The sequence below is a fragment of the Phoxinus phoxinus genome, assembly GCF_949152265.1.
Source record: "Phoxinus phoxinus genome assembly, chromosome: 17".
NCBI classification, from domain to species: Eukaryota; Metazoa; Chordata; class Actinopteri; order Cypriniformes; family Leuciscidae; genus Phoxinus; species Phoxinus phoxinus.
The window spans coordinates 11,249,219-11,321,307 of NC_136892.1; the positions used below are offsets into that span (position 1 = coordinate 11,249,219).

Genomic DNA, 72,089 nt, shown 5'->3' on the forward strand with positions numbered 1-72,089 from the left:
GGATGGATAAAGTTGACAGTAGATTCAGAAATTCAGCATTGCAATCACAGGAACATTGTAAAATATATTCATATTAAAAATAAAAATAAAATTTTGTAATATATATATATATAATAAATATGATTGTTTTTAATGCCTTTTAGTTTTTTGATAAAATAAATGCAGTCATAGTGAGCATTAGAGACATTTTTTTTTTAAAGTAACAAAAAAAAAATTATAATAATCTTTCCAACCCCAAAGTTTTGAATGGTAATGTATAAAATATATTAGACTGGTAGTGTGTATAACGCATATTATATATATATATATATATATATATATATATATATATATATATATATATATATATATATATATATATATATATATACACACACACACATTTAACAGTACTGTAACAAAATCAGACACAGCAATACTGAGGTGTACAAATGTTTCATCATCTTTTAATTAAAAACGCATTCTGTATCATTAAAATATGCAACTGTTTTGAAATTCTCTTTCGTCAGGACAAAGTCTTGAATCCATTGAAAAACACTTAAGAGTCCTGTGCTAGCGGTAAGCGCACGTGCTACGACATATTGAGCTCTTTGAGTCTGGCTCCTGTCAATTCCAATTTCCTGTCCAACTATCCCTCTCAACATAAAGGCCAAAACACAAAATAATAAAACAAAACATGTATATAGAGTACTTTGTGAGATTGTGATTCATTCAGCAACATTCAGAGCTACATTCGTGTCCTCCCCAGCCATACTTGTTCCAACCCCACCTTTCCTGGTGTAGAAATATGCAGTCACACCGATTTCTTCTTCTTCTTCTACTAAATCCCTCACTCATAGGCATAGCTTCCCCTTTCACGCATGTACACGCTCTTATTACATGATAACCCCCTTCCAACCCTTATATATCCCTCCCCGGGATGCATGAGGCAAAGCTGAATAAATTCATAAAAGCGCCTCGAATTACAAGGAATCTAAATGGTTGCGCAGGTGATGACTGAAATCTTTCCTCCATACCAATTTCACACTTTTGTGCAGACAGTCTGACAAGACGTGAGAAAGTCAAATACGTTTGGTGAAGGATATCGATCGGAATATCTCTCTGAACTGAAAGCTATCTGTGAAATGTGACGACCGCCAACAAGTAAAAGCACATCCAATTGAATGAATCATCCAAGAATTGAATGAATGCTGTTTAAGAGAATGTATGTTGTCGAGACGTTATCCAATTAATAACGGGGATCAAATATGGTGGGGGAAAAACTAGCATTTTGTTTTGCAACATGTAACAGACCTCCTCTTAAAAATCTTTATATATTTTTGGTTACAGAGTTTCTAATAAAAACAAAAATTAAGAAAAGAGTCCAACAATTGATCCTCCTGTTGCTGAAAGCCAAAAGCGGTTTATAAAGTCCAATTGGCCCCAAGTGTCAGAATTCAAGTTCTGACAGACACAGGTAGGTCCACACTCCTGGTCTGCCTTGCAGACATATGCTCTGGTCACAAGAAAAAAAAAAAAGAAGAGACTATGAAGAGTATAACTCCATAATCTTAAAAGATAACAAAGCAATATTAAGTTTCCCTTGCCAAAACAATACTCATTGGACCTCTATTGGTCAATTCAGGGCTCCAGTTTTCTAGACCTGAGACTTTTAACCAGAAAGTCTGAATCTCAACTCCCTTAGAAGAGCTGTAAGTCAAAGGCAGTGTGTTATTTAAAGGGAGAAGCCTCTAGAGATGTTCACTCTAGACTCAAACGGCCAATCCCGAATCTGAGAAATCCTCTTCTAAAAGATCCTGCAGCCCACGCACCCCATTAGTGATCTCCTCTCACATACGCACTTGGTGTGCCGGTAAAAATCCCCAACGAGGCATCAGTTTTCCACAGGCGTGGGGTTCTGGGGCAGTGGTGGGGTTGCGGGAGGCTGGCTGACGATCACCTGAACGACATAGTCTCTGGAGATCTTCAGCTCTTCCAGCTTCATCTTGTCGGTGAGCGGTCGGCCTGAAAAGAACCAGCGCTGGCTGGTGGACGCCACCCCCTCCTGGGTCTGCAGACGCCGCTTCATCTGCTGGACGCTGTCGCTGGTGCGGACAGCCAGGCGTAGATCCCGCCCCGTGGAAAGACGGAGACGCAACTGGCACTCCTGGCCCTCGCAAGCTGGAGCTTCTGGGACCTCAATAGTCTCCGACTCGCTCTTTTCCTCGATCATGTTGACGGGAGGGGAGAGGCAGTAGACGGGCAGCTGGTAGCGGTTCCCCAGCTCATCGTAGCATTCAGTCAGAGCGCCTGGAGATAACAGAAAAAGAACCCATTTAGACACATTTAGTCCCTCTTTATTGACTTGTCTAATGCTTTAAAACAGGAGACCATCATATTCTAATATAGAATCTACATGTCTAATATGTAGTCGATTCCAAAAGTTTGAGATCAAAAAATAAATATTCTGATGCTAAATGAATAAAGTCAAGAAATATTGAAGGTTCTGCACTGGGTTTCGGACATTATTCAAGTTAGCAAATTTATGAAATTGATTATGAACTCCTTGGTATAAAATATCTGCTTTCATTGAAGCACAAGAAAATATACTTTAAATCATTCTCAAATGCTGGATAAAACGAATAATTTGTTTTTTACACAAATTATGAAGTTTATACAATCTCGAGTTCTGACGATAGTAGGGGTGTAACGATACCCTCATGTCACGATACGATATGATTGCGATACTCCAAACACATGGTAAAAGATTAATAAAAAATTAACTTGATTAAAATGCTAACTTTGGTATTACATCATGGGTGTAAATGAATAGGCTTGGACTTGGGAATGGTAACCCAATGCACAGGACAATAGTGACACCAGAATAAAAAATATTCATGATTCTGAAGCTGTAAACCATTATTTTAGACGAATATGCTTGCACTAATTCACTGACTAGATGTATTTTAAATAATGTATAGGCCACTTTTTACTGGTAACATCAGACATTTGACATAAAAAAGGACCCACAATAATTCCCCAATTGCGTTATTATACATCATATTCAACATTATATATAGTAGTTTACCGGTAATGTAGTTCTGACACTAAAACTCTGTAAACTAAACTAATTTTGGGTGAACTATAGCCTACACAATGGCCCTCATTTATGAAAAGTGCATACACCAAATTTCCAGCGTACACCTGGCGTACACCCAAAACCACGGTGACTTTGCGATTTATCAATATGGACGTTGGCATACGGCACGCTCAAATCCTACGCCAGCTCAGGAGGTGGTGTACATGTACGCACGTTTTGAGTTAGTGCTGAAATGCGCAGAAAAACAATTCCTAACACCACAAAATGCACTGACAAACTAAAGATATGATGTTATATATTATGACCCACTGTAAAAAAAACAACAACATAGAAATTATAAACTTCAGTGTTTATTTTTGTGAGTTAAGCCCGGCAGGTGCACACGGACTGGGTTCAGTAATGAAAGGCTTTCAATGACCAAAAAATAATTCAGACTGACAAAATAATTAAAATGACATTCTTCTTCTTTTAAATAATAATACTAATACAAATAATAATAATAACAACGACATTCTTCTTCTAAATAACAATAAGCGTCATTAATAATCAAAATCATAATACTAATAAGAAGAATATTACAAATTGTCATGCAATTATTCACATCATCATTGTACACCCCATTACATGTGACGTCATGTGAAATTCAACGCTAATAGTTTCAAAACACCTGCTGTAAAATAATGCATTGTGATAGGTAATTTGCTCAACCAACCAGCGATTTAAACTGGATTTCCACCGGAGAAGTTTCTCCTCTTTGCCGTCTTCCGTGTGTCCATGGCGTAAAATGAGGGCGTGGGGGAGGCGGAGACGTGAATATATAGGGGCGTGTTAATCTAATGACGATCGTTTTCAGCCGCAGCATTTATCAAGAGGCAGGTATTGCGTACACCTGAATTTCAAAGGTACGCACAGCTTCATTAATCAGGCGGTGAGAGGAGTGTAAGCATAATCTTACGCCAACATATACGCCCGTTTCGGCGCAAGATTGATAAATGAGGGCCAATATATATATTGTTGCATTTTCGTATTGCAATATATTGTGACAACCCTGGTCGATATAAGTTGGATAGATAGACGGACAGACTGACAGAATAAAAGAGTACCACAAGGTTCAGTCCTGGGCCCATTTTTTATTTATTTTTAACCACACACAATTTAGCATTTTTTTTATGTTGGTGATATGGTTATCAATTGTGTGTCCATCATCATCAAGACCTTTTAAGTATTTATGAAAGCAGTTTTATAGAACAACAGTGTCTTACAAACCTCACAGTATGCAAGTCAAAAGGTGAGAGTGGCGAGGAAAACTCCCTAAGATGTTCAAGAAGATGGGAAGAAACCTTAGGAGGAACCAAGACTTAGATGGGGAAAGCCCTCCGACTTGGATTGGCACAAATTTAAACTAATTTATAAAAGGCATACAAATGTTAATGTAAACAAAAAAATGATTAAAACAATATAATACTATTATTATATTAAACTAATATTTTAAGAACCATCAGAAATCCAACAGGCTTTTGATTCTGTAGAACAGACACTTGGTATGGTATTATTTGGTACTGGTATTAAGGTTGTTTTAAAATCGTACTATTCCTACTAATAAAATGAACAAAGAAACGCATCACATGATGATCATTCCTATGACAGAGAATGACTGTGGATCAGTCAAACAAAGAGGAAGTAGAAGTAATGAATCAATGGCAATGGAACATGGTTCAAACCACAGGAACAATAAAGATTACATCACTGGCTTCTTCCAAAGAGGAAGTAAGTCCTTTTAATGTAAGTCCTCTATGGAATTCAGCAAAAAATTACTACATAATATGCATACTATCATGATGACACAGGTTTTGTTTTTTTGTTTTTGTCGTATCAGTAAGGAAACATGTCATTAATTGATTCTGAAACTTTCTGGTGAAACTTTACTGCTCATCAGATCAAAAGCACTTTTGACTAACCCAGAAAAAGAAAAAAAAATAGAAGGAACAGTTCACCAAAGAAATGAAAAAAGAAAAAGATGCAGTTAATACAAATGTACTATATCCTTTCCATCCTGTGAAGTCAAACGATAGCTTTGTGTGAGGAACAAACAGAAAATATGTCTTTGTTCATTCATTGCAACTTACTCAAAGCCCTAACTCTCCTTGGGCGAATTTCATGAAAATTCATGACAGAAATTGCACTCAGAATTTGTCAATGAATTTGTTGATCCAGCTCACAAAATCAGCCTGAATGATTTGTACCCAAATTAGAGTTAAGTTCAGTTTGTCTGGTTGCAGCTGTTAACAGCTCACAGGATGGGGAAGAATATCAGGGAATAACATACATTGGTTCATTCGCACAATGATCTTATGAACTCATCAATAAACGTTGTGGACAATATTTACAATGACTTATGTTGCTGCTTCATCCTTCTTTAAACTTGAATGCCTCAGTCCGGCCATAAAACAACCATTATATTTATTCCAACTTGATCATATAGTGCTTTAAGGAAAAAAATGTCATACATGATTTGGAACAAATGAGGAGTCAGTAACAGATTTTTGGATGAACTACTACTTTTCAGTTACTCGCCTCATTAGATACGTTTTGTCCAAAAGCCCGTTCACACTAAGAACAATAACATTACGCATTACATCAACATAACTGAACGTAGAAGAGTTCACAGTAGAAACCAAAAAATAAAGTCAGATTAGTTTTCTAAAAAAAAAGCGTCAGAAATAGAAGCCTATTGAATATTCACAACAAAGATTTCAGCTAGTGGCGATTTAAAGTTTAAATACAGAATATCACAATGATTTGGCAATTAAGTTTCCTAAAGACTGTCATCATGCCAGTACCATTCTTTGTTCTGCAACTTATAAATTTAAGAGCGTAATATGACATTTTGATCATTTAAAATCGCATGATGTTTGATTAATTTCGGATTCATGTTTGATTCTAGCCTAGAAATCTAGACGCAGCCTAGCGGCAACAAATAAAATTTTGCAGCCAGAGTGGTCTAGCAACTCTCTGTTGGCTTTCGAGCTGGAAAAACCAAACTCTAGTCAGGCCAATCACATCGTGTATAGAGTTGGCGGGCGGGCTTAACATAATGACGACAGAGTTGCGACGGTTCCCTGCTACTTGAAAATAAAGAATGGCTGTTGCTGTTGTCTTTCGAATCGGCTTTGGCCGTGACTCTGGAGGACATGGAGTTAAGCTTTTTTTTTTTGAAAAGAACAAAGAACGGCACTCAAGTCATTCTTATAAAAGGAGTTTTGCTGACTGAATACGGCAAACGTTTAACATATCAACTAGCGCCACTGGTTGGTTGGTCCACTGGTTGGTTGTAGCGCTATCCTATTGCGTGCAGAGGGAATTTGAAAGACAACCGTTTATCCCGCCCCTCGGATTGAGCCCTGCCAATGGTGAGTTCCCAGACCCAAAATCTTGATGTGGGTTTGGCTTGCCAGGCTAGTTCGATTCAATATCGCGCTGCATTTTTCATTGAAGTAGGAAATTCACTCCACCTACTTTTTAAACGAATGTTATTGATCTTATTGTGAGAGATTCATCCATGCACATTTATTTATTCGATTTTAAACTTGACCTTGTATTTTTAGACAATATGTTATAACTTGATCTTCCAGTGAAACAACAGACTTATCAAATCGTTTTCAGCGATTCACATTTCAGTGATCACTGATTCAAGTCACCTTTATTTATGATTATTATTAAATATTCTGCGTGTTTATTTTGCGTCAAGTAAATATAAGGAAACCAAGCCTCAATTATAACTGTATTTTAATTGGATTCTACTTCTTGCATAATACTGATTGGTCAAATGGTGATTCTTGTCAATGAAGAAAAAGAGAACAAAAGGCAACATTTTTCTTGCTATATCGCCCAGGCCTAGTGGACAGCAAACTGCTTCCTGGCAGATGTTTCAAATCAGCATTCTCCATCTCCACAGTGCAAGGGTATTCATGGCCTAGTTGTGTCACTCAAAGTGAAGACCAAACAAGGATGTAAGGAGACGAGATGACACTGACGTATTATTCCCTCCATGTGAACCTCTTCTCTATTCAATCACAATCTTAAGTACCCCTCTCATCATATTAATGTGCCTTTGACAAACGCCTTTAGACGGGTATTCAGCCAGTGAGAGTCAATAAATGTTCAAGAGCTGCTTCAGAGGCGATTTCTTGGCTCTCAGTCAAATACAGTAACTGTCCTAGTACCGCATTAAGAGCCTGACCAGAGACCCAGAAAACAGCTTGTACCTGAGAACCGCTGCAAATCCTCATGGCAATAGGTGTATCTATTTTTATTTTTAATGGAACTGGTACCAAATACCAACTAAAATACCATTCCGGAATCAGTCTACACTGTACAGAAAAAGGGGAAAAAAAGAATGTAGATAGATTATCGAATAAATAATTTATGAGATCTTTTGTGGACATCAAACAGTACAGTATGGCTATTGTAGTCCCAGGGAAAAAATTGATAAGAATGTAAATGTGTACCTTGAAATGCAAATGTAGTCCAACAGATTTCTAAAAGAATGGCCCTGATTCTTAAGTGAAATAGCTCATAAGCATCGCAACCAATGTAGTCTGATTCGGTGTTATACTAGTATTATTTATATACGATTATAGTATTAATTAATTGGTTTAATTTAAGCTCAATTTTAATTAAACATTTTTTAGCCATTTTGTTATGTGATTGTCATTTAAAAAAAATTATATTACCATTTAAGATTCATTTATTTTTTATTTCCGTTTTAGTTCAATTTAGTTTCTATTTACTTCCAGTTAGTAATATTAGTGCTTTAACTTAAACTTATGCCAAGGCAACATTTAAAAATTGTGTTTAGTTTAAGTTTTTCCATCTAATATTCATGTTATTGTGGCTATATTTAATGTAATAAAAATCAGTTATAAATTGATATCGTAAGTAAAATCAATTATTTTCACTATATTGGCCACGTGTTTTGAATTCAGGGCTGTTGAAGTTAACGAACAATACGATTTTAAGATATAAAAAATATATATTGATCTGTCACCACCAAATTGACTAAAACATCATTAAAAAGCTTTTTTTGAAAATTGTTTTCAGAAGTATTTAAATTTGAAATTCTGCGTTTCATGAATAATGCCCATTAAAAGGAGTCAATTGATTCTCATAGCTAGTTAGGACACATTTTGGTATCAACACACAAATCACACGTTTGTGATTTGACGAAATATGAAAAGCTGCACTTGATCCTCTGGGATGAAAACTGGGTTACGCAGATCTTTATGTACACTATCTGAGATCGAGAAATGTGATGAGCACAGCAGTTACAGTAAAAAAGGCCCTACGGTTCTGCAAGACTACAGTCCCAGTTAGACACATTCAAGGTGGTCTAGAATACCAAATTTCCAAATACTCAGTCTCTACACTGAAAGCAATGTGATTCAATACAAATAAAGTGAATGGAAGTCGAATGCTCTTCACATAAACATGACCACAAATACTCAGAAAGCAAGAGAACTGCGTAACCAACCTCTGTTTACTCACACCCAGAGAAGAGAAAGTGGAGAATGGTTATGATCTGTGACCTTTTCTCAGAGCTATAAATACACCTAAGCATGTCGAAGAACCACAGGCCCGATTCATGACAAGCAGAGCGGCTCTAGAGCCCCCCGAAAAGCTCTGAGGATGGAATTTCTCCCGCTGCTGAAACAACTGCTGATGCTCACTATGACTACATTGCTGCGACGCTTTACTGTTTGGCATTGCCTGGTCATCCGGTGTGGTGAGGGGTTATACTTTGAAAAGGCCACTATGGGGTGAAAGTTTTGGAAGCGGTGGTCTTATGTGCATCGTACATTGGCATTTATGATAAATGTGTTAATGATAATGAGTCAATATATTGTTGATAATGATACATGTGCAGAATTCCTAAAAATGTACTATGTTAGCTTCATTGCTTTAAACAACTTTTATGAAAAGTTTCAATTTAATGATTCACAAATGTGTGTGACCATCACTAAAAAACCTCTAACATATTTGTCTTGTTCTGTACTGACGCTGTTGTATGAGAACTGAACGGAGCTGGACGATGATATAATTGTGTGCAGAACTGCTTTATAGATGACATGAACTTATTTAATAATTGATGATCTTTACGAAGGAACTGAATCAAATGCATAATTTTCCTGTTTTCACTGTAAAGCTGCTTTGAAACAATCTGAATTGTATAAAGCTCTATATAAATAAAGATGACTCTACTTGTCATATCAACATTTATTGTCAATGACATGTCATGAGTCAAATGACAAATATCTTTGACACTTATGGAAGAAAACGTGCCAAATTCATAAAAAATGTACTCTGTATTCATGTTGGTTGCATAAGGTCCTGAATAGCTTTTATACCATTTTTAAGAAAAGTTCCAATTTAAATTCAAGTAAAAACTTTACAATTACAACTTAACATTTTTATTACACATTGAATACATTTGAGTGTATAAATCTTAACCATTTAAAAAAAAAAAAGTTTAAATGTTTTAAAGTATTTTTTTCCAACTACCATGAATTGTATCAATAATTATCGTTATAATTATTAATATCATATTATTATTATTATATAATGAAATTATAAATATTTCAGAAATAAAAATATGGTCATAATAGAAAAAAGTATTCAAATTGTTGTATGTATGAATAGCATTTTATGTATTTCTGACTAATTTAATGGTTGTTACCAACCAAAAAATATATATTATATCTTACTGTCAAATTCAAAAAGACATCCATCAGCACAATAACAATCTTATTATCGCATATATTGTTCCTGTAGCTCAAATGTCAGAGAGCGGTGCAACACTAATTCCCAGAGAACACGCACTGTGAATGAACCGTGCAATAAAACCATTTTTTAAATTAATAAATGGAAATGTATGCATTTATGAATTCTGCTCCACCTGATCATAGCAGCTATTCAAAACTCCAGTACAAAAATAAAATAAACGTGGCTTCAACTCCTACAGCTCAACTAATATGAATTCTTATGTGGAAAATAAAAGTGGGGATGACTAGGGGAGAAAGTATGTTTTGATTCACAGGAAGGGGTTGATTCGATCTGCATGTGTCCTGTTGGAGAGCTCAACTGCAGCCTAGTAACAGCGGGAGGTGCTTTTTTTCCAGGCCGTCACCAGGCAGCCCGGCTCTCGGGAGACGCTGACAACCGCCTGCAAGAATCTCCAGCTGCACCCGGGCAGATGTAGACAATGAAAACCGCACAGAGGAACACAGGGAAGTTCACATGCAGTCAAATGATGACAGTTTCACTGAACTGTGGTCAATAATAAGCAAATAAGCGTAATATGCAGGGCTAGATAATGCAATTAGTGAAAAGTGGACCGTGGGCAGAGAATTTGGTGAAGGAAATGACTGAATTGAGAACATTTCTGTATAATAAATAAACCTTACTACCGTATTTTTCGGACTATAAGTCACACTTTTCTTCATAGTTTGGCTGGTGCTGCGACTTATAGTCAGGTGTGACTTCTATATCAAATTTGATTCATACTGACTGAGATGAACCAATAGAAAACATTACCGTCTACAGCCGGGAGGGGGCGCTCTAGTTGGCGGAGTTGTTCAGAAGCGGCACCGATGAAGAATTCAATGGATTCAGTGTTGTGAATGTCACTTTGTAAAGAAACACTTCGATATAGCCTATAGACTGAACAATGAAATACGTATGCGCATGGCGTCACCGTTTTCACAAATTGTGTGTTTTTGTAGTTAAACACTGAGACGATAACGGCATCGGTTTTTAAAAAACTTGTTGTTGTGTGAATGAACAGCCAAAACGCAGAGAAAGTTCAATATATTTATTGGTATGAATGTCTTCTGGCCTGTAGGGTCTGATTATTAAAGGGATAGTTCACCCAAAAATGAAAATGATGTCATAATTTACAGAATGACGTGTCACTCCAAACCCATAAGACTTTTGTTCATCTTTGGAAGACAAATGAACAGGGGTGCACATAACTTTTTCAGTGAGTTACTCAGGTGAGGACCAGGAGATGGTGTTTGGTACTCACCCCATATGTAGCGTGGCCACAGCTGTCAATCATGACGTCACATTTCCGTTTTTATAGCATAAAATAACTAACTAAAACCAAACTTATAAAAATAAAATAAACGAACACTTAAATTTACATCAGCGTGAAAAGAACGACCTAAAATGATAGAAAACACCTTTGGAAAAAATTTACTTGAAGTGTTATTTGATTGTTCAGATATATTTATTTGTATAAATTAAATAATTAATCCTTATTAAAGATATTAAAGAGCAGTGAATTTTCTCTTTTTATTTTGTTGTTTGATCAATATTAAGTGTACAGAAGGCATTAGGTTTATTACGCACTGTCACTTTAAGAGTGTGCAGATCCAATTGCACTGATGCACGGTACGTTCTGTAAAGACATAACCGACTGTGTTTACGTGAATACTCTCCAAAACGGACATTTAGACATAATGTTGTGTGTATTTGTCCATTCAGACGCGAAAGAGAGCTCGATTCAGTCCTTGCGCGCAGCGCGCTGTGTCTATGTGCGGGGCTGCCCGCTTCGGATCGTGTGTGTGTGTGTGTTCGCACAGAAAAACATACCGCATAAAGCTGTCTTTCGTGTCGTCACTCTTATTCAGATCTATCCATATGTCTGCTCTTCTCTTTCTCCAAGACGTTTATATTTTTTAACGATTTGAGACATGCATGAAGCGCATGCCGACTCGGTAGATCAGCACGTTACAATTCAAATGTGCGCATCTTCCACAAACGCAAATCAGTTCTGACTGGATCACTTCCCCAATCGTCCCTCCCTACATTTCCGTCTAGTTTTTATTCGTCATAGTGGTCGTCATTTAAAACAAGGTTTTTATTTAGTTATCGTCTCGTTTTCATCTGTGAAAAAATTTAATTAACACTGCCTAGGTTGCATTTTGGCGACAGTACGCAAAGGCGCGTAGTAACACAAGTGGCATTACGCATTCCTGATTTTTGTCGCGCATGCGTACCTGCGTACCAGTTATGTGCACCCCTGCAAATGAAGATCTTTTTAATGCAATCTGAAAGCTTTCTGTCCCTCCGTTGACAGTCAACGCAACTACCACTTTGACGCTTCAAAAAGTCCATAAAAAGATGAGTAAGAAAATTTGAATCTCTAATTGACAGCTGCGCAATCATTCTCCTAAATATGCATTTTTACTTGACTTTATTTACATATGCGACCCTGAAGGAATCCAAAAGTAATCCGATTACATTACTTCCATATTGTGGTGCTTGGATTACATTACGGAATATTTTTTAAAGTAACCCTCCCAACTCTTGCCTTATGTAGTCTCAAAAATATTTGGAAATATAAGCCACACTAATATTGTTTAGATTTTACTGCATCATGTAAAGTGCTTGCCATTCATAATGCTTCCCCTGTTGCGAGATTCATTTTTGGGTGAACTATTCCAATGGGGAACTGATGGATGAAGACTAGAAAGAGAAAATAATATTTTCAATAGATTTCAATAAAACCATCTAATACATAGCAGAAAACCATGGTATTTACCAAACTGAACAAATCTTTTTGTCAACACGAGTGTCTGGTTAAAACCAAGGCCTGTGACATGTGCCTCTTACCGTGTGGTAACGTTATGCTGGCGCCATCAATGATGGCTTGAGCAAGTTCGTGGTCATTGCTCTCGAAGGCCTGGGCAGCCGCCTTAAGTGCATCCCAGATTTCCTTGCGCCCTTCAAAAGCCGGTGCCGTGTCCCAGAATTCATCACGCTTACTGCGCAGCTGGCCATCGGTCATTGGGTAGTCGCTCTTCCATTTGGGCTTCTCTCTCTTCAGGGGCTGGTTTCGGCCCAATGCAACTGCAAAACAGAGACGAACAGGTCAAAACATATTACGGCTAACAAATGACAATGACTTTGTCCATGGCTCAATTCGATTTCATATACAAATTATCCTTGATGAGCTGATACCATAAGGCAGAAACTGAATGCGTTTACTGAAACAGCATGACTTTCTCTCAATGTTTCTGTTTGCAAAACTGACATGGGATGAAAATAGAAGGAGGGTTAACCGTTGTGGGAGAAGCCTGCCGTAACATCAGCTCCAGAATGGACCTTTGAATGTTGGATTAGGCTAAATATGATTCTTGATCAATGTACCATATTAATAGCAAATATACACTAGCACTGCATATCATTTTGCACTATATTAATAACACATGGCTTATAACACATGAAGGTGCAAGTTTTACACAAAGGAACAAATGGCACTTTAGAAATTTAATTAGTGACATACTTTGATGCACATAACATGGACATAATCATAATATTATATAATTTATAACCCTGTGATCTACATAGGACAAGCAGTAAGGTTGAAAAAAAATAGAAATAAAGTACATTTTGTACATTAAGGACATGCGGTTTGGAGAATGGGTATATTATGTTATATTATAATAATTAATATAATAGGCTATAATATAAATTATAACCCTGTGATCCATCTACATAGGACAAGCATTGTATGGTTGAACAAAAAATATATATACAAAATTTTGTTTTTACATTTGTACATTTAACAATGAATTGATTATATTATATTATATTAGCCTATATTATATTATATTATATTATACAGCACTCAATGTGCCTTACACAGCATAAACATAAAAGTATATCTAAACAAAATAAGCAAACCATATAACACAATATACACTCTACAGACACAGCGGAGCCTAAAACAATAACACAGTCCAGTGAGATGAATCACACACACACACATTCTGATATACCAGTCCAAGAGAATAAAAACTGGACAAATAAAAATGTCCAAACAAGGAATCCCTGCTACAGGCACAACATCTAATGCCAAACTCAACGGTCACATGACGGTCACAGCCGCTGCCATGCAAAATGCCTTTGCCAACACCAGTCACTGCAAAGAGAGAACTTGAACTACCACTACAAACTACCACCAGTGCGTGAAAAGCTGTTGAGATAGAATCCAAAAATGCTCTTTATATGAATATGAAGCATGACCAAGAATACCATGGATAAATAGGAAAAAAACAAACAGCTTTGATTTGTTACAAGTGCAGTTGGTAAACAAACTGCATCCAGGCCAAAAGGTGTCAGTATAGAGTTCAGTTACGAATAAAAGGCTAACAAACAAAAACAGAAATTTACTAGTTTACTGTTGGCATTAGAAAAAAAAAAGAGAAGACGGGAGACATTTTGGGAAATCCAGGAAAAGGGTAAAGGGTTCATAAGGTTTCCAGGTGCTGTGGAAAACATTGCAGTTTACTTAGATATACAATTGAAATCTAAGTGATATCAGACTTGGGTCCAAAAACAACAGTTTGGTAACAGATCATCTTGTATTTGCTCTTGCATGTCCTGAATTATTGAGGTCACAAGCAAAATTATAGGTAATAATTTTGGGGCCAGTGGTTCAGATTTTTCTGCAAAAATATACATTTTATAGCAACATATTTTTAAACAAGTCACTTATATATTTATATATAATAATAAAGGTACTATACGGTTATCCGGACCATAAGTGTCTTTTAGTCCCGTATAGTCTGTATAGTCATCCCCGATTGGTCTTAACCCCAGTGACGGGTAGCTTTAGGGGCGGGGTTAGGGGTAGGCCATCGTGTGGTCCAGATAACCGTATAGTACCATAATAAATTACAGTTAATGTTTTTAATTTGTAATTATAGCTATAAAATGCAACTAATGTTTGCAATGGAAAGTTATTTTGTTACCTTGCTGACATATTTACAGGAGAATTTGCGAAAACAATATTCAAAACCTCACAGAATCCTAAATGTTTGAGTTTACAAAGCCTAAAACTGAGGCTCCACGACATCCTTATTAATAAACCCTAAAAACACCCCATATGAAAAGGAAGTGGATGTTAGTGGCACATGTAACATTCTGTCTGTTCCTTTGAGAATAGATATACCGCAGTAATGGCATTTGTTGAAAGCAAAACCTTGAGATGTATTGCACTCTCTATAAACCAGCACACAGACTACAGACACGCAGACTCCCAGTCAATAACACTGGCAGAATTACCAAGGGCTGAAATCCAAGCAGTTACATCAGAGGGCCCGAGACGTCTTTGAGAAAGGGAGATTTATTGGGTAAAACATCTGGCTGCCATTATAAAACCTTTTTGGTCAGGAACGCAGGTTGCAGAACAACCAAAGCCTGTGATAATGCTACCCAACACTAAGATGTGCAGTGATGAGACACAAAAACAAGCCATTCAACAAGCATAAAACTCCAGACAAAGAATAAAACAGCAGCTGGCCATGAATAATTCAGGCACAGGCAATAAACCAGTATAGCACTTTTTATGACCCAGAAACACCAGAGAAACGATATTTCAACAACCCAGAATCAATCCTTGTCGTCTGATACAGCACCTAACCAACGCAAGAGGGGGAAAGATTGATTTCCTACATTCTGCGAATTAACTTCCTGTTTGTGTGTATTGTAAAGTCCTTGTGACAAAGCAGCTCTCTGATGACCTCTTCCTGTTGTCAAAGAGCCAGCAACACATGCAACTTTGTGAATGAAAAAAGAAAAAAAAAAGTGGTTACCAGAGTACAGACCATGTTCCAATCATAGGCAATTTCCAAGACTTTTGTTTTGGATGTCTCCTACAAGGTTTAGCCTATATGCATGTAAGAATACATTTTTATTTTCTCATAATATACATTGAACCGTCACCTCTTATCGCACAATGTTTGAAACGGCTCGCCAATTACAGTATAGTTACGGTATATACGACATGGCGTGAATGAACGCACCTATAGATTACACACTACATGAAAGGTAATATCCAAAAAAGCATAATAAGAACCACAATTTTTCTTAGTGACACATGTAAAGAATTAATTTTAAAAAAAAAGGAGTACAGGTGAATCAATTTATATAAAAGGATAAGGCAGTTGTTCTGGTCAATAACTTGTGAGCTGCCTTCGTGTAATAGTCTATATGGTATTTTTATGCTTTAGTGCAGTCAAAAAATTACATAAAGCCACCACAAGTGACTGATTTGAAATGCTCTACGTAGGAAACAACTCTAAACATGCATGCTAGACAGGAGAGCAGCAGTGTTCAGTGGAGTTTGATGTTAGCATGTGGCTAAGCTAACAATGAGATGCTGGAAAATTCATAAAAAAAACAATGCAAAAATACTGTATAAAATAGTTTTTACTGATACTGTTAGTATTGCATAAAACAAGTATATGCAGGGCATTGTGGGATTCGCTTATCTGTGGAGGAGACATGAAATGCTGCCCTGGAATCTGGACAAAGCATCAAGACAGCACAACATTGCGGTGTGTCTTTTGGAAGCACAGCCATGATGCCTTAAAATACTGTCTAGCCCGTCAGCTCACTAGTATCGAAACTAGTATAGCATGTAATCTTGCTAAAATGAATGAATAAATCAAATGAATAAATGAAGTGAAAGAATGAATAAAGTGACAGCAAGCAAAAGAGACTGTCCACAATCCATGATTGTTACGGACGCTCTCCGTGATCAAGCTTTCAGTCAGACAATGACTCCAGCAGTCATATACTAGACTAAACAAACAAATCGCAGTGTAAATACACTAAGAGCTGAAACAGTGATTCTCTATTCCTCGGGGGGGGGAGGGCAGTCTTTGTCTCTTGGACGGCTGTGGAGCGCGTGGACTTCCCTTAGGGTGCACGTTTCTCCATGCTGCAGACAGAAAATCTATAACATCACAGTTCTTTTTCCTGTTTATAATGATGCACTAGCGGCAGAGTCTTTATTTAGATAAAGTGGGCTGGATGAACTCACCAGCCATTTGGCTACAACATTTTTAAGTTACAGACCATTCAGAACTTCTACTAGCAAAAAAGAAAAAAAGAAATAAACCAGATTAACTATGTCACAGCTTATATATATATACACACACACACATTACATCTTACAAGATTTTCAAAATGTGATAGACCACAAAGACAAAAAATCCTAGATTCAACCGTTTTGCTCCTATTGTGTGTGGTGTGCCATGATGTGACAGAGAGCACACCCAAACAGATTTTCAACCAGTGTCTCGTGAACACAGGAAATCTCGCAAAATCTCACGAGACTTCAGAATAAGCATGGCGGACGATATGCAGGAAGAAATTGATAGTGTTTGGAATGATTTTCACAAAAAATGTACGGAAAAAAAACAATGTGCCCAGCATTATATAGAACCTTTTATATCAGAAAAATCTTTATTGTCTCTTTAGAAAGAGTTATTAAAACCTTCTATAGAACCTCACTGAACCCTTAGCTTCCTGCAAGTGTGTGTGTGTGTGTGTCTTTCAACTCGCTTTCTGATTGGATATTAATAATTAACTAATCAAATGTATTTATTGTTATGCATTTACTGTATGTACCGTTTCTTTCAACATACCTTCTGATGTTCATTCTGTTGTAGCTTATTCGTGTTGTGCACACGAAATAGACATGGACAATGTCAAAATGTGCAATCAGAGATTTTATTAAATGTCAGCGTTTTGGTCAGTAATTCCTGCCCTCCAAAGCGGTTTCGGTTAGTGGTCGCTGATGGCCGATAAAGCCGATATTTATGATATGAGGAATCTTTCACAAAACCGGAGATTTTGGCTTGTGAAGTCGGAGCGCACGCTATTATCCCCTTTGTATGGCGTCAGATTGTGCGCCGCTATCTCCTTTGTTTACATGAGGCGAGTCTGCGCAAATGGCAGACGTAGCTAAAATATTGCCGCTAAAAACTGTGCTAACAGGAATTGTAACATGTATACATATACATGCACAGATCAGGTACAGTAAGGGTTATATCCCCACCTGTTGGTTTGGCATGCTCTTGAAAGCGCTATATAGCGCATTTTTGTGGGGGGTTTTAAACCGTGCTTGTGTGGACGAGATTTTTTTGGTCCATGTACGTGTGGACTTGTAAACCTGCAAGTTGGTACCCATTCCTGCATACCAAATGAGATCCAATAAATATGTGGGTGACAGAGTGGATAATCTCTACTTTAGAGTAATATTGCCTAAATCACTTGAACACACAAATTGAACTAAACATGGCAGTGACATAAGGTAATTTAAGTTTGATGCAAACATTTATACACACTTTAAGCGACAACAAGGGTCTGTAAAATCATGACGCAATTCTATGAGACTGGTGTTGGTAGTACACCAATACTACAGTGCAACCCCAAGTGCACACTGCACAGTATAAGTAGGCCAACAGGCTGCAGGTCATGAATGGCTTCGGAATTATTTCCCAATAATTCCTTTACAAGAAAAGTAAACTTGTGGAGAACTGCAATAAGACTGCATGTGGTCACCTGATGTAGACCATAGTGGTCTCAATACAGTGAAAATAACAAAACCTAACAAAACTCATTTACAAGAGTTTAAAACACCTGAGAGGTATTTGGACAGGCCTGTCTCACCTAAACACAAACAAATCCTTATAGTTTTTATAGAGTGAAACTAACAGCGCAGCAAAACTCTGGAGACCGCAGGTTCAACCTAGTTTTTCTGCAGGATTGTGGATTTCGTTTTCACAAGATTCCCAAACGAGGACCATCTGGATTTCCGGTAAGCTCCAAAAGGAGAACATTTCGTGATGGCATGTGTGTGCGTGTAAAAAGCATCCTTAGGTGCAAGCGCAACACGATTTTCCTCTTATTCGCCTGCCGAAATCTTTAATTTCATCCTCATTCTTCTTTTTAATCCTTTCCTTCGTTCCTCCCCACCAACTCAAAGTCAGCATCAAAAGCCCATTAGAGAAACCGTAACCACCACACCCCCCCATAAAAACACAGAGAAACAGACTTCATCCGTATGGTATTTAATACTGTATGTACTTCCCATCAGGCCGGTCGGCCACAGGACTCTCCGAGAAGCATTTGTGCGAGGGCGTGCTGACATCTGGGAACTATCGGCACTGCCAGGCCTCCACACGGGAGGGAGATACACAAATGTGCAGAGAGAGGGAACGAGGGGAGAAAGGGTGAGAAAAGAAAAGCCAGACGCAATTAAGTCTACAACATCGACCGTGGAGATCGGCCTTGTCGAGACTCGGGCAGGACTCCATACAGGGTGTCAATAATTCAATGGCGACTGGCAGAAGCTTTGTGTCTCGTAGAGAAAATCATCCGTCATTTGGTCTCTCTCAAAGATGCATCATGTACGGCGGAAGGTAAAATGATGGCAGTGGAAAGAAAGAGGTGGAAGAATGGTTCTCCTTTCAAAGGCCACGTTCAAGTAGCCTACATATGTCAGGATCACATGACAGATGGGTCGAATCGCACAACCTCTGGTCGGTCCGGATAGGCGTCTCGGATCTCTGCGAGTCTCCGGAGACGAATATACCCATCTTCATCTCGGGTTCCACCTCTTCTCAGAATGAGAGAACTGTCCTCTCAAGGGCAAATTCAAGGAGAGACTGCATTTCCTCATTTGATTCTTAACAATACAGTGTTGGGCAATATTAGAGATTTTACAATTAGATTAACTTTGCTAATGCTCACTTAAAGTTAATCCTTGCGAATATAATTTAACATCACTGTTAAAATCTTTAACAAATTAACATCTATTTCTCATACTGCACATTACTGCACATTCCTAAATTTCCTTTTAGCGTTGAAAATTATAGATTTTTGTTTAAATGTATTTGATTTAGAAAAAATTACTAACATCTCTTTTTTATTTGGGGAGTTGACGGAGATGAATTCCATTCGTGCCACTTATGTTTATCGGACGAATGTCTTTAGTTGTTGCATTACGTCTTGCAAAGTACACAGAACAGCAAACTCATAACACACTGCAGGCCATCATCATGTGGCATGACTGACCAAATTTTAAACAAGTGCTCAAGAAACACCATCTCACTCCTTCTTCCTGTTACCGTAATTTAAATAAGGCATATACACTACTATTTTAATTGCCACTAGCTTGACCATGTATTTTCAATTAGGAACTGTTTGAATCCAAACCGCAAATTGCACCCTTACAAATCAAAAAAATTGAACGTACACGTATACATCCATATGGTCATAACGGAATTTCACATTTTCTTAAACACTACTGTCTGAAAACAAAGAACGAATATGTCTACTGCAGAATAAATCATTTATTTACAATGCGCGCATCTGTGTCTTATCACCTGACACTCAAAAAGAAGTGACATTTCATCAGTACACGTTCAAATCTTTCTTCTGTTGAAAATAAACAGCCATTTACTATAGCTAATAATCCCACCATGGATGGAATTTTCCATAATTTATGACACTGTGACTACTCGTTTATGACTCCTTCCTATATAGTAGGCGAAAAACAGTACGTGACAAAAGTAGTATGTCCAAAATCACACTACTCATAAAGGAGTAGGCAAAAGTACCTGGATGACCTACTTCTTCCAGCGAGATTCTGAAGTGTGTATACAATGGACACTTTACTATCCCATGAGGCCACAGGAGAGGATTTGTAAATGGTAGTGAAGCGACATAACTGACGCTGATAGGTCACATGATAATGACAGCATGGCGAATGTAGTACATCCGGATTAATAATAATTCATTTGTCACATTTATACAGCACTTTTCATAGAACGGGGAAATCTCCTCAACCACCACCAATGTGCAGCATTCACCTGGATGATGTGAAGGCAGCCATATTGCACTAGAGTATACAATAACTTCCCCGCGGCTGCCATTGACGGAAATTTAATTCCTGCAATCCATGTTTTCACTGTTATACAGTAGCGGGCGCTATTACCCATCATCCGAAAGAGTACCGGTACTGAATCTCCGGATCAAAACACAGGCGAAAAAGAAGCACTGTTTATGCATATGTAAGATAACACGATCATCAAACATTTTAAACACTATATAAATCAAAACTACCAAAATTTTCCATTGAAATGTCCACCCAGGACGAGCTATAGGACTGTGCAAACTTTGGGGGTGTTGATGGACTCGTTACTTGATCGATGTTTGGATCATTGCTCCGAATCCCATCCAGACGTAGTAAAAAACAAAAAGCTTTTTGTTTAAAATATTGCTTTTCTATGAAACACACCCACAATTCAAGTGTTTATAAAAAAGAATGTAGGAATAAAGCTAGAATAAAAAAATGTGTTGTATTCATACAACAAAATATTCTGGGGGCCATGACATTTTTTGTAAACATGCTATTTTTTAATAATCTGGCAGAGAAAGAGTTAAAATAGATATTTTCAGAAATGTTGTTTTTGTTGTTGTTCTTTTGAAGTCAAATGGCTCAAATCCTGTCTGGTTCCCAGCATATTTCTAAACCTTTTGTGTTCCACAGAGTCCCATTTGAAACGACATGAGTGCAAGCAAATGCTTTTCATTTTTGTGTGAAATATCACTTTAACTATGGAAAAAACACTTTCTGCCATAGAGTTCACATTTTCTGCGCTGCCTGAAATGCCCTCGCAAATGCCTCCGAATAACTTCCAGCTGTCTTGAATTCTCTGTTAGCTGGCCAACAATAAAACATCTTCTAACATGAAAGGAATTCTGGGAAACTAATGGCAAGCTGTCTGGGTTATTAACATAGGCAGGTATGGGTCACTTCACAGAGAACATCTGTAAGCCAATAGCTTGCGTTTCTGAATTCATATTTCACTGTAATTAAAAAACAAAGGCCCGGGGGAATATTCATGCCAATAAATTGTATATGTCAGAGACGAACGATTGGTTTTATCCTTACATCCTCCATTGACATATTTTATAAAATGGATGAACATTCCTTTAAGGGTATAAAGGAGAAACCTAGACATTATCATTAAAGGAAGCAGGCCAAGATGTCAGGCCTACACATTCATCTCCATGACGACCCAATGATCCAGGTGAAGCGTGGCCTGGTATGAGGACTCCTGTGCCTGCTTGGAGAACTCGAACTGCATAATGCAAGACAGACAAGGCACTCAAGTTTCACCTCACAAACAGCTCAGAAAACACCCGGCATGAGCAGCGAACAGACTGCTGACACGGTGTTACGATGACAAAAATATCCGAGTGATAATGTATGAATGCTTAATGAATTAGGAGTTGGCTTTTGGAACAAACCCTTAACCCTTAGTATTAGGGTGCGTTGCGTTCACACTAGGGCTGGGATAAACGATTATTTTTTAAACGATTAATCTAGCGATTATTTTTTCGATGCATCGATTAATCTAACGATTATTTTTCCCAGTCCGATTCGATTTCGATTCGATTATCTGCCCATTAATTGACTATAATAGCAATTTATACATGTTGATTTACATGTCTGAATGAAAAAAACATGAATTCCTTAACATTGCAATAGCCTATATGTTTATTGCTCTTAAAATTCCAAAATAAAACATTGTACAAGTGCATGCATTTCTTAGTCAGAGGTAGCATTCAATAAAACCTTGATTAAATATCAACAAGTAGGCTAATCAAATCCTATGTGTGTAACATACAGATTTCAGATTAATATATTCGTTTTCCTTAAAATTTGAATTAACAGAACAACTTAAACACTTTGCAGTTTGAATGATGTCCTGTAAACAAAATGACGGAGTATGTTTTTGTTTCCACTGTTCGATCGCGCCTCACACTCACACACACACACACACATAATTAAACACTCTGCGACTTTGCGATCGCGCCTCTCTCTCTCTATCTCACACACACACGCGTACACAAATATAATCAAACACTCTGCGACTTTGCGATCGCGCCTCTCTCTCTCACACACACACACAGACAGACACACACACACACACATAATCAAACACTCTACGACTTTTCGATCGCGCCCGCGCCTCTCTCTCTGCCGTGGTGCTAGAATGGAAGGCCATCTCCATTTTGCAAAGACGACATATCAGGGAATTGTTTCCTTTTTAATTAAAGAATTCCCACACTTTAGAGGAACGAGTGCGTGCCGCCTTGCACTTCTGAAAGTCTGAGGAGCGAGTGGTGTTGCTACCATAGACAGTATATAAGATGGACACAGCGACCCCATAGACTTCAACGGAGAAAAGTGAAGCCCATTTGAAGCACTCACTTCCTGATCGCCAGGCGAACTGCGCAAGCTCAAACTGAGCTTGAACACGTGAGCAACGTGTCTGACAGCTGTCAGTCTTCTAGTAGCTGTGCGGATAGAAATCTGAATCATTCCCTTCCGAATCTCGCAGAGACGGAGAGCGTGAGCATTAGCTGTCCATGAGCTAGCAGCGGGATCAACTTTATCACTCTCTGTGGGCTACTCCCTTCACTTTATCGGACTTAATGCCTCCACGTTCCCCCGATTGCCTGCGAGCTTCTACGCCGGTCTATACGGTAATTTATCTACAGTGCGACAGAGAGTCGCGTGAGTTATGACGCAATCGTTAGCCTATTTTTACAAAAACGGCTTCTACGGGGCCATAACGTAAGGTACAAGGTAATGGAGCCTTTTATACATTGTCGAGTTTCTTTAGAAATAAATAATGGACAAATGGAGTCTTTGGACGCCTCAGATGTAAAGTTATTCGCTGTCAAAGTGACGCAAAAATGAATGGGAGTCAATGGAATGCTAACAGCAGGTGAAGTTCTGCTACAATGGCGGCGCCCGCGGAGGCTTCAGTTTCCGGCGGATGGGTTACCCCCTTGGTTGCTACTACTCTCCGACGCCGCCATTTTTGTTTTGGGTCTGACGAATCGACGTGCATATTTTGCGTCGACGTATTTTTTGCGTCGACGTCATCGATGACGTCGACGCGTTGTCCCAGCCCTAGTTCACACACACGTAGTTTGGTTCTCTTGGTTCTTTTGATCCGGACCAAAAAAGTTAATTGTTCACTCTACATTTTTAACACTAAGATATAAAACAAAACTGTATAATGGACAACATAGCTCGTATGAGAAGACCACGACACGGGAGCGTTTGAAAGCGGCGTCCGCGTCTATCAGCGGATATATTAGGGGTTCGTTGATAGACGCCTGCTTTCCAACACTTCCGTGTAACCGAGCGTCAAAGATTTCATTGTAGCCAATCACAGACATATGTTGAATGTGTCAACACAATGGCCAATCAGAGGTGTTTAAGAATCCGTTCAACAGCGTTTAAAATGCTAGAGGGAAATGCTGGTCTCGTCACATTTTTTTAATTTCAGTACCAACTGACAACTCCATTACTTAAATAAAAGTGTGGTTAGGATATAGCACTTCACTACACTAAACTAACAACCAAATTTAGCTGCAGTGTGTACGTGGCTATAGCCTAGTAAACTTCATATTCAACCCAAACTTTGCTATTACTTCTTTGAAACATTAGCAATTCCTTCTGGCACAACTACCTCCATCCCCAAGGAGCTGTTAAATTGTTGACATCCAAATCAAGCGCCGTGAGCTGTGGAAAATTAGCAGCCATTAAGTCCGCAGGTAACTGTCAATTTCTGGGTTTCATCTAAGGGTGCCGCTCTCATTACAATAATGACACATGATGAGTAATTTAGTCCCATAGGCTTTGCCTAGAAGCTATTTTTGTTCACCATATGAGAGCCTGGAAGAGAAAAGCAGTAATCGCTGACATCTTATATATTGTTTTATATACTGATATCATCCATATTGTGATTTGGCACAAGGAGCAGTGAAGCTTCCTGCAGGAACATATGTAACACAGGCAGGAAATCACGCGCGTCTCAACTATTAACAAACACAGAAGACTTTGATTGATGTGATGAAATTAAATTCAGTTTTGTGGCTTTTAATCCATGCATGTTATATCTGAGGCAATTTAGCATACTATGCTATTGTAGACTTTCTCTTCCAGCAAAACAGACCATAAATATCAGTGACTCATTTGTGAGCATTAATTTTGTCTGAAGTGGTCAAGGTTTGGCTGGTTAACATAGTCCAATTAGTCCTGTTAGGTCTATTATACATTTATATATGGCGAATGGCCATTTAAGGCCATCAGACCACTAACTATAAAGATGACTATAACGATAACTGGCGTCCACCACACCAAGGGACAATAATGTTGTTTATTATGATATTGTTCCTCTTCGTCTTCATTGTTATAGCTGTGGTGCGTCTTCCCAATTCTCAGTTAGAACGATTATTAAATTATTATTTTTTAAAACTTGTTCTGAATGGGATTCATTCCAGGGGAATCTTCGGCTACGTTCAGACTGCAGGTAAATGTGGCGCAAATCAGAATTGTTTAGTCAGATCTGTTTTTCTCATGACTGTGAACCGCACAAACCACATGGAATCTGGTATTTTCAATTCCGATTTGTGGCACATCCATATGTGGTCCTAAATCCGATACAGGTCCGATGTGTTGCAATGCGAACTCAGTCTGAACAGTCATATCGGAATTCATGTGACTTTTAAAATGCCATTTTCACAAGATGTAAAATAAATCGCTGATGTCCCCAGAGTGTGTGTGTGTGTGTGTGTGTGTGTGTGTGTGTGAAGTTTTAGCACAAAATACCCCACAGATGATTTTTCTGTCAGTTTTGTGCCTGGCCCTTTAAATGCAAATGAGCTGCTGCAGAGGGCGGGGTTTCAAGAGCTCGTGTGCGTGCAGCTGCGATTACGCAGACACACGATTATGACAGAAACTGTTCTGCCTTTAATGTTATAACGGAGTCAGACAAAGATGGAGAGACTCATCTTTGACTCAGAGAGACTTTGTCTGGAGAGACTCAGATGGCTTTATTTTATAAAGCCAAAACAATCTGTTACTGTAAAGCTGCTGTGAAACAATCTACATTGTTAAAAGCGCTATATAAATGAAGATGACTTGACTTGACTTAAGAAGAAGTGACAACATGTAGAATGCAACAGGACGTCTCTGAATGGTTAGTTGATGAATTTATGTTGCTGATGTGGAGTTAACTATCTTTAATTAGGATATTCTGTCATGGTAATATATAAATCGCTCCTATAGGAAATGTTGTGAGATGCTCACAGAGTGACTTTCTAGTGCATGTGAAAAGATGGATGCTAAAGTTTGAGCTGACTCACAAATGTCTCTTATACAACAACTCATCCTCTTCTCAACATGGACTGCGTGTTCCCGACTGCGTGCTTACTTTAATGTTCCGTATGACAGCATGCGGCTGCGTGACGTCTTTTTATTGTTATTTTGCACATGCGGGTCAGTCAGGACCAGGATCTGTTCACACTGAAATCTAATATTGACATTTAAAAGAACATGAATTCTTTTTTTAAATAATAAATATATCGGAGCGATAAATCGGATTTGAGCAATAGGGCTCGAAGTGTGAACGTATCCTTAGTTGCTCCGCTCCACTCATATTCACATTCCAGAGGTTGAGTCACAAAAATTGTTTAACAAAATGTTTATTTTCGTTTCTTTTTCAATTATTTTTGAAACTATTTTCAAGTATTTTTGCTGGAGAAGAAAATATACAATTTAACAAGCCAATTTTTTAAACGAAAGTTATTTAAGTTGTATAATAGCAGTATCACACTCGTCATCGTGCTGTTGGTCTGAATATCAGCACGCCTTTCCGTGCAGTTATTCAGTACAACGGCACTACTGAGTGTGAGATTACTTGAATAAGCAACGAATAAACAATGTTTTGAAACCAAATGGTTTGCAATAAACAAGATAAAGATAAGGATGGAGAATAACCATAAGAGAATAAAGAATTGTGTGCATTCCAAGGGAAAACCATGACCCACATTTTACTAAAAAGACCAGAAACAGATCCACAGTAGCCATGAAGCTAACACTCTCTTTATATAGAACATACAGCTAAAGCTAACCAGCTAGAAGGAAGGTGTTATATGCAAAAACGACTCAATGCACAAAGACAAAGAGCGGTGGGGGAGAATTAAGAAAATATTTGCATAATCCCAAAATCACAGTCTTAATTGTCCCTACAGCCAGGCGCGTGTCCGAGAGGAGCGATCGAGCCTTACAAAGCGACGCAAAACCCAGCACGATGTTTCAAAGCACTACAAGCCGAGGAGACAAGGGAAGCAACGCAGACCCAAAAAAAAGCAGAAATTGACTCGCATTTCCTGGGTATGCTTCATTTCCTACCTCCGGTTCCGTCCGAGTTTTCGTTTAAACTGCCTGAAGAATCATGATGACTGCCCACACAGCCACCCATGGATGTTTTCATGCGCCTCTTCCCCCCGCGGACCCGCTCTGGTTCGGTTTGCCCCCGTCCTCTCTCTCTCTGCTGGGATAGAGATTGACAGGGCGCGGGCATCAGCTGGAGAGAGGCGGGGTGGGTGTATATGCACGCGGCTGTGACTCAAAACCTAGTGTGCTGCCTGCTCACAAAACCAATGGAGACGCGCATATTCTGAGGTTCCAAAATGCTATCTAGCAAGGCAGCTCACTAGGTTTTGAGACGCGGCCAATGTGATCGTCTCTAGTACATTCACGGCAAATGCTGGGAGTCTTACCTGAACTGGAGGTCTTGGATGTTGTTGGACACGTTAGACATTTTATTTATTATGTGTTTCACAATGTATAAGGGGTTTCATCTATTTCCATTTCGTTGCTTTTAACGGTCTTTAAATTACCAATTAAATTTGACATGTAAAATCAAAGCACTTAAATGCTTTTTTTTTTTCAATTGAACCAAAATGAGGGAGGAAAAATAGGGTAGAGTGGGGGAAAACGTCCCCTTGGGGTAAAAGGCCCCCTACTGTTTTTCCCAAAATAACTAGAGTGGTAGGCTACTAGATGGTTAAGAAGATACTTTTTTGTTGTTGCTATGGACTACGTTGACAAGAGTGATGTAGAAGTTTTCGCTAGCGAGTAGTGTTTTAAAAATATTTTTAAAGCATGCTTTTTTGCAGAACATTAGGCTACAGTTACATTATAAGGCCTGTAGGGAGTAGGCTACATGTTATTTAAGGAAAATATAAATATTTTTAGAATGACACTTTTTTTCCCAAACCTGTCTGTAAAAAGGCCAACGAATAAAACATTTTAAAAGATGATTGCGATTTTTTTTTATCTCACAATTGCAAGTTTAGGCTAAGTCTACATCTCGCAATTCTGAAGAATTTTTCTACTTCTAGGCCTATTTAATAATTTTATTTCTCAGAATTGCGAGCCTAATTGTGTAAGTAGCGATTGTGTGTTATAAAGTCAAAATTGCAAGATACAAATTTGCAATTGCAAGATATAAATTCACACCTGTGAGAAATTCAAAATAGGCCAATCGCAATTGCGAGAAAAAAAGTCTGAGTATATCGCGTTTCTCGCAATTTTGACTTCAGAACGCTTGTGACTTTATATCACGCAACTCTGGCTTTATAACACACAATTGCGACATTATATCATGTAAAAAGTCATCAGTCATCAAACTGCAAAAGGTGCAGTTTACCTTTTTTATTTTTTATTAGCCTACTAAGCTTCTTCCCAACTATCATAGTTGCATGGTCTGAACAATACATCCTTTGTTTTTCCATCAAATTAAATCTAACTATAGGTTGAATAAAAATATTAGGACTTGTATTTAAAAATGACCTCAATAGCTAGCTAGCCAGTTAGCATCAGCTAACAATATTTTTCAAATAGGCTGATTTTCAGCATGGTTCATTAATAAATATTAATATCTAGTGTTATTTTGGCTTGTTGGTTTTTTTAAGCTAAAACTGCTAGCACTCTGATTTTGCTTTAAAAGTAGCCTAGGCTATAAAGCAAATTGCTTTGTCAGAGTGACACCTGGTACACATTTCACTTGGTAAACTACAAATACTACATGTTTGTTAAAAATCTAATAACATGAACACTCTGGACATTTTTCATACTAGGTTTATAATTCATGTCATTTTCACTGAATGATACATTTAACTTTTGTTTCACAGACAAAATTACACATTCCTTAAGGGGGAGGGGGGGCTACTCATACGATGTGGTCTTAGATAGTGTAGCTAATACGGTTGACAAGTTGTGTAAACTCAAATAAATTGTGCCTGGTACAAAGATAAAATGTAATTTCAGTTAATTGATTTCTGGACGTAGCTAATAAAAAGCTAAAAAAAACTGTTTTGATTTGTCGAACATTTTTGGTCACCACATAGCCTAATTTCCGTCCATTTGTGATATGTTATAGTTCTGATGACTTTACTGTAAAATTATGGAAAGGAGTAATAATAAAGGATGAGTATCTGGTATAGCCTACAACAGACATGAAAGATAGGCTATGAATTTATGATTTTAAATTGATTAGGCTACTGTAATAGGCTAATGATATTTGTTAATGATTATTTGATATTCAAAGGTTTTTTTACATTATATTTATACAATGCAAAAAAATATATATACATATACAGTATTTGGTTTTTCAGTTCTACAGTGTAATTGATGTCTGGCCCACCTTAGTGAACAAAAGTGTGCACTGCAAGACATTACACAGACAACCATTATTATGTCAAAGAAAGTCTAAATAAATCATATAATCATAAGGTACAGTACTCATACTAAACCTAACCAGGTTAACATTTTACTGACGTAATCTATCTATCTATCTATCTATCTATCTATCTATCTATCTATCTATCTATCTATCTATCTATCTATCTATCTATCTATCTATCTATCTATCTATCTATCTATCTATCTATCTATAAATGACCAAGTCTTCAAGACTACAGTAAAGTCCCATATAAAGGGCACATTCATGTATTAATAATAGCAGTGCATAATCACACATCCTTCTCTGAATCTCCCTTTGAGTCCCATAAATTCCAGCAATCTTGACATCACATATATTTCAAAGAAAATCTCCCAATAGATTTATCATAAACGGGTTCAAACAGAGTAAAAGTTCTCAATCGGCACTTTATAATGAGTTATGCCTATAAGACTCAACACAGGGTGGCAGCACTCCACCAGAAGAGATTTTTTTGAACAAACACCATTGAAAGAGCTGCTGAAATTGTATTAAACGTTAATATTGTTATTTGATATTGTTTATTGTGACGCTTCTTTGAAACAATCTGTATTGTATAAAGTGCAAGGCCTATATAAATAAATGTGACTTGACTTGAAAATAGGTATGAACTTGAATTTCTTTGTGGGGACCGTATGTCCTATAGAGTTATGAATATGTTGCCTGGTTTATTTATAAAAAGCTAGAATGCAGTTCATTATTATCTATCTATCCTCACATTTTTAGCAGAAAGTTTACAAATTATTTTAATACTTTTTAAAGAAGTGTTATATAATTTATTATTATCTATAAACCAATATGCTTGAAATCCCATCTATGTGTAAATTACATTCACCTACAGTATATTTTTATATTATTGTGTAAATGGGTTATTCATTAACAGTTGTCTTCTTAGCCTAGTTATTATATTTGTCTATGGGTGTTATGTGTTTTTTTTGTTTTTTTAAACCATTTACATTTTCTAAAGTCCCAGGGTTCTGTTTTATTCAGATGTATATTTGTTTGACTGTGAATTGATTATGAATTATTTGGTTCCCAAGCCTCATTGTTAAAGGTCTACATGGTAAACGTGTTTTGAACCAAGGTGTTTCAAATAAAATAAATACATATAATGTGAAATAACAAAACGTTTAAGCTTCCATACAATGACCAGCACTGAACACCATTAATAAAGATGATTATTGATATATTGATGTACGTATTGATTCAGTTCTTATAAATTAAACAGACATGATTAGTGTTCAATTTTTACTTAGGCCTAGTCCAAATATGCCTTTTTAGTTGTTGTTTTTTAAATAACCTTTAATTGTTGATGAACCTGGTGAGTTAAAAAAAAGTGTGATCAATAACATAAATTAGCGCTTTAATAAAATGTGCCAATGAACATATCTATGAAAATAAACAGGTTTACAGTCAATTTTTACACTTAAGCATAGGAACTATAGGCTATAAAGGACATTTGCTTATGTAGAGTACAGTACAGTAGTTAAATGGGGATTCGTTTTATGCAGCAACTGATTTTATCTGAAAGATATTTCATAATGTGATCCATAAAAACAACCAGACCAGATCAGAGCAAGTCCTGTTCCCCCAGGTTTTTCATTAATGACGCTGTGCTCGCATATTCTGACAGGCCCGTTGCTGGTCTTTTGCTTTTGTGTGTAGGCTGAACACCTGCTGGCAATGTGCGAAGCATTTACCACTCTTCTTTCAAGGCCATTCAGACTGATCTAAAAACAGTTCATTCCGGAGATGAGTCAAATTATCTTCAGGGTGATGTGAAGAGTCTCTTAAACTGTGTGCTTCTTTCTTTTCCGCGCCTTGCTTCTATGTTCTTGATTCATTCATTTGCCATCTGACGAATCCTTTCGTTCACTCTTTAATTCAGTCTTTATTTCGTGTGTTTTTTTTTAAATAGCTTGCTACACCTGAAAGAAACGAGGTAGAACATTGCCTGTCATTCACAACAACACAATAATTAAAATGGGAATTAATTTATAAGCCTCACACTATATACTGAATACGTATTTAGCAAATCTCCAGATAGATAAGAAATATTACATTATAATATTTATAATGTAAATATATAAAATATGAAATCTGAGAGCTTTATGCTTTTATTCACATATAAATATTTATCAATTTATCAGTTGTGGTAATCGGAAGCTCAAGCATGTTCACATTCTTGTGTTACACAGCACGTTTGAGCTTCTGCAAGAACCAATGAGGTTCATTCTTGTGTTACACAGCACGTTTGAGCTTCTGCGAGAACCAATGAGGTTCATTCTTGTGTTACGCAGCACGATTGAGCTTCTGCAAGAACCAATGAGGTTCATTCTCGTGTTACGCAGCACGTTTGAGCTTCTGCGAGAACCAATGAGGTTCATTCTTGTGTTACACAGCACGTTTGAGCTTCTGCGAGAACCAATGAGGTTCATTCTTGTGTTACGCAGCACGATTGAGCTTCTGCAAGAACCAATGAGGTTCATTCTCGTGTTACGCAGCACGTTTGAGCTTCTGCAAGAACCAATGAGGTTCATTCTCATGTTACGCAGCACGTTTGAGCTTCTGCAAGAACCAATGAGGTTCGTTCTTGTGTTGCGCAGCACGTTTGAGCTTCTGCGAGAACCAATGAGGTTCATTCTTGTGTTATGCAGCACGTTTGAGCTTCTGCAAGAACCAATGAGGTTCATTCTCGTGTTACGTAGCACTTTTGAGCTTCTGCAAGAACCAATGAGGTTCATTCTCGTGTTACGCAGCACGTTTGAGCTTCTGCAAGAACCAATGAGGTTCATTCTCGTGTTACGTAGCACTTTTGAGCTTCTGCAAGAACCAATGAGGTTCATTCTTGTGTTACACAGCATGTTTGAGCTTCTGCAAGAACCAATGAGGTTCATTCTTGTGTTACGCAGCACGTTTGAGCTTCTGCATGAACCAATGAGGTTAATTCTCGTGTTACGCAGCACGTTTGAGCTTCAGCAAGAACCAATGAGGTTCATTCTTGTATTACGCAGCACGTTTGAGCTTCAGCAAGAACCAATGAGGTTCATTCTCGTGTTACGCAGCACGTTTGAGCTTCAGCAAGAACCAATGAGGTTCATTCTTGTATTACGCAGCACGTTTGAGCTTCTGCAAGAACCAATGAGGTTCATTCTCGTGTTACGCAGCACATTTGAGCTTCTGCAAGAACCAATGAGGTTCATTCTCGTGTTACGCAGCACGTTTGAGCTTCTGCAAGAACCAATGAGGTTCATTCTCGTGTTACGCAGCACGTTTGAGCTTCTGCAAGAACCAATGAGGATCATTCTCGTGTTACGCAGCACGTTTGAGCTTCTGCGAGAACCAATGAGGTTCATTCTCGTGTTACGCAGCACGTTTGAGCTTCTGCAAGAACCAATGAGGTTCATACTCGTGTTACGCAGCACGTTTGAGCTTCTGCGAGAACCAATGAGGTTCATTCTCGTGTTACGCAGCATGTTTGAGCTTCAGCAAGAACCAATGAGGTTCATTCTCGTGTTACGCAGCACGTTTGAGCTTCTGCAAGAACCAATGAGGTTCATTCTTGTGTTACGCAGCACGTTTGAGCTTCAGCAAGAACCAATGATGTTCATTCTCGTGTTACGCAGCACATTTGAGCTTCTGCAAGAACCAATGAGGTTAATTCTCGTGTTACGCAGCACGTTTGAGCTTCAGCAAGAACCAATGAGGTTCATTCTTGTGTTACGCAGCACGTTTGAGCTTCAGCAAGAACCAATGATGTTCATTCTCGTGTTACGCAGCACATTTGAGCTTCTGCAAGAACCAATGAGGTTAATTCTCGTGTTACGCAGCACGTTTGAGCTTCTGCAAGAACCAATGATGTTCATTCTCGTGTTACGCAGCACATTTGAGCTTCTGCAAGAACCAATGAGGTTAATTCTCGTGTTACGCAGCATGTTTGAGCTTCAGCAAGAACCAATGAGGTTCATTCTCGTGTTACTCAGCACGTTTGAGCTTCAGCAAGAACCAATGAGGTTCATTAATGTGTTACGCAGCACGTTTGAGCTTCTGCGAGAACCAATGAGGTTCATTCTCGTGTTACGCAGCACGTTTGAGAATCAGCAAGAACCAATGAGGTTCATTAATGTGTTACGCAGCACGTTTGAGCTTCTGCGAGAACCAATGAGGTTCATTCTCGTGTTACGCAGCACGTTTGAGCTTCTGCAAGAACCAATGAGGTTCATTCTTGTGTTACACAGCACGTTTGAGCTTCTGCAAGAACCAATGAGGTTAATTCTTGTGTTACGCAGCACGTTTGAGCTTCTGCAAGAACCAATGAGGTTCATTCTTGTGTTACGCAGCATGTTTTAGCTTCTGCGAGAACCAATGAGGTTCATTCTTGTGTTACGCAGCACGTTTGAGCTTCTGCGAGAACCAATGAGGTTCATTCTTGTGTTACGCAGCACGTTTTAGCTTCTGCAAGAACCAATGAGGTTCATTCTCGTGTTACGCAGCATGTTTGAGCTTCTGCAAGAACCAATGAGGTTCATTCTTGTGTTACGCAGCACGTTTGAGCTTCTGCATGAACCAATGAGGTCTGTTCTCAAGCATCAAGCAGGTTCGGTTGAGCTTCTGTTAATGTTTGCAGATCAATGTTTATATGTGAATAATAGACTACATTAAATCTGTTCAGCATATACAGAAATTGTGTCGCTTTAATTTTGTATTAAACTGCTCAATTCGTATGGTTTAGTTTTATGATCTCTTTATGAACTTTTTTCCGTCAAAGGAGTTAATTTTGCGTTTCTGTCAATAGAGGGACAGAAAGCTCTCAGATCTCATCAAAAATATCTTACTTTGTCTTCCGAAGATGAACAAAAGTCTTACGGGTTTGGAACGTCATGAGGGTGAGTAATTAATGACAGTATTTACATTTTTGGGAAAACTAGCATTTTAAATCAGTCACCCTTTAAGTAGTTACAGTGAGTGATCCTGAACATACTTACATGAAACATAAAAATTGCATTACATTGCATTTTTATTAAAAGCACACTTTAATGTCTCCTAAAAACCACATGAGAATCGGCCCTTGCTTTGTTCTCTTTGGAGCAATAACACGTGTTCGTGCATTTTCCAGTTAAACCCTCCAGTATACAATATAATTCAGTCTGTTTAAAGGTTAAATGCATGCTACTGCATTGAGCAGGACAAGGTGTACATTTTTTTTTTATGAACACTGCAAAAATGTAATGCGTGATCCCATACATCATGCTATTAGAGCGTATATTCAAAGATGTTCTGAAGCAGTCGTGCCAGCGTATAGCTTTAAACCCTTACTTCCAACAAATCTCATGTTTGTCACACGTGATGTTGCATACAAAGATGAGGGCAATTTGCCATCCTTGTTAAGCACAACATTACTTAGAACATTGTGTGTTCAGTGAGATGGAGGAAGCTAATTATCCTCACCTCGTATAGAGATTCAGTGTTTTATTTAACTGTATCTCTGCTCCCCATATATGCTTGTTTGTAGTTTCAACATGTCAAATATTATATTTAGTCATTTTATATTGACATAATTGAGCATGAGCTGAGGCATATGTTTAATAGTTTAGAAGATAACTCTACCTGACATTAGCAGGTTTTAATCCAGCCTGACGATTATTTGATCGTTGTTGACATTCATGAACGAATCAGCCATGCATAACCGCAGGGTTAATTCAGACAATTCACAGGCAGGCTACTGAGAAAAGTCAATATCTTGTGAAAGGTACATAGTCACCCAAGGGGATTGTCTGTAAGGTAACAGCTGAATGGGAGCTTTGCACTGTTTCAGTGTGCACATATTTAGACAATCATTGTTGAGATACACTGACATAATGTTTTGTTATGTAACCTATATGCTTCATGTGGTTGGTTGTGATCAGGTCAAACACATTATGATTTAATCAACCTGATTACATTAGGTTACACCAGATTAGAAATACAAATTAGACATGTTAGTGCACCTAAACAAATCTTAAGGAAAATACTCTCCACCAAAAATGTGGAGTAGAAAATGTAATACAAAAATTGTATTAAGGTATGCTGTGGAAATCAGATTTCCCCATTTGTGCATGCATGTTTATTAATTGTGTCCAACGTACTTTGTTTCTTAGATTGTTGAATATTGATATGGAACAAGTCATAATTCTAGTTCTTGAATACTGATCAGTATAATTTCTCCATTCTCAAATATATAGATTGAAATTCATCAAAAATAAAGATATTTGTTAGTCAAATAGTAATTAGTTTCATTAAAAAAAACTTAATAGATTTTAGACAAAATAAACCATTGGAATTTTTTGTTTATTTGGTTTGGTATGGTTTATTTTGGTATGTACAACTCAAACAATCAGAGATTTTATGAAAGTCATACACTAAGAAATGGCATAGAAACAATTTTCACTCAGAAATTGCTAGTAAATTTCACAATTAATTACAAATAAAATACAAGTAACATTGAATTGAAGTGTAGTTACTTATGTGTAACTGTTAGTACAGTAATAATATCAAATTCCATCAATTTCAATTTTAATTGATTATTTTATTTTATTTATTTATCCTACTTTGACATTGGATGGACATTTGGGGTCACAATATAATTCTTGACAATTTTAGAAGCAATGGATTTTGTTGCAAATACCAAAAAAATCAAACATATACCAGTAATATTCACTTTTCTTTGGTGTTCTGATTGAATATCTCAGTCTCTGAACATTCAGTACAGAGTTATGAGCAGAAATGAAGCAGCTCTCGCTATACAGCTTCTCTGCAGGGTTTCACCAGAAAAAGTAACAATCATGAGACTCTAATTTCACCAATGAAGTGATTGCAATGAAAGATCAAGAGCTATTGTGGTTGTAGTTCATATTATCAGCCTTTTTCAGTGCTGTTGGGAAAAGCAGGAAGTGAGAAAGGGGCATTAATGCTAATAATATGCATAAAACGCTTTAATAGAAGTCTTGTTCTGAATGAGCAACTTCTGTCAGCCTACGTCCTTGCTGAATTGAGAGCCGAACGATGACTACAACTGCACGCTCAAAAACACAGACACCTTATCTGTCAGTGAAAACCTCGGCAAAGAGCCACCGCATGCTAGTAGATGCTATAGTGGCTAAGACAGCAGTGGAATCGAAGGATTGATCTGTTGGTCCACCAAACAGGCTTTGGTTTGGTCAATGACCTTTTAGTCGATGGACTAATGCCCTGTGCAGCGGAAAAAAAGTTTACAAAACTCTTGATGTGCTATTTATTTCAGTGTTAGCTTAGTTATGTGTACTTATTCAGTATCAGACTGTCTGCTTATATTTGTACAGACATGATTTCACATCTTAAGTTACGGTTTCCTCCACAATCCAAAGGCATGCAGATGAACTGATGGACGTAGGAACCCAAATTCCATCATGTGACAGTAGTGGAGCTGCATTAAGTCATACTTTGTCTTAAAAGAATGGTGTGGCCAATGTAGGCATGATAAGGGCTTGTCCATGGGTTCCATGTCTGCCCTATGGGAATAAAAGCCTACTTTCAATCTGTTCAGCATATAAAGCGATCGTGTCTCTTCAAAAAAAAATTGGAGTAAACCACTCAATTCATATTGATCAGTTTCACAATCTCTTTATGAACTTTTTGAAGCATCAAAGTGGTAGTTACTGTCAATTTCATTAAAAATATCTTAATTGACCCTTCGCAGGGAGCTTGATTGACAGGTGATTTGACCAATCATACTTCGCCATCCGCCATTTTGTCCGACAAAGCAGTCAGGAGAGTTAGTAGATTAACATGGGAGGATTTGAACTTGAAAAACGGAGTGTACTGACGCCTTTGTTTCTTCTTATGTTCATTCATGTTTATTTGATGCTATAAATGAACTAGAAGGAAGAGATGATCGGTTCACGAGCAGCTTTAACTGAGGCTCTACAGTGATCTGTCACGACACATTAAAGAGCCACAAAACGGTATTTATTGTTTACATTTATTTAAAAAAATGACCAAATTTGAAAGGCGAGACTTTGTTTAATATGTTTAATTACAAAAGTAAGCGAAAAGTAAGCTGGTCTGTCCTGTCTATCAGCATGTTGTCAGTGTCCTCTCTGCTCCGCGATGTATTTTTCACTGCATCAGAACATGGTGTGGCGTGAGAGCAGCGGACATAGCGACAGTAACTAAGGGGGGCGGGTCTTTGTGAACGGTCAATTTGTGTTCCAAAGATAAATGAAAGTCTTACGGGTTTGGAATGACATGAAGGTGACCAAATTATGAAAAAAAAAAATGTGTGAACTAATCCTTTAAGTCTGCCGGCAAGATAGAAGAGTAAATGAAAGTGTAGTAAATGTAGAGACTTCAGAAGGATACAAGCAACAAGAGCAGTCAGGAAGTGGATGGTTTATTTTTAATGTTGTCATGGAACTCATCGGAGGATTATATGTTTGTTCGGAGCATTTGACTGCATATTGTTTTGGAGGTACGGTGTAATATAGAGCTCACAAAGAAACTTTGTTGACCGATGAAGAAGGTTGTATGGATATTGTTTCCAAAACACTAACTCATGTGCAATAACGGGCGTTGATACTGTTTCTTATCCAATGATGTTAGCCAATCATAACGACAAGCCTTAAAGAAGCCTCCCCTTAAAAACCAACCATTCAGACAGAGGGTCAGAACGAGGGTTGAAAATAATTGTTTTTCCACATATACATTTTTTTTGTGTTCGTTTAGTTTTTTTTGGTGCAAAAAACAACAACTTTATTAACATTATAAGTGAACCTCAAGGAACATGTTAAATATTTTTTTACAAAATCCATGCCATGACCCCTTTAAGTATACATTGCACATAGAATACATAACAGAGTTATAAAATAATTGTTTATGTTAATATATCAGAACTTGTGTCTATAAAGGAAGTGGCATACATTAACTGTCCCAGTATAGTTAAAATGATCTATGGCACGGTGCTATATGCTATGGTCATGGGTTCAATTCCTAGGGAATGTGTGAATGAGTACATTGAATGCCTTAAAAGTTGCCGTGGATAGAATCGTCTGGAAGGGGAATCAACTTGTCATGTAAGACTTCACAGGTTGTTGAAACTGAACAGGAAACAATTAACAATTAACATGATAGAAAACTACTAAGAAGAGTCACATGTCCGGAAATACTTCATTTAGTATTATTTCAATTCTATAGGCGTCACTGACAGTGGGCGTGATGTGTCAGTGACGCTGTAAACGCTGTAAACTATCATGTCATTGTGACAACATGCAAAAATACATACCAAAACTTCCAGGAAGTTCTGTGACCTTTGGTCTTGAGGATTTCCCAATAACTAAGACCTTCAATCTGTGAGAGAGCCAGTAAATCTCTATAGATCTTTAGGCATGCGATGAACAACTTAATAGCACTGCTAGTCCCATTCAAAACTACTGTAGGTAAATATGTGCCTGCTGGCGTTCTTCCATTCTGGCATTGCCTCAGAGTAGAGCTGTGGCGATGTAATAAAACATTACGGCTCATTTTGTAAGCGTGATCAGTCTATTTTCTAACCCCAGAGATCACTTTACCTGGCAGCACTTGGGATTGAGTGCAGAGCCAGGACTCTCTGTGGAGCACTAGCCTCTAAAAGGTCACTGGAGGATTGCCAGCGCATGCTGGTTTACCTTTATGTAAGACATTGTTCTAATGTAAAAGTGTCTTATGCTCACATGGAGAGACCGTGGCTTCCACTGATATATCTAATATTGATTACACATTTTGATTGATGGCAATAGAGATAAGCCAAAGGTAAATGGTAAGATGTACTCCTGGGAAATATGTAGCTTCTGTATAATAGTCTGAAATCATCATTTGCTGTAAAGGGTAAGGGATTTAGGTAATGCTAGTCATAAAACAGGTCTCTTGAGGGGCATTTAAAGGGATAGTTCACCCAAAAGTGAAAATTATGTAATTAATTTTCATTATTTTCTCACCTTAATGTAATTCCAAATCTGTTAGACTTTTTTTTCTGTGGAACACACAAGGGCCCTATTTTAACGATCTGAAACGCAAGTATCAAACGCGAAACGCAAGTAACTTTGTGGGCGCAAATCTAAAATGGGTTGGTCTGAAGTAGCTTCATTATTCATAGGTGTGGTTTGGGCGTAACGTGCAATAAACCAATCAGAGCGTCATCTCACATTCCCTTTAAGAGCATGCGCACTTGTTCCATGGCGGCAGGCGCGCTTGATCCATTGCTATTATAACGGCGGATTTGCCAGCGCACTCAACTTACATGATGGTAAAGGTGATTTTGCAGTCTTCAGAATTTTTTTTCCTGGTTCTTGACGGACAAACCATTTTGTCAGGTACCTATGTGTCTTACCACTGTTGATCAAACAGGTTTGGTCCGTCATTACTACAATTAACCTGAATAATTTGGGTAAATGTGTAAGCTAGATTTATGCCTATTTTTTCACATCTTCGTGGACACCACAATGATTTCCCTCGTGTGGTAATATTTGTCCTTGTAATTATGTATGGTTTGCAAAAATGGGAACTACTGCGTCTGTGTAGATGAGAGAAGCAAAGTGTATGCGCGTTGTGCACACGCTACATTATGGCCAAGCATACGCCCTTAAAATAGCATCTGAATAACGCGCCACTGACTTTAGACTAGGTTTTTCACTGACGTTGTGTCAGTGGCGGAATTGTTTTCTGAAACTGCAAAATAGCAGCAGGGAACGTTTGCTCCGGAACACGCCTCCTCTTTTCGCTGAACCCATACCTCCAAACCGTCATTTTTTCCGTCGTCCTTTGACTAGCGTTACATTATACAATCACGCTCTTCTTCATGCTAATGCTTAAACCATTCAAGTGCGATAAGACACAAAAGAGAACGCAGTGCAGTCCTTTTGTGCATTTTAACAAGGCAAGTAAAAATCTGAACCAGTCTGACTGAGCCAATGACTTTTTTTTTTTGTGAATAACAAAGTGAATAATTTTTTCACATAGTTTTATAAAGTCTTATAAACTTACATAACATTGATTTATAAATAAAACAGATATGTTCCTAATTCTGAATATCTGAATTTTTATGTTGGCTATAGTCCACTGTCAGTGTAGAGAGGAATTTATTGAAATTCAACTTTCCCCGTCACTGACAGAATTTTCTGGCTATCCATGTTTTCACTGTTATACGGTAGGGGGCGAAATTACGCATCTGCTAAAATATAATACAGAATCTCTGAGTCCAGATCAAAACACGGGTGAAGAAGAAGCAGAAACAAGTGTTTAGAAGATTGCTAACGCAAATTTAAAATAACGTGATCATCAAACATTAAACAGCATGTAAGTTCAAAACTGCCTAACACCGTGTCCTACTCCTAACCAGACGTGACAAAATAAGATACCAGCGATAAATAATTTGCCTGTCCACACCAGACAAGACGCGACTATTAGAAGTCAATAAAAAATCTCACAGAATAAGTAGGCCTGCATAATCAAATACATGAATATTACACCATTTTAATATTATTAAAAATACATACTGAATTACTGAAAAATCTTTGTCATAGAATAGCCTACACTTGTCTGTTAACAATGAGTTGACAGTTCTAGTTTACTTTAATTTATTTAGAAGATTTTTCATTGTTGCGGCTATAAAAGACACACAAAATGTTATTCAAACTCACATTAGACGCTTTTAACATTAAATAAAACACATAAACAGTACCTGAGATTATAATACTTTGATTAACATGGAAATACCTTTATCGTGTCTGGTTAGGACACGGTGTAATGTTCTAGAGAAGATTTGTCAGTTAGAGAGCCAATATGCTTTAAACAAAACCTAAAAAACAGAACTATCAAAACCTTCCAGCCAAAGATACTTACGTTAGTTGCTTATACTCAAATCAGTTGATGTAAATACTGAGAAATTACTCTCCGCGCGCTGTAGAACTTTGTCTATTTTGAGCTACTTTGCATAAAAGGATTTAAATTTATATGGAAAGTCCATTAATGTTTGATATTAGCATTACATTGGTGTGCGCACTAGAACCACAATTTGAATGTGTTTTACCAGCCTCATTTATTCCTGTTTTAAGAGAGGCACCTTAGCCTCAATCTAAAAATTGCTTTGTGTTATAAAATAATCCAGCATATATTTATTTTTCTCTTTTCCATCATTTGGTCTCCGCTTTCCCTCAAACACAAACAAGACCTGGACGCTGTCGCCGTGGTTACTGAAACACAGCTGATTGACTTTCCGTACATCAGGTACACATTAGTATTAAGAACCATTAGAATCTGACCACCAGGGCTGCCTGACACACACTGGTCAAATTCTCCATCACCATGGTGATGTGATGTCAAAATGCTCATGGGACTGTACGCAGAGCCGGTACAAGTCTGTACACAATGTACGAGAGCTGCTACTTGAAATCAATTTGCATATGTGGCCTGATATACTAACGTCTGTTTCAACACAGAGATTTTTTTTAGGTTAAATTCCAACAGTCAAGGCGTGGCTCATGTACTCATTGTCTCACCCCATCAAAGTTATAAGCGGGGGAAGTGTGTCAGAGTAGTAACATTCTTTCCAAGACTTACGACTGGGTACACTGGAGCACATTGTGTTTCAGCAGTGGCATAGTCATTCTCAAACGCTTTGCTTCCCGTAGCAGATAAGAGTCATTCACTGGAGGTGCAGGCAGTGACTGCCATAAAAAAAAAAAATTAAGAAATGACATGAAGCCCTCCCAATGTCCCCCAATTCTGTCATCATGTTGTTCCAACCTTAGTTTCTTTTGTGGAACCCCAAAGATGACCATTTGAAGACTGTCTGCTGTTGTTGTCCATACAATAAAAGTCAACGAGGTCCAAAACTACACAATATCTACAGTACATCAGGGCTTCTCAACTCTGGCCCTCGAGGTCCACTTTCCTGTAGAGTTTTGCTCCAGCCCTAATAAAACACCCTTGACAAGCTCACCAAGGTCTTCAGGATTACTAAAATGGGGTGCGTCTCAATCAGCTCCCTAGCTTCCAAGGTCGTGAATCAGTTATAATAATAATAATGTGTTACATTTATATAGTGCTTTTCAAGGCACTCAAAGCGCTTTACATAGAAGGGATCTCCTCAACCACCACCAATGTGCAGCATCCACCTGGATAATGCGACGGCAGCCATATTGCGCCAGAAAGCCCACCACACACCAGCTTACTGGTGGAGAGGAGACAGAGTGATGAAGCCAATCAGTATATGGGGATGATTAGGAGGCCACGATGATGGATAGAGGCCAATGGAAAAATTTGGCCAGGATGCCGGGGTTACACACCTACTCTTTTTTGAAGGACATCCTGGGATTTTTAATGACCACAGAGAGTCAGGACCTCAGTTTAACGTCTCACCCGAAGGACAGTGTTTTTGACAGTAAAGTGTCCCCAACATTATACTGGGGCGTTAGGATCCACACAGACTACATGGTGAGCAGCACCTCTTCCAGCAGAAACCTGGTTTTCCCAGGAGGTCTCCCATCCAGGTATACTGACCAGGCTCAACTATGCTTAGCTTCAATGGGAAACCAGTCTTGGGCTACAGGGTGATATGGCTGGCTACAGTACATCGTGTAACAAGTTCAGGCACCGATAAGGAGAGTAAGAACCCTGGCTCACAACACATTGTGACACTGATGACTCTATTTCTGGCGACATGACAACATTCTCATTTTACATCATCCCAACTGGTATTTATGAACAACAGCAGAACTGAAATCTTTCTGACATAATTTTTTAACGTTATTTAAAGTACAGTGATAAATACTTTGCTTGTTATGTATACATGCAACATTTCAGCCATAAATAAACTCTAAATGTTTGCTAGATGATGTCTAGAGATGTATGTTATAATTATTTAGTACACGGCTCATGTGGAATACTTGATTCTGATTGGTCAATCGCGCCATCCAGCGGTAAGTTATTCCCAGATAACAACCGCTCAAAGCAGATAACACAGGCTCATCCGGGTCACTGAAGTCACCAGTGCTATTACGCCTGCTAGGAAAAAAATGTGTTCATGAAAGTTTTGCGTTTGGTGAGCTGATAAAATATTAAAACTCAGTCGAATCATTATTTTGTGTACAGTTATTTAATTATGCCACCCAGTATCGTGAACTCACTCTCTCTTGTTTCATACAAACGCAGCTGCTGCCATTTTGTGACTATTGTTGAGATACAAACAGGTACCATTTTAATACAGTTTAATCTGAAATCTATATATCTTATCCCCATAATTATTTATGTGGTGAAATGCTGGATAATAAGTGAAACGAATGACTGTATACCGTATCTCTTAAATGTCTGTTTAGTTTGAACTTGCCGCGCTGCAACTGCTCTCTCCGCGGAAGCTTTGCGTTTAAAGACCTAATAAAATATTTCAACACAGATGAATATTTCGTGTCTAATTATTTACTGTGGCAAGTAGCCGTGTAATAAGCGGGATAATGTACATCCAGCCGGTGGTTCTCTCAAAATAACCCCCTTCAGGCTGATGGTTTAAAAAAAAACATCTATCACGTGTCATTATGTGTAGTGAGGTGGCACACTTCTGAACTTCCGTTAAGGGAACATCGGCCCTGTCCCAAATAGCACACTTCATATGCACTTTAAGTCTTATGGACTTAAAATGGCTGCCGCATACACGTGTCCGTTACATCCATGCGACCGTAGGGTGTCCCATTCGTCATTTTAGGTTTCAGAGGGGTGCTCGCATGCGATCGATATGCACAACGAGCCGCTTAGGGCGCCATTTGGGACATAGTGAGCATAGCAAGATGCTCTCTGGTTTTCACAGTGCATTGTGCATAAGGGAGCTAACATTCTAGTGCATTGGTAGGATTTTGTGAAGGAGACAGCCTTTAAAATTGCCAACTCCCTGATTAGTACTGAACTAGGGAGCTGATAGAGACGCACCCCTAGTCAGGTGAGTTTGTTCAATATTTGAGCTAAACTCTTCAAGAAAGTGGACCTCGAGGGCAAGAGTTGAGAACTCTCGATCGACACAATACGATGAAATTTTTTCTTTAAGTTACCTAACCGTTAGTCCAAAAGCTTAAGCTTAACATCCGTCCCCTACTCATACAACAAACCAAGGGGTTTAGCTGGTTAGCATGGTCCAGATAGCGCCTGCTGGTAGATGCTGTTGCTATGCAAGATCCAATCACCCAACAGAATCCCCGTTCCTCAATGCCAGATCAAGAGTGTAGTGCATTATCTGTTATGAATCTTCAGGAACGAACCCAATAGCAGACAGTTTGCAGGACACACAGGCTTTATTAATGACAAAAACAGAAAACAAAACCCACGAGGGGGCAAAACAAGACAGGGTAGACAACACTAGACTAAGACTCAGACGATGTACTAACAACTAAGACAGGATCAAATACCTCTTTCAAGACAGGACATTAAACACATTACTCACGGGTAGATTCACACCATGTATGACAATGAACCGGCACAGGACAGCAAACACAAGGGGATTAAAAAGGGAGAAACTAATGAGGGGAACAGGTGACACTGACTAGGTAATAATGACAAGACGAGGATAACAAGGGGGCGGGGTTACGTGACGAGACAAGGCAAGCACACAGCCCAAACACAAGGCCATGTGCTTGCACACAAAACATGCTTCTGTCATGATCCTGCCTTACGACCAGGGAAAATCAAGGACACTAAGGCAGAATCATGACATTATCTTGTTCTAGCAATTCAAAAGAGCTTTTTAGCCAGTTAGTGTTATGCTAAGCTAAGCTAGTAGGCTAAGCAGTTATGTTGCTTACCAAAGCCTAACTGAAAACACACATAAAGGGAAATGTTTCATTAGCATTGTAATATACTTTTATTTACTTTTTAAAAAATTAAACGTGCAAAACTGGCATATGCTTTTTATGACTGAATACATAGACACTATAAATCGATACAATAAATCGATTTTCTATCAGCTCTAATCATGTATTCTTTTTTATGAATCACAAATACTTCAGTATAAATAATACTTCATGCTTTGAACTTTTGCATACATCAAAAGCTTTATTTCTATGGCCATTTCATGATTGCAATGAACATTATGTAAAAAATAAGTGTGTTTAATTGTATTGAATGTGCACCTGTAGTGTACTTGTGTGTTCAAAGACAATACAAGTAATTATGAAATTACACAAAGATTATATAAAGATGAACTTAAGTCGGTCAAAAAGCAGACTAAAGATCAACTAACTGCATTCAATATGAATTTTAACTGATACTTTAGTTGTAAATGCAATTACGTGACTAAAAACATTGCATACAGTTCGCAGCCAAGTATTTTCTTTTCAAGTGAATTACGTCTTTAAGTCTCATTTTATAAGTGTGCTAAAGTGTACTTCTTTTTCAGAAGGGTAGCTTTATCCGACGTTCTGCCCTCAGTTAGTTCTTCTACATTTTGGCAATAACTTAGCGGAAGCCGCACCTTCATTGTGTTATAGAAAGCCTCAACATAAATAGCACATTAAAAATCATTTTTCATTAACTTTGTTTATAGTATGTCTTCTTTGTACAATGTCTCATTTAGGCTGAGACTATTTAAAGTGATCTGAGCGCGCCAACCAAGGAAACAACCCCTTGTACAGAATGTGCATTGATTACTTGAAAGAAAGAGAGAGAGATGAATTGTAACAGTACTGAACGCCGATACAGCATTAAAAATAATAAATATCATTGACCTACGGGCAGCATTATAGGTGGGTTTGTGGGAATGTTTTTGAACGTTTGTTATCATCAACTTGTCTATAAATAAGTTTCTGTACCTGGTAATTAGTCATTATTAAATCCAATTAAGCTTGCAATTACATTCTATAATTAACAAAGTGCAGGCTTGTTTAAATGACCGTGTTCAGCAACACCGAATAAATTAAATCTGTCTATTGACTTTGAGGTTAAAGTACAAAAAAAAAAATCATAACTCAACTCAAATGCTAAATATGCAGTTGTGCTTGAAGAAATTGACATACTTTAAGACACAAACCAGAACTTTTGCAGCTCTTGCAAAATTAACTCATAATGCCATGGACCTCACATACTGTACTTTGCAGAATTCAGTCATTATTTGTGCTTATTATAACAGCCTGATAACAACTTTCAAACATTTAAAAGCACCCAGCGTGTCAATGACATTCTGTGTACAGTCTACATAAGACCAAAGAATGACGGAGTCTAAATTCCCAGTGTTTACAGTTCAACATTGTTTTCAAACAGCCATAAAGTGATTTCTGATATTTGCCCATGTTTGAGGATTAAACGATATGACTATGGACCTTTTTACTTTTAACTCCCATAATAATGAAATATTTGACTCCTTGCAAATCATCTTTTATTTCAAAGTGTATCATATCCCAATATTTTGTGAATGAATATCCCCACATGCATTCTCAGAGACCCATCGATCACATTTACATGCACAGTCCTCTTCTGATTAATGTCTGCACTCTTAAAAATAAAGGTTCTTTATTTCAATGAAGCATTTCATTGCACAAAAGGTTCTATTGCTATGTTCTTCACACAAAGAAATAAACTGAAAGATTATTTTGGGGAACCCAAAATGGCGTCACTTCGACAAACCCACTTTTGAAACCTTTATGTTTAAGAGTGTATATTCTGGTTAATATTGGAATATTCCTTTATACATATGAACATATTCTATATAGCAACATAAGCGTTTGCATTGTTGAATACAGGAAAAGAGGCGAATCAAATTCAGTGAGCAAAATTGTAGTTACATAATGCTTGAGGAAAAATTTGCTTGATTAAATGTCACAATGTAATGGTAAAATATGACCTGCAAAAGTGAAGTACAAAGTGTGCTCCTCCGAAATAGAGAAGGTGGAATAAAGCTGTATTCATAAAGGTCATCGTCTGAAATTATTATATTATAAAACATATGCTCCCAGACAGTTAGACAGACAAAAGAGGTATTTTCCTGAAGGCAGAAACCAAATGGAAAATTAAAAAAAGGATGTAGACGTGAGAAAAACACTTAACCTCCCCCTTCCATTTTCTCTTGTACGCTTGAGTACTTTGAGGTATTTCTAGGTCAGCATTTCTCACTCAAAAACTGACAAGTTTACAATGGACAACCGACGTCAAACACTGACAAGAATCGTCATGTAATTTGATTTGCTCAGCGGTGGAACTTGCTTTAACGTTGTTTTGTGACCTGACCCTTTACAATAGCTGGTAGCAGATGTATAGAGGTTTATTTGTGCAGGTTTGATCCTTGCATGGGTTTCAGTTGTGAAAGTTATCAAGAAGAGTTCATGGATCGGTTTTCTGTTTACCTTTTATGTTGTGAAATGGGTGTAAAGTCACAGTCATATGCGCCCTTAGCCGAGCTTTCTAAATTGACTATATATTTCGCTTGATCTCAACACAAATGACATAAAAAGGACATAAATAACAGTTTATAATCTAAAAGTTTCTCATTTCTGCATATGCAGGATTCTGATGCAGTAAAATAACAGCATTCTCTTATGGGCGATTGTAATCATTTATGTCAGGCCTGTTTGGAGGAGAATTGACTTTATGCTTTGCCCTGTTTGATGTCCCATTACGGTCATGTGGCTTGCTGATGTAAGGCTGTGGCTATGATGGTGACAAATAGGATGCTGTAAAAAGTGGCAAGGAAATGAATTACAACACAAGGTAATAGGCATGTTAAATGGTGTCGTTTGCCTGAAGTGGCCTCGGGTCATATATGGTTTGTTTGATGGGGTATTGAGTCTGGTTTTTAGAGGACAAACCAGTTTGACTTTGGGTAACCTTTTTTTTTATCTTACTTGTTTGGGGGTTCAGTTATAGCTGAAGTGTTAGCTAAAAAAAATATCAAAAGTTCAGTCCATTTCAAGTGGTCCAAAAATTGGAAAGTTGGTGTGTTTTTTTATTACCTTTTTGTATGTTCATTACCTCTACGTTCCTATCTAGTCCTCCACCAGCCACCGGAGATACTCACCCTTACAAAAAATAAGTTTATTCAAGTGTGCTAGAAATGCTTACCTACTGCAGGGCTCCGATTCCCAAAAGCATTGTGAGCCTTTGCCACCAATGGTCTCCACAATCAAATTAGCTCATGATGCTTTTGGGAAATGCAGCCCTGGGCAGTGGATCTGTTAGTTCCCAGCATGCTTTGCAAGGGACTGCATTAGGAGAGTCAATTTCGGGATTAAGTGTTATTTTATGTGTTTTTCAGTAAAGGGAAAGATATTGGTAGTTTATGTTAATGTATAATGTTCAGTTATGTTGAACATTTAGGAGTTTCTTTAATTGAATGTCGTGGTTACCGTTGTGCTGAAGAGTACAGCGCTGTCAATTGTGATATTCACTTTGATGCAACTTATTGTGTTAAGTAACCACAAATCAGCAAAGATCAGGAGCGCGTGTGTTTATTGGAAATTGTATTATGTTGGGGCAATTTAACTCAGTTAAGTTAAAACAGCATTCCATTGCTTTATGTTACATAAAACTGATTGAAGTAGTTAAAGGGTTAGTTCACCCAAAAATGAAAATAATGTCATTAATGACTCACCCTCATGTCGTTCTAAGCCCGTAAGACCTCCGTTCATCTTCGGAACACAGTTTAAGATATTTTAGATTTAGTCCGAGAGCTTTCTGTCCCTCCATTGAAGCTGTATATACAGTATACTGTCCATGTCCATAAAGGTAATATAAACATCATCAAAGTAGTCCATGTGACATCAGTGGGTTAGTTAGAAGTTTTTGAAGCATCGAAAATACTTTTTGGTCCAAAAATAACACAAAATAAGACTTTATTCAGCATTGTATTCTCTCCCGGGTCTGTTGTCAATCCTTCACAGTTACGCTGCTGGCGTAAGACGCTGATGACGTGTTATCTGGTTCGCCCGAGCTTCATTTATAGACTGAGGGAGACGCATGCTGTAAAAGTGTCTCATCCGCGACATGCACATTTACGCACCATTAAAAAAAATGATATCCATGCAAACAATGTAGCTTGAATATAGCGTGCGTCTCCCTCAGACTGTAAACGAAGCTCAGGCGCACCAGATAACTCGTCATCAGCGTCTTACGTCAGCAGCGTCACTGCGGAGTCCTGAACGCAGATTCACAACAGACCCAGGAGAGAATACAATGCTGAATAAAGTCTTATTTTGTGTTATTTTTGGACCAAAAAGTATTTTCGATGCTTCAAAAACTTCTAACTAACCCACTGATGTCACATGGACTACTGTGATGATGTTTATATTACCTTTATGGACATGGACAGTATACTGTATATACAGTTTCAATGGAGGGACAGAAAGCTCTCGGACTAAATCTAATATCTTAAACCGTGTTCCGAAGATGAACGGAGGTCTTACGGGCTTAGAACAACATGAGGGTGAGTCATTAATGACATTATTTTCATTTTTGGGTGAACTAACCCTTTAACTAACAAGAAACTCTTATTAACAAATTAGTAAGTAATAGCGCTCAGTTGACTGTGGTATTTCAATATTAGCTAATCAATAACCTCCCAGAGGACTACTAAGAACCTCTGTACAGGTCCATGTGAATAATGCATAATCTATAATTAATTCTAAAGTGAAGATCATGGTAACCCAGTAATGACTCAAGTATTACCAAATCCTTCAGAAGCAATTACTAATTATTTGGATCAGTAATCTAAAGTGAAAAACATCTCACACAGAAGTCACTTTCAAACCAAGCAGTTTTCTGTTGGGTCAACAAAGCGAATCTGCGTGATCAACTCGTTGTCTAATCTACAAGGGGAAATCTTTTGTCCTCATGCAAAATTCCTAATAGCGCAAATTCATGTTGAAATGACATGAAAATTCACAGAACAATGGTAAATGTGACCACAACGTAAGAAACAAGAATGTGGAAAACTGTATTCATATATTTAAATTTGCTATGATACCTCAGATTTGAGGTTTCCGTATAACCAAAATTTGCTGTGGGTCATGACACAAGGATGTCGCCGTGGATAAGTAAAATGCAAATAATAAACTGGTGGTTTTGCAATACCAGTACATAAAGATAATTACTCTGGTCAAATTAACTCTATTGGACTTCTTGAAATGGACTGATGCCAATTAATATATCAACTATTACTTTATAGCATGTGTTTTGACCCTCAGCCTGCATGACTAACTGTCCTCTTTACCCAAAGAGTTTGATTGTTTACCGTGCCCTTGTCATATGTGAGATCCTCCAGCAGTTTCCTGACCTGTAGACATTAGAGGAAGACAGATGTGACTCAGAGCGGCCATGCCTCAGCCCTGACCTGACGCTTGGACTCGCTCCACATCCGGTTCACATCAGAGTCACTGCCCGAATGTCTGTGTTGTCTGTTTAACTGACATACTGCGTGTGTGCAGTTTAATGTTTTACATGAAAAATATGGACCAAAAATTTTTTTTTTACCTGGAAATTATTATTTTTTGAAAACAATATAAAATGATGAATGCATTAATATGTATTGTTTTGTTTGTTGGTTTATTTAAGAGGGGACAGTGCAATTTCATTAAACACATTTTTAAAAAAGCCAGAATTAGCCAAAAGGCTATTTTTCATCTGTAGTCCCCTGGCCAAGATGTTAAAGAAGCATTAAAATACAAACATGAAAATACATTTACAAGTCTATGGCAAACCAATAACTACAATATAAATTACACTATAAAATGACTTGAGGCACACAATACCTGTTACAATATTTAAATAAATAAAAAATAAAAAAGTGTATTCAAGGTGTTTTCTTTACATCATTAAATAAAAACTTAGTTCTGTCATGACAACTCTCTGAGTGTAATAGATATGACAATGTTGATATGTTTGGTCTTGGCGGAATATATCTGTTACGCTACTTTTTCCGTTATTGCTGCTGTTGGTTATTGCTGCTGAAACTGCTATACAGAAAATGCTGATACAACAGGATCCAATCAGCCCTATCGAGAATGATGTGATAGCAAGCAGACTGAGTTAAGGACCAATCAATGGATATGACAATGTTTATATATTTGGTCTTGGCGGAATAGATTTGCTACGCTGCTGCTGCAAGTACGGGACTTGCTTCTGCCAATACATACATGACATGCTGCTGCTGTAAAAAATTAAAATAGCAGAGCAGGTGACAATGAGATCCCCTATCATGCAGGAGACAAAGGAGATGACAAAGAAGATAATTCACCTAAAAATTTAAATTATCCCATCATTTACTCACCCTCAAGCCAGGTGTATATGACTTTCTTCTTTCAGCCGCATTCAATCGTGTAAATGTTTGTATTTTGTTCGAGTTCTTGAAGCTCCAAAAAGTGCATCCATGCATCCACAAAAGTAATCCATACAACTCCAGTGGGTTAATAATAATAATTCTGAAGCAAAGCAATGGGTTTTTGTAAGAAAATATCCATATTTAAAACTTTATAAATTATAATCACTGGCAACATGTTTGTCACACATGCTTCAGACACCGGTCATGCTGAGGTCATTCCCCATACTGTCAATGCAAGATGCAGGGTCTCGTCATTCTTGTCAGGGAACCAGGGTTACAGTTTTAAGCTTAGACATTTTCCAGAAACCAACACGAACACAAAGATTTCATCTTAAAATCGTCATAAACCAAGATTTTTTTTAATATTTTCCTGGAGATTTTTGTCTTTGACCCATTAACAGTCTAGTGTTATTTTAATGATTTTTAGAGAATAAAAAGGTTTTCAGTGGCACAGTCAACATCACGTCACCCTAAAGACCACAGACACTATACATGTGACACATAGGATTCAAATGCAATGTAAAAGTATGTTAGCTTTATTTTTAGCTCCAATTTAATAAACTAAACACCCAGGGGCTGCTGACGGAAAGGGGCTTGATTGTTTTTTCTTTGCTCTCTCTCTCTATAAGAAAATACCAACTGGGCAAGGGGAAAAAAGCATGTTTTTTATTTATACTTTTAATTTTACCAGAGAGTTCAGATATTTCCCTCATACCCCTGTGCATTAACAATTAATCGAGGGAGAGTCGGGTGCTTGACTAATGGAGCAGTTCTCTGTCCTGAAGGGCTGCAAAGAGCAAGCTCTCCAAACAGTGCGGTCCCTTTGGAAAACCTGTGACCCAAAAGAGCCCAAAGCTAAAGAGTAGGTTTTCATCCAATAATTAAGTTAAATTAGATTTCAAGAGACCGCTTATGAAAATTATTTCTTGACAGTATGAGTCAATTATTTTTGTCTGGTAAACAACATTATGCCACAAATGCTGTTCTGTCTGAGATCTACTTGTACTGAACCTAAAAAAATTCCTTCCAAGAATCAAATCTATTACATTTTTTAGGCTCTCTAACAACACTTTTAAAAGAGAAAAGTTGAAATATGAGGGGGGGTCGAAACCATGTGCAGCATTTTTCTTTCTGACATTTTCAGTTCACACAAGAATTTGATTTGATTAAATATCACAACTGACTACCTGGGGACATGACATGCCTGAGGAAGATCGATGAGGATGAGGATGATAAAAAAAAAAGTTTTCGTTCAGCTTAAACACACCAGTTTATTGTCAGTTACTGCACGTACTCGGGACGCATTAACACTCGTGCTTCCAGGGGCCTACACTGGGTAGCTGCATAAAAATTATATGTTTTAAATAATTATTTATATATATTGGATTTACAGCAGTGTCTATAACCGAACTCACTCCTGTGAACTTTCAGGAATCACAACCGCATTTTCGGTGAAGCCCTTGTGTGTGAACACAGCCAGTGTTACGGTTTAACTGTTCATAACATTAGGAAATTAAGTAGCCAACATTATCATATCATATGAACATAAATTTGCATCTGCATCCCAACTCAACTGCTACTGTCAAATGGGCATTTCCAAGAGACCAAACATGTAATATTATTAATATTACATGTGCGGTGCAGTTCTTCCAAATCAGGTACTGGTGCCACTGGTCTCAATATATATATTATAATATATATATATATATTGAGACATAGTACATCTCATACATACTTTTTTCTTTTTGTCTTAACGGCCCATAAAACTCGTACATCGGCGGCCCATTCGGTTTGTTGTTTTGTTTTGCTTAATTGGAAAACCACTCACCACAGCTTTACCAAAACACTGGTATTGCTATGCCAATGCAGCGTGTAGCTTTTTTTTTTTTTTGGATTCATCACTGTGATGTATAGTTCAAATGTATTAATAAATGACAATTTTGTACTTACTTCATCTGTTAACTCTCACTCGTTCCTACTCACTCATTACATGGCACACTTACAGATAAAAGTGTTGCTGCATACCCCTCTGACACTGGGTAGTTGCGCCCCTGCTCCCAGTTTTATTCATTATCCAAGTAAATGACAACAAGCCTTCATATCCAGCTTTGTGTGGTGAGTTTTGTGGTTTATTGCTGAGTGGATAAAAAAAAAACTGATTTGTGGTGTGCTAAGGTAAATAGTAAGACTTTTAGTAAGACATAAGGAAAGAATATTATCTCTCTCTCTCTCTCCCTCTCTCTCTCTCTCTCTCTCTCTCTCTCTCTCTCTCTCTCTCTCTCTCTCTCTCTCTCTCTCTCTCTCTCTCTCTCTCTCTCTCCTGCAAAAGTGAGAAAGAGCTGCAAACAGTTCTTCTACATGGTACATTCCCAGCTGGGTCCACAAAACAGGACAAGTTTATAATTAAAAGTGTAATCTGATGATGATAGTATCAGACTGTGAGCATAAGGTCAAGGTGACATGTGAAGGTAACCCATACTTGGAATTTGTCCTCTGCATTTAACCCATCCAAGTAAGTGCACACACATTAGGAGCAGTGAGTAGTGAACTATGGGGTTATTATTGTTGCAATATTCCAAATAAATAGATTAATATTCACAAATAAATGTAAAGAGATTCACAAAAATGTATCGAATGCACAAATGAATAGATTAAGATCCACAAATAAATGTAAAGAGTTTCACAAAAAATTATAAAATTCACAAATAAATAAATGAGATTTGCAAATAAATAAAATATTTACAAATGTTTTCTTATTTTACAAACACAACTCTGCCTGGCATTTATTTGTGAATCGGTTCCTGTGCATTTGTAAATCGCTGCACACATTTGTGAATCGGTTCCTGTGCATTTGTAAATCGCTGCACACATTTGTGAATCGGTTCCTGTGCATTTGTGAATCCCCTCACGCATTTGTGGATTTTGAAACACTTCTAGCGTAGACGTGCAGAGAAATCCACAAATAGGTGGACTCCACCCACCGCCTACTCAAGCCAATCAGATAACGGCCACATCGAGCTGGCCAATCGCAGCACGTTATCGCTTCAACCAATCACGTTAGGCTTTACGCTCGGGGCGGGAAGTGGGAACTGACTGATTCTTGCATCAATGAAAGGAGCACTGGAGCGCAGTAGTAGCGCTGAACTGTGTGTGGTAAAAACACTATGTTTTCAAAAGATTGTTGGAGTTTAAGGCCTAGGCCTCTTTATATTTCCATCAGGATACACTCGGGGAATTATGATAATCAGAGATCCCGAGCATCATGAACAGTCTCTACACCGGCAAGAGGCGCGACACAGCGCGTCAAAAGCAAATAGCCTGTTCACTGCTGCCGCTGCAGTTTCAAATAATGTAAAACAACTAACGTTAGCATGTTTGAAATGTTAACACACATTCCCTATGTGACGTCTGCTTAGCTTTATATGCATAATCGTGCTCTTAACGGCTCTGATCGTAGCCTGCTTATTGACTAGTGCTGGTTACTTAAATCATATCGTGATAGTGTACTGGACGCGGGGCATTCATTGATAGTAAACGGATGCCCGCACTTCTGATGTAGCGGCTACTTCACGCAATTAGGACAAATGTTTTTGCACATTCGCTTTGCCCAGTGTAGATTGCCTCGCACAGGGTAGACACACGATGCATGACATTATACGATTTTGCCTTTTAAAGCACAATCGCAGTGACAAATAGCAATAGGATATAAATAAATGTAATGTAGAATACCAAATATAAGCCCAAATGTATAAATATAAAAACATTTGTCCTAATTGCGTGAAGTAGCCGCTACATCAGAAGTGCGGGCATCCGTTTACTATCAATGAATGCCCCGCGTCCAGTACACTATCACGATATGATTTAAGTAACCAGCACTAGTCAATAAGCAGGATACGATCAGAGCCGTTAAGAGCACGATTATGCATATAAAGCTAAGCAGACGTCACATAGGGAATGTGTGTTAACATTTCAAACATGCTAACGTTAGTTGTTTTACATTATTTGAAACTGCAGCGGCAGCAGTGAACAGGCTATTTGCTTTTGACGCGCTGTGTCGCGCCTCTTGCCGGTGTAGAGACTGTTCATGATGCTCGGGATCTCTGATTATCATAATTCCCCGAGTGTATCCTGATGGAAATATAAAGAGGCCTTAAACTCCAACAATCTTTTGAAAACATAGTGTTTTTACCACACACAGTTCAGCGCTACTACTGCGCTCCAGTGCTCCTTTCATTGATGCAAGAATCAGTCAGTTCCCACTTCCCGCCCCGAGCGTAAAGCCTAACGTGATTGGTTGAAGCGATAACGTGCTGCGATTGGCCAGCTCGATGTGGCCGTTATCTGATTGGCTTGAGTAGGTGGTGGGTGGAGTCCACCTATTTGTGGATTTCTCTGCACGTCTACGCTAGAAGTGTTTCAAAATCCACAAATGCGTGAGGGGATTCACAAATGCACAGGAACCGATTCACAAATGTGTGCAGCGATTTACAAATGCACAGGAACCGATTCACAAATAAATGCCAGGCAGAGTTGTGTTTGTAAAATAAGAAAACATTTGTAAATATTTTATTTATTTGCAAATCTCATTTTATTTATTTGTGAATTTTATAATTTTTTGTGAAACTCTTTACATTTATTTGTGGATCTTAATCTATTCATTTGTGCATTCGATACATTTTTGTGAATCTCTTTACATTTATTTGTGAATATTAATCTATTTATTTGGAATATTGCAACAATAATAACCCCATAGTGAACACACACATTGCAACCGTGGACACACACCCAGAGCATTGGGCAGCCATTTTGCTGTGGCGCCCAGAGAGCAAATGGGGGTTAGGAGCCTTGCTAAAGGGCACCTCAGTCATTTCTTGCTGGTATTGAGAATCGAACCTGCATCCTTCGGGTTACCAGTCTGACTCTTTAACCATTAGTGTCAGAGTTCTGTGTCTTCTATCTAGTTTATATCTTGGTTTGGTGATGGAGCTCTGACACTCACGGTTTGTCATGTGCTTGTTATAGTCCTGTTTGTTGTGAGCACATGGCTTGTCAGGTGTTTCCTTGTGCCATGTGCTCTCCTGTCGATTGCCTAGCCCCTCCCATCTTGTTACCTGATTATTTAATAATTTTACCCAACTGCCTTCCCTCGTTACCCTCTTTTGTTTGCTTCCCTATTTAGTCTCCCTGTTTTCGCAGTGCTGGTTCGTTGACTATGTTCCCTCGTGTTTCTTGTTCATGCTACAGTCCAGTTGGAATTCCTTGGTGCCTGTCTTGTTTTCCCCCCACGGGGTGGTTTTTGTTTGTATTTTGTTTTATTACTTAATAAATACCCATTGTTCGTGCACTTGAGTCCTCGCTCCTTTCATCCAACCCACACCGTGACAATTAGGCCACAACTGCCAATGAAACAACGCATTTTAAAAATGATCCAGATATCAAGAACATTTTGTCACTTATCGCAGTCTCAAAAAGGTAGAATGCACTCCATTGTTGTTGATAGTGTTGACGAGTTAAAAAATTTGCCAACACTTTAGAAAATCGTTCCATCATTAAAGCTACACTGTGTCATTTTTTGAGTTGATTCTTAGGAAAAACCACTTTGTTCTTTCAAAATTATATGTGCTCATTAATGTATAATTACTTCTACCAACTAATCAAGTATTCCCGTAAGCGTAGAATCTGCCATTTATTACATACGGGTGAGCTGCTCGAATGGCGGAAGCCATGTTGCGCCTCCATCTTGAAAATACATTAGCCAAAGAGGGACATACCTGGAAATGCAAGCTTCGCCTTTCACGTTTTTACACTCAGTGGCACCGTGAGGAATGTGAGGGGGAGATTACTCACGACTGCCGGCAGATTTGAAATAATACGGTCAAAACGCCCTCGGAATGGGAGGGGCTAGAAAGTAATATTCAGTTGGTGGTCATATACAATTTCACCGCTAGATGGGAGAAAATCCTACACAGTGTAGCTTTAATGAATAACTACACAGGAGCAAATGAGTAATGCAATATTAACATTTAGTAATAACTATTAACTAACAAGAAACTCTGATTAATTCATTAGTAAGTAATAGCACAGTTGAATGAGGTAGTTCACTATTGCTCCACTATTACCTCCAGGAGGACTAAGAACTATACAGGTTTATAGTTTATGCATTTTTTTCATTATAGATAATTCTAAAGTAAAGATCATGGCAATCTCCTAGAATGTCAGTACCTCCTTCTAGGAATGACTAATTATTTGGAACAGTAAAGTGAAAAGCATGATAACCCTCATAATTACTGATGTCATTGTAAGCTTTTGAGGTTTTTGTAAGGTTTGGGATAGTAATTGCTTCTGGTGGATTTAGGCTTGAGTCATTACTAGTGGCTTACCATGATCTTCACTTTAGAATACTGTTCAAAATTACCAGTAATTCCTTTAGAAGGATGTAGCCAACACTCAACAGTGTGCTTGAGTCATCATTACTATCCATTATTATTACACAAAAGACATGTGAGCGCATGGCACAAAGAAACAGACATGTGCTCACACTAAACACAACAAAAAACAAGAGCACATGGCCAGCGAACACAATCACAAGCCATGCGCTCTAACAAAAAAAAAAAAGACAGGAACATGCAGCTAATGAGAACACTTATAAGCCGCGTGTTCACACAAAACATGACAACATGAAAGCACACAGCCCGTGAAAAACACAAGCTGTGTGTTACACAGCACAAGACAGAACATAACATCCACAGAACACAACAACACACGCGGACAGAAGAGCATACGGCTCGGGCGAACTTGAAACCGCACGCTAACCATAACAAGACGGTAGGAGTGTCAGAACTCTGTCCAGAAACCAAACCAAGAATAAACACTGCTAATAAGTGTGACCGAAGTGACCTGACAACTCCCATGCTATGTACTACACTCTTTGCAGATCCAAAAGTGTATCTGAATTGACCTACCTTTTATTTAAATACTATAAATGTAAGTCTAAATTACACCTAGATAAAATACATCTATAAATCATCCACTGAGTTAAATAATAGATAAATAACTGCCACAATATCCTGCATGTAAAGCTGCTTAAAAGAGGAAAAAGCAACTTTGGCTGACTTTCCCAGCCCACCTTACAAATCTCTCACCCGTGCAACAAAAAAAATCAGGCCATCCGTCCTCTGGTTTGCACCTGTCTTCTGTCGCGTCACGGAAAACTCAGTCCATGCATCTAAGATAAATTATCAACAAATTCAGCCCAGCTCTGCTGAAAGACTAATGAATCCTCTCCTGATAACAATGGCACCTGCTGTAAACTATATGACCAGTCATGACCAGGATGACAGTACATCTCCCTATCTTAATCTGTGGACCTGTGAACCCTTAACTGACATTCAAAACCTTTGATGGGTGGGAAGCACACTGAGGCTGGGCCAGGGACTTAGCAATCGTTTGCTAAACCTTGCTAACCTTTTCCACGAACAGGTCTGGAACACACACTATCACATACTGGAAACCAAACATTAAAACACTCCAGAATTGCCAGTTAGTTAGAGTAGACATTTAATTAGGATCTCTTCAGCTATTTTCAAGTTTTTGAATAATATTCATTCATTTATTTTTTACCAATGGCAATTCATGGTTAAATCTGGCATAAAATCCATTTTATTAGTTATAGCGATCGACATGTGACTATGTGAAAGAGTATTTTTTCCATTCATTTTTCACATAGGGATTTTTTTTTTAAAAGTCTACATTAAAGCTACACTGTGTCATTTTTTAAGTTGACTCTTAGCAAAAAAAACACTTTGTTCTTTCAAAATTATATGTGCTCATTAATGTATAATTACTTCTACCAACTAATCAAGTATTCCCGTAAGCGTAGAATTTGCCATTTATTATACATACGAGTTAGTCGTTCGAATGGCGGAAGCTATGTTGCATTTTTGGACAAAAAGACAAAAGTTACAAGACTGTTCAGTGAGGGAAATATATATACACTCTCAAAAATGCTGGGTTGTTTCAACCAAAGTTTGGGTAAAATATGGACAAAATTAAAAATGTAATTAAAAAATTTAAACCAACCGTTGGGTTTGTCCATATTTGACCCAAACTTGTATTGAAACAACCCAGCCTTTTTTAGAGTGTGCAATATATTTTAAGTTTGTTGCAAAATATGCATATATATAAAAACATTTCTGTATTTTGAGAGCGTAGAGATCGTCTCAATTACAACATTTGCAGTGGTTTATGGGAGTGGGTGGAGCTAAAGAGCTAGTTTGGCTAATTCCGCTGTTAAACACAATTATTTTTAAGCTGAAATAGCAAACAGCATCGATTAACAACCTCATTGCTCACAGTCTGTCTTTAAAGTTATCGTTCAAAATAAACTTATGGAGAAAATGAAATATTCCGCAACCCAACTGTTGCGCTTCATAGGAAGTACTGAGGAAAAAATACCCTCTCCCCTACAGATCCATTGGTTGCATAATGGCCAACACTTGAAAAACTAAAAATGTTTTATTTCCGAAGGCCTGTTTTTTTCTTTAGAGTAAAATAGAATAAAACTGGCAAATGTAAAGTTTCCCTTTTTAGACGCAACATTTATGGGAGGGGACTATTGAAATGAATCATGCAAGGTGATTCACTTGCGCTCGTCAATTTACTGGTATCTGCGCCATTATTTACCGCCCCCAAAAAAGCATGTCTTAAAACAGATGCTAATATGCGCAGCTCTTGGTAGATTGCGTTGGTCATTATGAAAATGATCCGGCTCCATCTGTGTTCTTTAACGTGCATCAGTTGATCATACACAGAACTTTCCACTTCCATCAGCGCTTTTTTGGAATTTTCGCTCTTACACTAATTTGCCCTGTTTAGTAAATCTGCCCCATTAAGTTGTAAATTATCTTTTTTCTTTACTTCCTTGACTTTTGATTGTGTAGTGATTTCATGCTGATTCAATCCAATTAAATACAATTTTGTGCTAAAAGCAATTCATTTAAATGCTTCCCCATAAAGGACCACATTTTTTGGTTAACTATTTGTACTGCGTACTAGAACAAAATACAAAGTATTATGTAGAGGACACTTACTTGAACGAGATATTTTAATAAAATGACAAGCCTTTTCCATTTCGCATTGGTATTCTGTGATCGTCTAACAAAAATTAAATGAGGGACAGAGAAGGTAAAATAACCAAACATAAAAAAATATCCTAAAGTGAACATGTGAGAGGAAACAGGTCCATCATGTACATCCTGTAAGTGCTGTAGATTTATCTTCTTGATTGATTCTCTGGACAGTGAGCTTTTATCTGTAATTGACCGAAGTGCATCGTTGTCTGTTTCCATTACATTTTCACTTATTTTGACAATGTGCTCTCCACTGCATTCAAATAAGACATGGATCAGGTTGTGAATGTCTCTAAAATACAAAACAGTGATGCCAACCTGATCCATGTCTTATGGATGAGCACTGAATTTTTAAAGTTTTGAATTGTTTAAGGATTTGGGCTGCACCATTATCCTGCACATTGTCCAAGTTAATTGACCTTCTGTTGACCCTTTTAATGCCTAGTGCTGTTCCCTAAAATCAGCTCCAGGATTTTGAATGTTATTTGTGGCATAACATAGATGCAACATACTTTCATTATATGTGACATATTCTAAAAAATATATATATTCGTCATGGCTGTGCATTGTATTTCTGGTCTATATTCACAGAAGATACAATGCAAAAAAAAAAAAATAATAATAATTTTCAGCATATTTATTAATTGTATTTTATACATTTAGTCCAGTATATTTATATATTCATGGTTATGTCATGACAGAAATAACAATGCATTCAACAACCGTGACAGGTTAGTGGTAGGTGATATACTGTAGAAATGATTACAGTCTGAGATGTAGCAGCATTGCCCATGTTTGCTGTCTCCATATTTTCTGTATAAATTACGTTAATTTAAATAATTTGTGTGTAGAGTGTTCAATATCAATATGTGCCTGGATGAGAGCACAAAATTCACCAAATGATAACAACCACTTCCCTAACCATAATAATATTGTTTAAAAAAAAAAAATATATATATTATATATATATATATATATATATATATATATATATATATATATATATATATATATATATATAATATGTTTGTGCTATATTGTAAAATGTAAGCATGTAACAATTGAAAATAAAAATTAAATTAAGTAATCACAAAAATATCAATATCAAATTAAACAACAATCTACGTATGTTTCTGTAACATTGTTAAAAAAAGAGGTAATTGTTACCAAAAAAACAGAGTTTGCTTAAGTTAACCTCAAACTTGCCTGGTAGGAACTAAAACCTGCTTCATGCAACAGGCCTCTGAGGACATTTGCATCGTTTACTACATGGCACAAGCTGATTGGTTCCTGTCACATCTGCAGCCAATGAGCTTGCTGCATAGCTGGCTAGAGTTTTCTATAGCAGTCTGCAGCATGATTCAGAATTCAGACTGAAACCCTCCAGCTTCCCCAGCTCCACCTGTATAAATCTAATACAGGTCATTTTATATAAGCTATTTGTGCATCAGCAGTATGTCTTGTATGCCACATAAACAGTGTTGTATTGGCAGTAGCAAGTCCCTGTACATGTTCTGCAGCAGCAGCACCAGCAATGATCTATATTACTGCAGCGTAGCAGATATATTCCACCAAGACCAAATACATTTACATTGTCATATCCATTACCTTGCTAGAAAACTTCCAAGAGTTGTCATGATAGAAATATCATGATATAAATATATTTATCAATCATGACAACTTGTTCACCATATAATGTTGCTTCTTTGCATTTGTCTTTGTTTTATAGTAATTTGTAAAGTGGTCATTTCCAGATTTATAAATGTTATTTTTTCATTATATACCAGAAATATTGCCAATAAATCTATCTCTGGCATATATTTGGACCATTAGTGTATTTTTCAAACTAAAATATACATATATAATAATAACTCTGTGGAGAGCGGGACGAGGCCGAGGGCCGTGAGAGAATGGCGGGAGGCCGGTGGCGTGATTGCTGATGAGCGACACCTGCGCGACGCACCGGTATCGTATCTCTCACGGAGGAGCGACGATCGTGAAGGTCGAGAGAGGACCAGGCCTGGACTATTTTATTTGATGTTTTATTTTGTCTTTTCTTTCCTTTAATTTTTTTGTTTATTTATTTATTATTAAAATATCTGAATGTTCGCTGCCTCCTTCTTCCCATAACATCTGAACTGTGTTACAATCTCATTTATGGTTCACAGATGAGTGTGGACTGATCTGAACCCTGCTATTTCCTAAAGTTGAAACCTAGTGTCAATTTACAGCATATACAGCATGCCTGACCAAATAGACAAGCCTGCACCTTCCTCTCCACCCTCATTTCCCCAGGAAGATGAGCAATCTGCTCATGAGATCTCCCTGGTACTGAGTGGGAAATACATCTGGCATGCATGTCAATGATAAAACGTTTTTTTTGGAGGCATCCTGTGGAAAAACCTTCTCTTCAAGTGTTTCGTTTCCTTAACTGCTCTCGCTGCTCTTGTGAAGTCGAGTATGTATGTGTGTTTGCATGTGCATGTGTGTGTGAGTTTGTCTAAGGTTATTGTCGGAGCCAGGAGATGCGTAAGTAAACTCGTTTGTATGAACATGGTGGATATCCCTCCCAAGGAAACATCTCACAAAACTCTTGGCCACTTCCTTATCGTTGGATTTATATGGAACAGACAGCTTTACTGTTCCTTGATGTTACATGCCACGGCACTTTCAAAGCCAAGCTGACGCAATAAGATCCGGAAATGCTAACGTTAAAGTGCTCTAAATTGTTTATGCCCTAACACTAAATTGTTTATGCCTAAAACAATTAAAACAACTTAATACCCTGATAACATGTTATGTTTTCATTATGCTAGCACAGGATGTTCAACCTAAAAATTGACAGGTTGAAACTGGCTGTACGGAAAGGCACATTTACACTTAATGAAGCACATTTCATGCAGATGTGCTCATAAACAGACTAAACCAGTGTTTAGAGCTAAATACTACAAAAGATTGAACACAAAATGTGGAGGTTAGCATAGGGCATTCACTGAGGATAAATATACAAACCAAAAGTACAAATCCACCCACATACCACTTCAGATATTTTATTTGCTCCAGTAGCCTATCAGATGCTATTGAGCATGTTTTGTTTTTAGCATCACTGAGCATGCTAACAACCAAGACAGCATGCTTATTTGCACATACGGATGCATAGTTAATTCACATACACGAGGCACAGGCTCCACAGTCTGGTGAATGATTAAACGCATGCTGAGGAGATATGTTGCACGGACATTTGACTCAGCAAGAGAAGCTACATGGAGTTTAGTGCTTTCATATTGTCTTATCTGATTGCGGTAGGACACCTTGAAGTGAACTGTGCTTTGCAGAAGAATGGCATTCTGTACATACATAGTTTAGTTATACATCCGAATATACATATAGTAAGTGACAAACCCTTGCAACCAAATTCAGAGTGTACAGAACCAAACTGAACAACATCATTTAAAAAGGGCATTTAAAAGTGAACTTCCTAAAGCGGAAACAAGCAAATGTGTTCTTTATTATATTGAGTGTGCATGTTATTTAGTTTTGTCACACAACACCATTTGCAACAAAAAAACTGAACACATTTTATACGTTTTGGCCGATCATTTACACGTCAGCGGCGTGTAAATGCAAGCTTTTGAAAACGGGTTTTAAAGTGCAAGTTAAAAAATAAAAATAATCCACTAGATAGTGCACACGCAGCGAATGCGTTAAACTGAGCAAGACGGAGCAGAACGTGGAAAATTAAGTATACCCAGGCCTTTTGTTGCCTTAGTTTCTACTTGAATTACACACCTGTTCCATGTTTTGTTGATTACCTTCGCTGGTGTATTTAAAGGAACACTCCACTTTTTTTGGAAATAGGCTCATTTTCCAACTCCACTAGAGTTAAACAGAGTTTTACCGTTTTCGAATCCATTCAGCCGATCTCCTGGTCTGGCGGTAGCACTTTTAGCATAGCTTAGCATAGATCATTGAATCTGATTAGACCATTAGCATCTCTCTCAAAAAAATGACCAAAGAGTTTTGATATTTGTCCTATTTAAAACTTGACTCTTCTGTAGTTGCATCGTGTACTAAGACCAACAGAAAATGAAAAGTTGCGATTTTCTAGGCCGATGTGACTAGGAACTATACTCTCATTTCTGCGTAATAATCAAGGAACTGTGCTGCCATACCAGCAGACGCAATGATGTTACAAACTTAGTGCCGGTCACGTTGGAAATGACATAGCTGGGGACTATTTTCAGGCGCTGTGTAATATCATTGCGCCTGCTGCACCTGCTGGTATGGCAGCACAGTTCATTGGTAATTACGCAGGAATGAGAGTATAGTTCCTATATATTGGCCTAGAAAATCGTAACTTTTCATTTTCTGTCGGTCGAGTAGAGAGATGCTAACGGTCTAATCATATTCAATGATCTATGCTAAGCTATTCTAAAAGTGCTACCGCCAGACCCAGAGATCGGCTGAATGGATTTGAAAAAGGTGAAACTCAAATGTTTAACTGTAGGGGATTTGGAAAATGAGCCTATTACCAAAAAAAGTGGAGTGTTCCTTTGAGCCCTTGGTTTTCCACAGTTCCTTGTCTAGTGTTTACGTTGTGTTTCCCTCTGTGTTCATTAAAAGTATGTTTAATCAACTTCCTGCTTGCTCTCTTGGATTGCTAGAATTTTTATCATTACAAAGCCCTTGTGGGTACTTCAGATCTTAAAAGTACAATTTGTAAAAACTGTACTTGCAAACAATATAATATTAATGAAATAAAAGCCTGCTTAAGTGTACTTACAGAGAGTACACAATTTTTGGAATCATGACCATGTTTTTTAAAACACTCAAGACGAGTACACTTTGTCATGCTTTGAAGTATTGTGAAATCAAAATGGACAATTCTTGTATTTTTTTAATAGAATATTGCACTATTTACTATAAATGAGATCCATGCACATTTTTTATTCATGTGGCCTCATATTCTTTCATCAAAACTTCCCCTCCCACTTGCAGTGACATCGCTTCACTGATGACATGTTTACTTGCATTAAGCAACCTGTCACTCCCATCCGGGTCACGGCACCAATGTAACCCCTCCACCCGAGTCCTACTCGCCCCGCTCTGTGCGGGCCTCGAACCCGGGTCTCTGGCGTGAGAGTCTGGCGCTCTAACAAGGAGGCTAAAGACTGCAGCCTCTAGCATCTGTCACATCAGTTTAGAGAGATGGTGCTGTTTAAAAGCACCAGCTTATCAAGCATTAATAAAACATGGCTAAAAATGGCCAGACATTTATACGTCTCCAGTCGCCATTATTACTTTCGACTCAAATAACAACATTGAATGGCTTAAGCTGTTGACATTAATATTTCTTATTTGTAAGCACGAGACAAAACTGTTGCTATGTTTATCACTATGTCAACCATCACAATTTCAGGAGAAACTTGTCCATTTCATACATATGCAGAACAATCATTTAAGAGATTCAGTCCCACATGCCCCAAATGTTATAGTAAGTGACTAGAGACTGTATAAAGCAGAAGCAATATTACTGAAATAATATGCAAATGGAAGAAATCATAACGCTTTTATGGCAGCTGTAGTTTACAATTAAACCTTACAATTAAAAGAGCCAGTGATAGAAGCATCACAATGCTTAATATAGGGGCTGTACCAATAGAAGTCCCGCCTTAAAATTAAAAGAGCCAGACCTAGTTTCACAGACAGGCTTTAGATTAAACCAGAATTAGGCCTTAGTTTAATTAGGGCATTTCATTTTTTATAAACGTGCCTTAGAAAAAAAAAACATTACTGCTGTGCATCTTGAGATAAAACAATGGCACTGACATGTTTTAGGATATTAAAACATATCAAACATGCATTTTAGTCTGGGACTAGCTTGGCTGTGAAACCGGGTCTCCTTCTTAGTTCCTCAAAAACATGCATGTGAATTCGCTGGACCAGCTATTGTGTTATTTGAGTTTAAAAGGACGTTTTTCCTTTGACGTGAAGAATGTAAAAATAATGTCTACTTGAATAATTAAAACCCCAATTCTTTACATATTTATAAGAGGGTTGTTTTTATTCCCTGAACTATTGTAAGTGACCGTTATTAGTAGATAGAACGATTTATAAATCTAATTTGATTTGTACAGAATTAAATATCCAAAACCTCTCATTTTGAGCAATAATATATGAATATTAAGTTCATTTTGTCATTAGTCTCCTGTCTCCATTAGTGTAACCCAGAAAATGTGAGGCAAAGATTAACGCATGTGGATAGAAATATTGATCTTACATGGCTTATTGACATAACACAGTGGGGATCTTCTCTAGGTACACAGAACATCCATATCACAGCAGAGATCATTAAAAAAAAAGAACAAAACAAGAGTTTCTCACCCTCTATCTGTCTATCTATCTATCAATCATAAATATATTTTGTCTTTTTGTTTTTTATTACTGGTACATATTGCCTTAAATTAAATACTAGTAATAATTCTGAAAGTAACATCATAGCTGCTTCTGTTTCTCTGCTTCTCTTTACAAGTGTAGTGCTCTGTCTGTAAGGAAGCTGTGCTCTGATTGGCTCCTGACAAACTGTGATGTCATCACTGGCTGTTATAAGAGTCCAACTGATAGTCAGGAGCACATTTAGTCTACAGTGTGTTCAGCCAAGAGTGCTGTGCGCATGTAAACGAAACACAGATAGAAAAAATGACCAGGTGATTAAGAGTTGAGCACACTCAGTGTAAGAACACTATGTGAGACCAGAACACTTCCCAAGAGAAACCCAATTCAAAAGGATTATTTTTGGATACCTTAAGGGAGTCCATGAAGAGTGGAATTAAGTTGGACGACTCTAAAACACTCTCCTGATTTTAGTAAGTGACATGATCTCTTGAGGATATTCTCCTCTGACACATTTTCCATGCTGTAAAGTCATTCTCATACTTTGCTTTCTGATTGACACTCATTGTCTATTCGCTTGTGCTCTCTGAAAAGCATTCCTTTTTCAGGCTAACAATACTTTATGTTGATTTTCCTTCCTCAGGTCAAAGCTCATGGAGGGAAAGGATACGTTGAGCGCGGAGAACACCTCCCTGCCCATGAATGTTTCAGCTGGGCTAAACGTTTCTTCTCCGGTGTCAGAATATAGCGATGCAGAGGTGGTCTTAATTAGCATCCTAATGGGGCTTCTGGTTCTAGGCATCGTCTTTGGCAATGTGCTGGTCATCAGCGCCATTGTACGATTTCAACGTTTGCAGACGGTCACCAACTACTTCATCAGCTCTCTTGCCTGCGCCGACCTTGTCATGGGCCTCATGGTGGTGCCCTTCGGCGCATGCTACATCCTTCTCAACACGTGGCACTTCGGAAACTTCTTCTGTGAGTTTTGGACGGCTACGGATGTGTTGTGCGTGACCGCTAGCATCGAGACGTTGTGCGTGATCGCCCTGGACCGGTACGTTGCGATCATGTGGCCTCTACGCTATCAGTCGATGCTCACGAAGCGGAAGGCCTGCGGGATGGTCCTAGGGGTATGGGCAGTGGCCGCCCTGATCTCTTTCCTGCCCATCCACATGGAGTGGTGGGTGTCCGACGACCCTGATGCGTTGACATGCTTGGAGAAGCCAACCTGCTGCGACTTCAACACCAACGCCGCCTACGCCGTGACCTCCTCCATCATCTCCTTTTACATCCCGCTGGTCGTCATGGTATTTGTGTACAGCCGGGTCTTCCGGGAGGCCCGTAGGCAGCTTCAGAAAATCGATCGCATTGAGGGACGCATTCGCACACAGAGCTTAAGCACCCAGGAGGGGAATGAGATGAAGAACCGGAGGACCAAGTTCGGCATGAAGGACCACAAAGCTCTGAAGACCTTGGGGATCATCATGGGAACATTCACCCTCTGCTGGTTGCCGTTTTTCGTGCTTAACGTGGTGGCGGCCATCTGGAAGATGGACAACGTCATGTTGCCTTTCAGGATCTTGAACTGGATCGGCTACGCCAACTCCGCCTTCAACCCCCTGATCTACTGCAGGAGTCCTGAGTTCAGATGCGCCTTTCAGGAGATCCTGTGCTGGAGAACTTCTCACTTCCCTTCCACAAGGAATAACAAGGGATACATCTACAGCGGCCACAGCTGGCAAGTCCACACGAAGACCACCAGACAACGAGAGCCCTCGCCAGCTTGCGAAACAGAAATGGGTGCTAACAGTTTGACTGCAGGCACCAAAAACACAAATGGGAATTGTAATAAAGCTGTGACGTCCAATATTTAGCCAATTTTGAACGTTTGAATATTCCCTGGAGCACTTGAGAGATTTCTGCAACCGCTTTTGTCTGTGACAAAACATGGTTTTTAGATGTTTTAGCCTTTGAACCATGAAGGTTTTGCCCATATTTCCACCATATTTAAGATGTACTGTTGACATATTGTGATACTTGTATCGAGTCAGGACAAATGGAAATGAAGTAACTTCTGTTTTTGGACAAATGAGGAAAGAAACAAAGTTTGAAAGACAAGACAGTCTACCTCTGGATTCCACTTACTACCTCGAGACACTTTTCAAGTCTCAGCTGAAACCTGGATGGTTAATTCATAATTTATTCATAAATTCCTCAGCTTACAAACGTCTGGATTTGTACAGTAACACATGGACTGCAGATCTTAAAGAGCGTCAGAGGGGTGTCTTATGCCAGACAGACTTGTTACATTCCATTGAATTGGACTCGCTGGAAACCAGGGTCTTCGATATCTCTGAGCCCTCCTCCAGTCAGAGGAAATATAACCCTCTGATGAGGGGCAACAGGTGCACATTGCCGTCTGTGCTATAACCAGCTGTTCTTGTCGAAAGGAAAAAAGTGAAGGAGCCAAGCAGTTCTCTCCAACCCCAGCCCTTCAACCTTCCCCCGTTAACATTTCCACTGGGAAATCGTTTTAAGGTTACAGCTGAAGCTGTATCTATAAAGGGTCATGTTTATAAAAGTAAGTACGCAAGTCTACATTCGCAGTCTGGGTGGCACAATAATGATGTTATATTTAACACGTCACTACGTGCAATGAATGTGCCAATGATTCTCAATGCTAAACAATATTTAGATGTCGAGTATGTAAATGTTGATGCTATATCAGCATCCTAATTTCAGGAATACAACTTCTGGCATCAAATGTATGGGGGTAGGCATTCATAATTGTTGTGTTTGTACTGTTTACAGATTCCTGAACAAACAGCCCTTTGGGCATACAGCACGAACTCACCTGATATTGATCCGACGGTTGTTTATTTCCATCCGTTTAGTTTTATGTAATAGGCCAGGCAACGCACTTGATTATGACAGAAACGCTACTGAAAAATATCTGACATTACTAAAAGGTGACAAATGTATGTTTACGCAATGGTGTTGTGCTATTTGAGCCCCATTCCTGTGTGCGTGTATGTCATGGGAACTTGAGAAAGACATAAATACAGCTTATGTGGCTCTATAGACTCATTGAAGTGCTATATTTATTTTTTGCCAGGAATAAAAACAAGGTTGTGATGGATAGAAGTGCAGTGTGTTCAAAGAATTTTATTTAAGAATTGTAGTCTTAATTAACAACTTGCTCATTTTTAAGCTGACAGAAGATATTTCCACACACACCAAAAAAAATCAAATCAGTATACAAAAACTCCATAAAGCAGTTTTGAAAGCTGTTGAGTTTTGAAAAGTATGATCTAGGACCTATATATATATATGCAGTGCATGCTATTGAAAAGACTGTAAATCTATGCTCACACGGCCTCAATTTCATACACATAAAATTCAGTATGGTGTGTTTACACTGACTAAGGTCTATTCCAGGAGGAAGGACATTGCTAGGGAAGACTGTATGCTATACATTATATATATATATATATATATATATATATATATATATATACATACATATATATATATATATATATAGTATATATATACACACACACACACACACACATTTAACATATCTATCTATTGTTTATGTGAAATGCGTTCTTTGGGATAAAAACTGAAAAGCTTGAATCTCTTTCATTATATGAAGCATTTTTAGTGTTTTGTTGTTGGTACTGTAGTAATGAATACATCATGCTTCTCATTTAAGGTATTAGTCATCTATCAAACATCGTCTTAGGCACATTTTTGTATAAAGTATTTACCACATTGATGGGCAAAGCAGTATGTGAATGTTGCCTAATGTGTTACTGTGTTTTGACAGCACATTTCTGAAATGGTATCTGCTTAGTTTGTGTCATTCCACGAAACAAATGATCTTGTTTGCCAAGTGAAAATGTTTCCTCTATGCTACTTTTACAACAATTTTTTTTTTTTTTTTTTTACTTTTTTTTAAAAGGTGTATTATTTGTGTTTATTTATTTTTGTCTGTCCAACCAGCTGCTTAATGTACAAAATGACAAAATAAACATGGTGGTTTGTAATGCTGTCGTACAGAGTCATGTTCTTGTGTGAACATGTTGCACACTTTACGCCATCTAGTGTTGACAGGAAGCACATAGGGAAGACTTGGGAATATTTCAATACTAACCAACTAGTCAGTGTTTTTTTGTTGTTGTTTTTTTACTCAAACCTTTATATAATATTCACATTTTTAACTGCATCAAATTGAAGTGGTGTAGAAATATATAATTTATCCCTAAATAGTAAATTATTGTCAAAGAGTGAATCAATTATGTGTTACTTTAGCCTTCATGTTGAAGCTTTTGTAATAAACATTCAATTTAAAGAGATAGTTCACCCAAAAATGAAAATTGCTCACCCTCATGTCGTTCCAAACCCGTAAGACTTTTGTTAATCTTCATTAACATAAATGAAGATATTTTTTTTATGAAAACAGAGCTTTATGTCCCTGACAGGTAAATACATCATTAAACTAATCCATGTGACTCAAGTGGTTTAACCCTATTTTTTTACAGTCTATGGTTTAACCTCAATTTTATGAAGCGACGCGAGTTACCGCTCACTGGGACCAAACTTGGCTTAGACTAAGCGTTACAACTGAGTTACTTTAT

At 38.0% G+C, this 72,089-nt stretch overlaps 2 protein-coding genes across 3 annotated transcripts; one reads left to right on the forward strand and one right to left on the reverse strand.

The window, feature by feature from the left end:
* Positions 1-420: 420 nt before the first annotated feature.
* Positions 421-27,479, reverse strand: ubtd2 (ubiquitin domain containing 2). The gene is made up of 3 exons (XM_079585135.1): positions 27,219-27,479; positions 12,752-12,988; positions 421-2,289 (listed from the first exon to the last, which is right to left on the reverse strand). The coding sequence occupies exons 1-3, from the start codon at positions 27,388-27,390 to the stop codon at positions 1,874-1,876; spliced, it is 825 nt and encodes a 274-aa protein (XP_079441261.1). The 5' UTR covers positions 27,391-27,479; the 3' UTR covers positions 421-1,873.
* A 40,205-nt stretch (positions 27,480-67,684) lies between these two features.
* adrb2b (adrenoceptor beta 2, surface b) lies at positions 67,685-70,684 on the forward strand. Of its 2 annotated transcripts, XR_013794486.1 has the most exons (3): positions 67,786-67,919; positions 68,090-70,027; positions 70,258-70,562. XR_013794486.1 is itself a non-coding variant. In XM_079585128.1 (2 exons), the coding sequence occupies exon 2, from the start codon at positions 68,100-68,102 to the stop codon at positions 69,318-69,320; it is 1,221 nt and encodes a 406-aa protein (XP_079441254.1). In that variant the 5' UTR covers positions 67,685-67,919; positions 68,090-68,099; the 3' UTR covers positions 69,321-70,684. The 2 variants fall into 2 exon arrangements, 1 of the variants encoding a protein (XP_079441254.1); XM_079585128.1 differs by having other exon boundaries at positions 67,685-67,919; positions 68,090-70,684.
* Positions 70,685-72,089: the final 1,405 nt, after the last annotated feature.

Bases quoted from the DNA above. Each gene is read 5' to 3' on its own strand.
- ubtd2 (XM_079585135.1), bottom strand. From the start codon at position 27,390: ATGCCCGCGCCCTGTCAATCTCTATCCCAGCAGAGAGAGAGAGGACGG. The intron at 12,989-27,218 runs GTAGGAAATGAA...TCTGTTTTGCAG, and splicing joins AAACTCGGACGGAACCGGAG to TTGCATTGGGCCGAAACCAG. The intron at 2,290-12,751 runs GTAAGAGGCACA...TGTTATCTCCAG, and splicing joins CAGCATAACGTTACCACACG to GCGCTCTGACTGAATGCTAC.
- adrb2b (XM_079585128.1), top strand. From the start codon at position 68,100: ATGGAGGGAAAGGATACGTTGAGCGCGGAGAACACCTCCCTGCCCATG.